The sequence below is a fragment of the Lepidochelys kempii genome, chromosome 13, assembly GCF_965140285.1.
Source record: "Lepidochelys kempii isolate rLepKem1 chromosome 13, rLepKem1.hap1, whole genome shotgun sequence".
Lineage (NCBI taxonomy): Eukaryota > Metazoa > Chordata > Testudines > Cheloniidae > Lepidochelys > Lepidochelys kempii.
Window position 1 is genome coordinate 10,395,091 of NC_136392.1, and position 60,797 is coordinate 10,455,887.

The 60,797-nt window shown below is 37.4% G+C and overlaps 1 protein-coding gene across 1 annotated transcript; it reads left to right on the plus strand.

Annotated features, from left to right (window-relative positions):
- Positions 1–1,739: 1,739 nt before the first annotated feature.
- SYCP2 (synaptonemal complex protein 2) lies at positions 1,740–60,409 on the plus strand. The gene is made up of 43 exons (XM_073309197.2): positions 1,740–1,763; positions 3,773–3,913; positions 6,137–6,265; positions 7,309–7,413; positions 9,042–9,066; positions 11,564–11,649; positions 12,595–12,683; positions 13,898–13,932; positions 14,643–14,785; positions 14,864–14,916; positions 16,995–17,040; positions 17,279–17,374; positions 20,171–20,231; positions 21,270–21,418; positions 22,924–22,998; positions 24,313–24,468; positions 26,090–26,189; positions 27,515–27,690; positions 29,291–29,386; positions 29,496–29,574; positions 29,692–29,749; positions 30,010–30,146; positions 30,264–30,640; positions 31,343–31,467; positions 33,966–34,023; positions 34,858–34,913; positions 35,440–35,488; positions 35,850–36,024; positions 41,155–41,222; positions 42,666–42,848; positions 46,097–46,298; positions 47,304–47,557; positions 50,249–50,434; positions 51,109–51,199; positions 52,164–52,316; positions 53,593–53,673; positions 54,905–55,032; positions 56,642–56,736; positions 56,820–56,919; positions 57,945–58,003; positions 58,364–58,442; positions 59,822–59,878; positions 60,254–60,409. Exons 1-43 carry the CDS (start codon positions 1,740–1,742, stop codon positions 60,323–60,325), a joined length of 4,707 nt encoding a protein of 1,568 aa, XP_073165298.2. The 3' UTR covers positions 60,326–60,409.
- Positions 60,410–60,797: the final 388 nt, after the last annotated feature.

A 60,797-nucleotide genomic window follows, 5' to 3' on the forward strand; every position in this document is an offset into this window, starting at 1 on the left:
GGGAAGCCTGTGCAGGGACAGGCTAGGGTCACGAGAACGGGGTAGTCTGAGGGGGTTTTCACCTCCCGCCCGGCGGGCGCCCAACGGTCAAAGAGGAAAACCCGCCTTCTTGACAGTCGCTGATTGGCTAAAAGGCGGAGTAGCCGTACACCGGAGGACAGGGAGCGGCGCGATCACGCAAACACAGCGCTCAGGAGGTGATTGGCTGCCGAGACGCAGCGCTGCGCTCGTGGGCGGCGATTGGCTAAGAGCCCGTCCCCTTATTACGTGAAGGTGATTGGCTGAGAGGTCTGGCGCCCTTTTTGCTCTGGTGGCGGCGGGGTGTGTGAGTCCGTAAGAGGACAAGTAGAGTGCTGCGTTCACCGTCCGTCCCTTCAGGGCCTCCCCGACGCTGGGGACTGGCCAGGTGACCGGGGAGGGGCAGATTTTCGGTCACTATGGTGGGCGTATGGAGGAAAGGTCGCTTAAGGAGTTGTCCATGGGGCTAGGGATCAGATTTCTCACCTCAGTGAATGGGGTGGGGGGCAAAGTCCCGCTCCTGGCTAACTAGGTCTGGAGGTGGTTCTAGGGAACATACGTAGCCCCTCAATGACTAGAGGCAGGAGGGCCTTTCAGTAGCTAGGTATGGGGAGGGGATGATGGCTTTTAGAGTCTACAGGCCTCAGCAGGCATCAAATATGTGTCATGAATCCATGAGGGCTTGAACTCTTCCACCCCTTTTCTAGCATATGTGGATCCTCAGGCTCACCACTGAGGTAACAAAGAAGGTGGTTCCTATGCAAAATAAATTTGCTGTGGCCCTCCAGTTGCCACCATTTTTGACAATCTCAGCAGGGAGCTGAAGGATTGAATGAGCAGGATCATTTCAATGCAATGGTGTGCCATTGCTTCAAAACTGTACAGCAATGGTTGCAGAACCCATCTCCTGCAGGAGGCGTTTGACACCTCGGAGAGGGCATGTTTGAGGCATATTAGCAGGGCAGTACACGGAAGATTGTGTTCGTGCTGTCTGCTGTTCCGGTGGGAAAAAAAGAGAGGAAGGGCTTAAATTGCCAAAATATTCCTTGGAGCCTAGCACATTGTTGTGGAGTTCTCTGCTTGGTGTCTCCTCTGAATCACTTGTTTTGATCCTCTCACCTACAAATCTGCCCCTGGTTTTTTTTTTTAATGTTTTGTCTCCTCATATCTGTTGATATCTGGCTACTCACCCCTCTGCCACCTAAGGGGGGGGGGGCGTGGATCTTTTGTTTTTTTGCTGGGCTTTACTGATCCATACCAGCTGTCAAATACATTGGCTCTTTTTCACAAGCACAGAATTATCAGATGCTAATAAAGACCTCTTATTGAGTGTAAGGTTTCTAAAACTAAAATGGAACAGTTGAAACTAGTTGAAAATTCATTAAGATAAAGCAAAGAATTGCTTGAATGCTAAAAATAATCTAGGCTTTAGGTGAAGTCTTAGGGCTTGATCTTATGCCCATTGACATCAAAAGGAGTTTTTTCCATTGACTTAATTGGGTGCATGGTTGGTCTCTTTGAACAAAACATAATACTTCTTGTAGGGCCCCACTCAAATTTTTAGAAATTCTAATGTACTTTCTTACATTTCTTTGACTAAAAATTAAACCATGCTTGTCAAATCAATTGTAAACTGTACTGGAAAACCCATTTTAGTCATCTGTATTTTTTTCTGATATTTTGCTCCTTTGTTGTACAGCTGATTATGTGAAGTTGCCAAAATGCCAGCTAGACGTGAGGTGCAGGTATGTATTTGTAAGGTAGGAAAACGGTGTTTACTGTGTATTGGTTAGTTGTTGGTTTAAATTAATTAATTTACTACCTTTTCTAGTCCTTAGTTATAAGTAAAGATTTAAGTATTTAACTCTCATTAACTCCCAAATTCTACAGATTTTTAAAAAATATTTTGCTATAGGTTTATTATTTAACATTTGAGCAGAATTGTGTGCTTATTGATGTAGAAAAATATAGGAATACTAGGTCAAGAATTCTAGTTCCTTTCCCCAAGGATTTTACAATGTGACAAATTAGGCAGTTTGGAAAATTGAAGAATGTAAGAAAATCAGGTATTCATTGACATCTGAGATGTTGAAGTAAGCTTGTATCACTATATATTGTTCTTGTTCATTTTCAAATGATAGCCTTTCGTCACAATAATAAAAAAGCTATGAAATGCTGGACAGACTACACAATCTCTGAGTGATCCTAGGAACGGGACAAAGCATACCAACCTGTATTATTAATAGAGCCCTGCATGGATAGAAAATTTGTATGCGCATCGGGTCCATGAAATATGATCCATGAATATAAAGCAGATATCTGCAGATTTGCAGGGCTTTAGATATAAAATTTGGATCCGCATCCATCCACGATCTGCAAAAATAGTCCACGGATTTGGATATCTGTGGCTGTAAAGCAGATATCCAGCAATTTGCAGGGCTCTAATTATTAGGTAAACTAGAAAATTAAGAAAATACCACAGAAATAAGATATATTTCTTCCAAACCTTTTTATTTTAAAGGACAGGTATACACTTTGAAATGAATAAGGTGCTGTAATGTTACTGTTTAAAAAAAAGAGATGAGGTGGGTGAGAGACAAGGTTTCCTGAGGAAGAGCTCTGTGTAGCTCAAAAGCACCCACCTTGTTTCTCTCACTAATAGAAGTTGGTCCAATAAAATATTACCTCACTCTCCTTGTCTCTCTAATATTCTAGGACCAACACAGTTACAATAACATTGTATACGATGTTTTAAAAAGTTGTATTAATTTTGCAAACTTTTTGGGAATTTTATTTTCAGCTTGAAACAATTTTTTGTGAAATCACTATTTTAAATTCAGAACCATCATGTGTTTTGGCGTGTCATATATAATTGTACAGTAGACAGAATTTTGATGGTACTAAGTAAGTAACTAATATTAAAGATAGAATGTCGTATTTATGCAGTCCAATGATTCTATAGGCCTGATCCTGCAGTAAGTACATGAGTAACTTTAGTCATGTGAGTAGTGAAGTGAATTCTACGTAGTTTTGGAATACTTGGAAAAATGCATTTTTCTTTACATGTTCAGCTTTCCTTTTAAACAATGGTATGGTAGAACTCAATGAGATTACTCACAAGTGTAAAATTGCTCATGTGTTCTGGTGTTAGCAGGATTGGGCCCTGTATTTGATATTAAAGATACTGCATAATTAGTTCTATGGCATAACACTGAGAGGTAGCTTTTTAGCACTGTCCAAGTAGTTGAAGTGCTAACATTGTACTATATGAATGTTACTAACAGTTAAGGCTAACTGTGTTTAACACTTATAATTTTAGATTATATTTTCAAAGAATAACTGTAAGGAAGGTGGACAGTGTGAGTCCCGGTCTTGCTGCAATTGAAATCAGTGGAAGTTTGCTATTGACTTCAGTTGGACAAGGAGCAGGCTGTTGCTTATTTAAAAAATAATAATAATATTTTTTGTTTGATTTTAGTTGATGCCAGGCTAATAAGAAGTGACAATAACCAGTGTCTATCAACTGCTGTCTTTTTCTCTTCACTTAGACATCTGATCTTGCAAAGTGTCAGTGTTCTATAATGCACTTTTCCACATACTTTCAATATTGTCATATTTATATGGAAAGGCACCACATTGTTAGCTAAGGATCCTGAAGAGGAGTGTGTTGAATTTTTTTTGTATCAAACCTTGTTAAAGTAATATAAAATCTCAACATATAGTAATGTAGTTATTTTTTTGTTTTCTTTGGCAGTTGGAAAAATGCATAGATGATGCCACAAGAAAAAATAACTTCCAGTTATTAGAACAATTTCTGCAAACAGAAGACTGTGACATTATCTCTCATAAGTGCAGCAAACAGTTTTTCAACAAATTTGACAAACTTATATGTCGGGTAATTCGCTTTTTGTTTCAAAAAGTTCCAGGCTATTATTGCTTGTGGAATATTGCAAAAAACATTATGTGGGATGGTCTGGATTACATCAGCAATTCACTGGAGAGCTGAAAAATAATAGAGACATCAAAACTCAGGGTTTGATAGGGTTCTTAAATTAGTATTTCTTTCAGAGAATGAAATATTCGTTACTAAATATCTACTATTATCTACTGCTCAAATTTCTGTTATTTCAATACACTGACCTTCGGTGCTTTGTCATTTTTCACATTTGGCTGGTAAAGTATCACTTTTCTATCTGTACTAATTTTCTTAATACTCTTCCACCATCTCAATTTATCTAAGGGCACCTTCCTGTGCTCCTTGCCCACCCCAAGTTCCCACAGAGATCATTCTGGTCCCTTTTCACTTCCTTTCAACAAAGAACCATGGGTTAGATTTTCAAAAGTCCTCTGCCTTCATAGGTAGGACCATCTTCCAAAAGAGCTCAGCACCCAGAAGCTCTCACCGAGAATATACTTATTCATCTTATTCAATGGGAACTGCTTGGTGCAAAGTATTTTTGAATAATCTGCCCAATTATTTAGGTGCCTAAACGGGAGCTGTTGTTTGGTGCGTTCTTTTAAACATTTGGCCCCTTAGACTCATGTGATCTCTGCCCACTTAAGGCTCAGTCATGCATTTCTTTTGCATCAAAAACTCAGTGTGTATGTGCAAAGAGAGGTTGTTGAGAGCTTCTCCTCCATCATAATCCCTATGCAGAGGCCAGCCACAATGAAAGTTCTTGCACTCTTACTGGGCTAGTGCTTCTGTTTGCTCCTGCCTCTAGTCTACAGAGATATCTGAGAGGAATTTGGGGCAGAGTGTGGTGCACAAAGGAACACTTGGTTCACCTTTAAGGATGATGCAGTGTCTGCCCTCCTCTGAGCGCCAGGAGATACTGCATTTCCCTGACCTCCCTCAAGGGCAGTAGATTCCACATTGTTCCCAACACTTGACTGCCTTAATGCCACAATTTAACTCTGATTAATTACAACACTAGAAGTCTGCTGGTTCTAAGGCTACTAATTAATCTTTCAGGTAATTTATACAAAAGTTTTATGTTTGTCTGAGCCATTGAGAAGAAATTTCACAATTATATTGTCTGTACGATCTGTATTGCTACAAGCATATAGAAGAGTTTTTAGCTGCAATGCTATGCTTGTATATAGCCAGCAACCTAGCAAAAAAAGTCTTGTTCATGCCACTAGCGTTTTTTCTTCAAAAAGATCTTCCTTTATGATCACAGTATACTTTGGGATATTTGAATCAATCACACTACATTATATTACTTTTCCTCTGTAATGGTGACCTACTTCTTACTTGACCATTCTAAAGCACCAAATAAATTCCATAGCAGTCATATCTTTTAGTGTTACATTCAGAGGAGTTTACAATGGCATTACAGTGCTTTCTTGTATGTATCACTTTAATATCAATACTCCACATGTACAGTTATTCAGTAGTCCTGTGTTAGAAACACTAATTTAGAAAAAACACATTTCATTTTAATATACGTTAATTATACAAATTTAAACATAATTAAATGTGATTTAAACTTCTAATTGAGTTACAGGGTATTTAGAAGAATGTCAGGAATCTATCTAACTAATTACAGAAAAGACAATTTTTTTAAGTGTCTTGAGGTGTTTTAACAATTATTGTGACAGGTTTTTTTTCTATTTTAAACAAATGCATTTTTATTTTTGAAAGTTTTACTTGTTTACTTGTTCATCCTGAGATTATTCGTTTGTTCCTGAGGTAAGGTGATTCTCTCCCCAGGCAGAAAAACATTTTCATGTATACATAAATTAAGATTAGTTACCTCTAATTTTTCAAGAATAAACCTCAACATACTGCTTGAAAATATGCAATTTTGAATGAAAGCTTTAGATTTTATTTGGTTTTACTTTCTTTGACACTAAAATTAGATATATCTAGTGACCTCCAGTGGTAAAGAGTTGTAATGAAAGCGTATAGATTACAACTGAATCATTGAGGCACCGCTCCAACATTTAACAGCAATTCTCTCTCTCTCTCTCTCTCTCTCCAACTGCTTGAAAGAGAAATATTATCCAAGCATATGTAATAATTTATGAGAACAAAAAAACATTTATTTTGCTAAATGAAGTACAGATTGCTTTATATTGTACACTGAAGCTTCTATTGGTATTTCAATTTTAGGAACTTGACAAACAAGAAGTCAAGAATGTTTCAACGTTGCTAAATTCTCTTCAGAAATATGGTAAAAATATCATCATACCAGGTGGAGACGGTTTTCCAGCAATGATAAAATATGGTCTTGTTGAAAAGATAAGTATAACAAAAATCATACGTATTGCACTATAAAGCATATATAATGCTATGGGTAGTTTAATAAGCAAACATTTTTTTTCAAGATTGTCAGAAATTTTGTTAATTCAGAAATAATTGAAGACCAGAATAACTGATTAATCAGTTCTAAATATTATACAACAAATTATATCTTGTAAAGAGATGCTGATACAGCACAGTGAAGTCTTCATAAATAATGTAAGGTGTAAAGAATTAAGATATTCTAGTAATTATTGTAATAACAATGATGGTAGATATTTCATATGAGCTTTGTTCCTGGCTAAATTAGGAACCTTTTGTATTTTTGAAAAAGAGAGAGAAGAGAAAGAAGTTCTGTTTTAGGTTTTCATAAAATACTGCATTAGTGCCAAAAGCTGGAATTTCCTGGTGCAATGTGTTAATAAATTTTGCATTAGAGCTAGCAATAGGCGCCTCAGATCTAGCACCTTCAAGGGGTTAACATACAATTTCAGTTAATTACTACCAAATCAACCTTTACAATATGTGCACCAATCCATGACTCAAACCTGTATATTCATACTGATACTATATAGACCACTTCCAGCTTACATTCAGTATCTGTTTCGCTGAATAGAATTAACAGTGGTAGCCTTAGAAAAATGTTTGCCGCTGGCTTGTTTCTCAGTTGCTTTCAGAAAAAATAGAAAAATGACAAGATGGGTGATAATTGCATGACTCTATTCACATCTATAGACAAATTTTCAGCCAGCCTTGTACCCTCTCCCACTTTTTTGTGCAAACAATAGCAGTCACAAAACTGGGCACATAGTTATTGTGAGTACAAATCATGCAGTAGGGTATGTAGTTACAGAAGTGATCACTTTGATGGGTAGAAATCAGCTGTATTTTCTTAAGTATATATGCAAAATTGGAGGCTGCGGTTGTAATCTACTCAAAGAAATCTGGACACTTTTAAAAATAGAATAATCTGGAAATGTATACTACAAAATATTGCTAGTTTGCTTCATGTTTAATAATAAAAGTAATGTTTTTCCATTTACATGGTTAGTTGGTTTGAAAAGGCAAAAGAAATTCTGATATTTAGAGGAAATGAAAAAAATGAAGCACTTACAAGTCTAATTGAAGATTTCTTCGATGTTTTGATGGTAAAATATTTCATAAACCATTTTATAAAATATTAAGCATGTATTTATAAAAACAGTGATTTAACAGCAAAAGACATTTTCAAACATTCTTTTCCTACTTAATTTTCTTTTTCACCTAATGTTGCACTGATGCAGTTTTTTACAAAAATAGATTAGAAGCTTATTTTGTTAAAAAATACTATACTTGCATTCAGACTTAATTATTCCATATGTACAGGAAATACTGCCTACTAATAAAAGACCTGACCATGCAGGTGCTTAGTGCACAAAATTTCCTACCTTATCCTATTAGTTTATCCAAAAAGTAGTAGCAGTGCATGTCTATTAAGTCTTCGAGGCCCTGATCATGCAACCAGTTTACATACGTGCCTAAATTTATGAAGAGAGACGAGGTAGGTGAGGTAATATCTTTATTGGACCAACCTCTGTTGGTGAGCGAGACAAGCTATCAAGCTATCCAGAGCTCTTCCTCTGGTCAGGGAAAGGTACTTGGAATGTCATAGCTAAATACAAGATCAAACAGATCGTTTAGCATAAGTAATTAGCGCACATTCAAGCTGTGACACTGAGTGCCTTTTCCCAGACCTAAAGAAAAGCTCTTTGTAGCTCAAAAGCTTGTATCTCACCAACAGAAGTTGGTTCAATAAAAGATATTACCTTATGCATCTTGTCTCTAATTTCATAGGACTGACACAGCTACAACATCACTCCATATAACTTTATGCAGTCATTGGCACTACTCATGTTCATAAAATTAAGTGTGTGCATAAATGTTTGCACCATTAAGGATTTAATTATTGACATGTATATTCTATATTGGAATTGGCAAAGGTTCAGAAATCATGCAGTAGGGTACGCAGTTACAGAAGTCATCACTTTGATGGGTAGACATCAGCAGTAGGATAAGTTCAGAAAAGGGCAACAAAAATGATTAGGGGTATGGGACAGCTTCCATATGAGGAGACATTAATAAGACTGGGATGTTTCAGCTTGGAAAAGAGACAACTGGGGGATACGATAGAGGTCTGTAAAATCATGACTGGTGTGGAGAAAATAAATAAGGAAAAGTTATTTACTCCTCATAGTACAGGAACTAGGGGTCACCAAATGAAATTAATAGGCAGCAGATATAAAATAAACAAAAGAAAGTATTTCTTCACACAATGCACAGTCAACCTGTGGAACTCTGCCAGAGGATGTTGTGAAGGCCAAGAGTATAACAGGGTTCAAAAAAGAACTAGATAAATTTGTGGAGGATAGGTCCACCTATGGCTGTTAGCCAGGATGGACAGGGATGGTGTACCTAGCCTCTGTGTGCCAGAAGCTGGGAATGGGTGACAGGGGATGGATCACTTGATGATTACGTGTTCTGTTCATTCCCTATGAAGCACCTGGCATTGGCCGCTGTCGGAAGACAGGATACCGGCTAGATGGACCTTTGGTCTGACCCAGTATGGTCGTTCTTATGACAGATATATTAAAATAATATACATGTTTTAGTTGTGGGAGAGAAATGTAAAATCTGAACATTGACCAAATATTTTTAGGTATATGGACACAAAGAAAATTATTCTGCATCTTAATATGTAAAGTGTTTAAAATGTATTCATATTCTCATTTTATTATAGCTTGTACATGATACCAACAGTGAAGGTATGTACAAAAATCAGTATTTAAGTTACTATTAGTTTGCTAATCCTATCCACTTTTTGATTGATCACTAATGAAATAGCTTCTTTATATTACTGGCAAAGGATCTGATCTAGTCAAAATCAATGACCTTTGGTACCATGTGTATTCTGGAAAGTCTTGGATATTTGATCTACTATGGAAATCCCCAAACAAACAAGCATTTGTGGAGCTACCTAGAAACATAAGAGCTCAAACAAATAAGCTTTTAAGTCCTTGAGAAATTAAAGCTCCTCACTTGCAGATGCTAGTGTGAAGCTAGCAGAAAGTGTTCCCACAGTATGTTGAAGCACTTCTCCTATGTGGTCATGACTGAACTATGTGCATACAGAATTGTGTTTTGCCAAAGAAGTGTGACATTTGTTAAATTGCTGTAGCAACTAATAAGCACTTTCTTTTTCAAGTATGTGTCCATGAGGATCTCACACTATATGGGCGAAGTCATAATCTTTCAAATCAGTGTCCATTGGGCCACACAGGTCCTCGTGCCCCCCACCCAAGATCATGGCAGAGTGGCTGCAACTGTTTTTGTTTCCTCTTACTGCCCATGGCAGTGAAAGGGAACTAGTGGTGTGTGCCTGCTACCCTTTAGAAGATTTCTCTTCTACCAGTAGTTATCCACTTACAGTTAAGTTTCCCTAAATACTTCTCCTTTATTGTTTTGTTTAACTGATTCAGATGAAAAAAACAAAACAACCCCAATCCTCCACCCCCAGATTTCCTAAATTTTTCCTGTCTGATCAAAGGCACATCCCATCAGGAGCGTTGCTGCAGATCCCATGCTGCAGCCTTGAACTATGTCCATCAGTCATTCACTCAGCTGGGCCTCATAGCTAACTATAAAAAATCATCTCTCATTCCCTCACAGACAATAGAATTCATGGGAGCTGAATGCAACTCCTAACTGGCAAAGTCATATGTTTCTGATTTATCTCTTCAGTTGATAATCACCAGTATCAAATTGAATCCAGCAACTATAGTACGGAACTATCTCAGACTTTAGGTCACCAGTCAGCATGTACTTGATGTTGCTTGCCAGGCTTTACCATCATCTATTACAAGCTTAGCTAAGATTGGGGTATTGCCCTATGAGACATCAAATGTGTATGCAGATTGTTGTTTCATCACACAGTCTGTGATCTCTGAACTGAACACCTCTCTCTGACCTCCAGACATTTCAGAGAGAGGTCTTTCTCCTACAAAGACACTGATCATGGATGCATTGGGGACAGGTTGGGACATGCATCTTGCCACTTCTAAATACCAGGAACCTGTTCTCAAAAGGATATGACTCTTCACATACATGTTCTGAAGTTAAGAGTAATCAGAGTAGCTTGCATGGCATTCTATCCTGTCCTGTGGAATTCCACAATGCAGATTCTCACGGACAACACATCTGCAGAGTACTCTGTAAGCAAGCAAGGAGGTGCTGCTCATCACCTCTGTGTCAGCAGGTTATCAGATTATGGATATGATGTCAACAACATGGGATAACCTCAAGAACTCTTCATCTCCCAGGAGTCAACAACAATCTAGGAGACTTTCTTAATAGACAATCCATGACCAACTGCAAAGGATATCTGAAGAGCTCCATCATCAAGCCAATATTTCACCAGTGAGGCCATTCAATAATAGTCCGGTTTGGTAGCAGTGACAATGTAGAATGTCCAGCCTTTCGTTCTAGGGCAAGCATGAGCCCTTGAACAAAAGAACCTTCCTCATACCATGAGATCAAGGTCTCATGTATACCTTTCCAATCCCCTTGATTCCCAGAGTGGTGTACAAGATCAGGCAGGATGTAATTATACTAATCCTGATGTCTCCATGTTGTCTGAAACCATGCTAGTTATTTTCTCCACATGTCTATTCAGCCTCCTATACCACTTCCAGTACAAAAGATCCTACTGCAAAGTAGGACGCTTTCCACAAGGAAAACTTATTCCTGTAAATGGAAAAGATATTTAATCTGGACAGCTCAATACAATCTTGACATGGTGAAGGCCCTTACTTCAAAGACCCTGGACTCTATTCTGCATTTAAAATGTTCTGGGTTATGGTAACTCTGCCATTTATGCCCACGGGTCAAGGTAATGCATAGTGCAGGCCTGACCCACTACTATTTAAAAGGTTCTGAGCTCATGTTTGTGGGGCACGTGCATATCTAGAGTTGAATCCACACAGATGACATCTCAAAGAACCTCATCTATAAGGTAAGCAGCCGCTCTTTGTGCATTTTAACTGCAATATATGGAATTTAGGATGTCGGTACACTAAATATCAGCGGTCTTGTGTGACTTTGGAAAGGAATGATTAATATGGATAGTTTCATTTGTAAATAAAAACATTTTTATTGGATATATAATAATGCTAGACTTGTGAATATTGTTGAAAAACTAATGTGTGCAAAACCTCTCAGTTCATGGATAAACTGCTTTTTAACTTTTTTTTCTTAATTGATTAGGTAAAATACAAACATTAGAAAGCTTTGTACTGAGAATATGTACCCTTGTTGCTGATGTAAGAATCAATATTTATATTCAGCAAGAGGTAAAAAAAAAATTTAACCAACATTTTTATTAGTAGGCATTTAACAGAAGGTTGTGAATTTCCTTAGTAATTTAGCTACACATATACTGTGAAAAGGGGAAGAACAAAATATTTGTAGAAACATTTAATGATCCTGCCATCTCTCTAAGAATGTACGAAAGTTTACTTGCCTAGACTAAAATTTCCATTTTAGGCAATAAAGTACAAAGCATATGCTATTTGTTATACAAATACTATAGTGATAAGCATATACAAGCATATAAAATAATATGCTATATTGAAATTGCCAGAAGTATCTTTCTTCAAAGTCTGTTAATGAAAAACGGTTAATAAATTGTGTCTGTAGTATACAGTATTATACTTAGTATGCGTTCATGTCCATAAAATATCTTGGGTGAAATCGTGCCCCTATTGAAATCAATGGGAGTTTTCCCATTGAATTTAATAGGGCCAGGATTTCATTCCTTGGGTATGAAACTATTATAAAATCATTACCTTTTATAGAAAGACACACTTCATTAAGGACTAAATTTTCAAAAGTCCAGCCTTTTTTATGGATTCATATTGCCCACATTTGTTGCATCCATAAAAATTGCAGGTAATTTTTGCTCCCGCAATGAATTGTAGGCACCCTGATTTACATCAACAGGTCAGGATGTTGGCCTTTTAAGTACTTACATTAGTGTCCGTGTTAATGTAATTAATTGAAGTCCGATTGTGTTGCTTTGAATTTACACTAGTGTAACTAAGATCAGCACCTGTCACTCTTTTATTTTGCATTGTGTCAAAACTTTAGTTATTTAAACATGTTCTTTTCTACTTCATATGTTATAAACCTACATCACTGTAAGCCCACAATGTAAAGAGAGAATAATTAAAAAACCTATTAAAAAAGTTTAATAGTGTGTTTCTTTGTAAACATATTCTTTTTTCCCCTATCTTTAGGCTGTAAGAAAACTTAATTCAATGCTTGATACCATGCCTCGAGAAGCCAGAAAAAAAATTATTTCCACGAAGGAAATGTTGCTTGTCATGTAATTAATTAATCTTTAATATACTTTTTGACATGAATATATTGTTTACGTAGTTGTGAAGAAAACTTTTTACACCTGACTATTTTATTGGAGCCATTTATAACTGTACAAATATAGGCTCTATTCAATCCATGATTGCCTTTATCACTACGTAGCAGATGGAGATTGCACTTTAGTCTAGGCAGGTAATCCTTCCTTGGATGCTCAAATCTGCCCTTCTCTCAGTCATAGTTAGGGTCCACCTCACCTGATTGTCCTAAAATAATTGGTTCTTGGGAATCACTTAGGAGTCTTTATGAATGCACTGATTGGAGGGTAGATTGTTCATCCAGGGAAATGTCTTGAAAGGTCTGCATAGCCAAAAGAGAAATCTCCAGGCTGACAGGTCAGAAACAGAAGTGGAACTGTCATCCTTGAAGAAAGATGCATGGAGTTGGTGGAAAAAATATTGTGATTTCAGAGGGGTGGAATGAGGAAGAGAGAAGGAAGCTACTAGCACCTTTTTCATATGAGAAGACCCTCTCCATGGGGAGGGATGGTACTGCTATATTGGGTCACCTCCACCCCCCCACTTTCCCCAAGTGGATTTGAAATGAGTTGCCTTTCATTTCTTCCCTCAACTACAGGTTTTCTTCTTGTTTCTGTTTTTAAAAAAATCTCCAGCATGTGGGACTTCTCCCAGTTTCCTCTGGTGGACATGGGGTTGGAAATTTACAGTGGCTCTAAAGTTTTTTTTGCAGAGCCCCAGCAGCATGGCAGAGGAAGAGGTTTGGATTGAAAATCTAAATCTTCTGCACAATCCAGGTTCTCAAACAGAACAGGGAGTAACACCATGTGTGGAGTGGGAAGGGGGAGGCATGGAGAGTTCTACAGTTCTTCTCCACCACCACCATCCCCAGAGACTTAGAACAAAACAGGTGCATCTACAGGTCTTTCACACACAGTTAAGGATGCTCACTACACATTTGGCCAGTAAATTCCTATATTTTAAAATTACTAATTTATCCTGAGCCAAAACCACTGCTGTTTCATAGAATATATGTTGGCCCCATTGAAGTCAATAGCAAAACTACCAATAAGTTCAGTGGGACCAGGATTTCACTCCATATTTTGAAAGTTAAACTCTCTGATGCCAATATAAGCTTTTCTTATGTACTTTTACATTGCCATTTTATTTGGGTCAAACTGAATCTTCTACATTGTTTATTTCACAGGAATGATATGGGAAAGAGAATTTTAGATGCTGGAGGTAAGCACAGAACCTCACTTAAAAGGTTCATTATTAAACTGTAATTATTTTGATGTTATATACCCATTAAAAAGCCTGGCAATAAAAAAAGACAAGACTAGCAGTATTCAGTCATCTGAAAAATGTATTTTTCAGAATGGCAGTTTAAAATGGCACATATGCAATATTAATATACATTTAGAAATTTTAAAGCATTTGGAGTATTTTAGGAATATATGTAATGCTCCATCAGTCCCTCCTGGCCGTCTCCACCATAGAAGTTCCAAAATGAATTGATATAGTGTGGACCTTTGAGGACCATTATCTGCCAGCACAGGTTAGAGCAGCCTTGAGAGTTAGTTTGTCTCCCAACAACTTCTGGTGGACAGTAAGCTGGTATATAGCCACCTATGACGCTCTCACCTTCCATGTGTGAGTGCTGTTCTGGTGCACCTGGGGATCTAGCCTGTAATACTTATTTTTGAATCGTAGTTTCTTTAACAGCTTTATAGCCATTTTTTGTAGGACATCACTGCATTATATGGTGGCATTTTATTTAATATCAATGTAAGAACATCTAAAGTGTACTTTAGTTTCTTTTTAAGTTGCAATAGCTTTGATTTTTTTATATAAGACCTTATGTTCAACAATATTAGTATCTGTTTCCTACATATAAACTTTTAAGCTTGGCATTCTGTTTAATAGTGCTGTTCCTGTAAAATGTATTATAGACTATGACTTGCAAGTAGCCATTACTGAAGCTTTATGCAGAATGACATCAGAAAAACAAAGAGGAGAACTGGCATGCCAGTGGTTTTCTATGGAGTTTGTGACCAATGCATTTAAAGGAATTAAGGACTCTGAGTTTGAAACAGTAAGTCAAAAAAAAGCACTAATTATTTTCAGAGAGAGAAAATGTTGCATTACTTAAAGGTGCTCTGCTTCTTAATAGGACTGCAGAAAATTTCTTAACCAGGTGAACGGAATGCTTGGAGACAAAAGAAGGTAAATGAGTATTGCTAAAGGAAAGAAGTTTTCTGTTTGGAATCGAATGACTATTCAGAAACAAAAAGTCTGAAACCTCCCCCCTTTTTTAATGAATTCTGAGCTATAATAATATTAGCAGAAGAACAGGATGCTGCTCTGTTGCAAAAACAGCAAAAGTGCCATGCACAACTATAACATTTTAGAGTCAATAAATAGCAAATATAATGAGAAATGCTGAGGGGTTTGGCATATGTTCTTTTATATATCTGTTATCTTTTATAACTAGATGCTGGGTTTATAAAATTCCCACGTGTGTGTTTAAAAAAAGATAACTTAAAGTTAGGATTGTTACGGAATAACTATTACAAGAAATACATACAAAGAGTATTACAGTTTTTAAAAATAACTAAGAAATAAGAAACAGAAGTGTTCAGTTCTCTCTCTTTGGCGCAAGATGAATGGAAACAAGGTCATACATGCATTGTCTGCAATCACATTCTTTATGTCTCCATTGCAAGATCCTTAGACTTTGTAGTCCTGGAAGAAGGTGGATCTCAAGTACTGTGGGTCAGATTATCATTGATTCCAATAGACTTACACCAATTTACATCAGCTGAGAATATGGCTATGGCTATATATCACTTATCCCATGATTCCTTTTATGTAGGCTATCTTTAGACTGAGATAATGCACTAGTCCAGGATGATACCTGTTGGAGAGGTCGGACCTAGCAGAGGTGAAGAAATATATATATGTTGAGGGTACTCCACATGTCACTTTAGTCTTATGAGTTGGCAGGATAGTTCAGTGATTATGTGATATGCACTCACATCAAGGGTCTATTCAGTTCTTATTTTAAAATTATTGCAGCCCAATTCTGTTTTTGCTTAAATTGTGAGGGTGCATTGTGGAAAACTGGAAAGTAGTTATATTTTTATAACTATCATATGCCCTTCAGTGTATCTGTGTCATAGTATCCTGCCTGAATGCATAGTTAGATGAAAGGAGTTGTTAAGGAAACCAGGCAGGAAAGATAAAACAATGGCTTCAGTGAGGAGCTGCTTCTCAAATGCAATAGCCAGATTTATAGCCATGAAGAGGGACTCTTCAGATCCGACTCTGGCAACTGGGCTGTTTGCCAAGGCAAAGACCCTGGAAGATCAAAAGACCTGACCACTTGAAAAGGTTCCACTGCAAGGGTTGAGGGAGTGGTCAGCATGCCATGAAGTTGACACAGAGTTTGTTCTGCAGACTGGCAGAGACCGATTGCGAGCCAGGGTCATAGAACCTTAAAAATGTAGGGCTGGAAGGGACCTCAAGAGGTCATCTAGTCCACCTCCCTCCTTCCCCAAACAGAAAGCAGGCTACAATCTGATCTCCAAGAGAATGGGAGACACCAAAGCTAAGTCATGTCTACCTAGGGGCTCAAGGGGAATGGCAAGCATGGATAAGTCAATGTATATAGGTCTTTTTGTTCATAGAATCATAGAATATCAGGGTTGGAAGGGACCTCAGGAGGTCATCTAGTCCAACCCCCTGCTCAAAGCAGGGCCGTTTGTTACTTTAGTCCTCTTCTCTAAGCATTGTGTACCTATTGGCAAAATAAATCATACTTTGTTTTGGAGAAGCTGCTTCTGTGTCACTACATAGTGTTGTTATCCAGAGGCTGCCAGAGGAAAACCCTTCCAGATGCCAAGCCCACTGGGCCAGCTAAGTAATATGGTTAGCAACCAGCGGCAGGATGTAACCCAAAGACAATGTCAGAGAGTGGTTGGGCCATGGGACCCCATCTCAAAGAGAAGTGGAGGCACTAGAGATGCACTTGGGGGAGAGGGAAAGAAAGGATCTCCGCAACAGCAGCCAACCCAGTGACTGTGACATGCATACATGTAATTTTTTTACTTTTTAGATGGCAACTTTTGGATAGTCCACCTTCCTTGACTGTCGCACTGATTGCTTTCAACTCTTTTTCTCTGAAGTAGAATTTTTTGGCAGCGGGGAGGGGAACTAACCCATTATTTTTATGTTGTTTTAATCTAGGCATAAAGTAATGTACATAATTTTGCAAAAAGATTTACTAAGTATTTTTCTTATAGGGTTTTTACATATCCTTGTTTGTCAGCAATCCTTGATAAACATGAGGTAAATTACAACTTTATTGTGAATTGTATAGATTTTCCCTTAATACAACTAATGTATAGTTCTGTCTGTAAGTAGAGAACAATTGGAATACACAGAGAGTAAAACAAAGATTATTTTAAAGTGCTGTACAGACATCTTGTATGTATTTAAGGTTTGTTTAAATTACCTACTTTTGTGTTATAATACATTATTTTGGGAACCTCCTGTTCCTTCTAAGTTAATTTTTTATATATTTTAGCTACAGATACCTTTGGATGAAAATCTTGAAGAATTTTGGATTGATTTTAATGTTGGTAGCCGAAGTATATCCTTCTATGTTGCAGCAGATGATGAAGTAAGCTCACTTTCCCTGATCATATGGAAAAAAAATTTTCTTTTCAAAGAAAACAATTAGCCCGGAAAGGGACATTCTCAGCACTACTGTGAAATTGGAGAGTGTATTGCAAACCAGTACAGTTCATTTTAAAATAAGTGCTAAGTGGAAATACATAGATGGTATCTCGCTTATTCTTAAAACATAAATATTAAGAGCAAATGGATGGCAAGTACCAATTTACAGCATTATTCCATGAGGTTTTTACATACTTGGAAATTGTGTCCCACATTTTGTAATATGTTTATACACACAATTTCCTGTGTAGTTCTATGCCTAAGTTGTTTGACAATCTGTTTTATGTGTCCTCCTTCAGATAGGCAGTGGCATTACTGATCGATCAGCCATAACACATCAGTTCAACTTCAGTTGGGATTCTTTCATTTGCTAAATCCCTTACATGTTTTTTCACATCAGATGTGTACAACTTCAACATAGTAAAAATTACAGGCTGTTAAAACTAAGAATTTCCCTTCTGAATCTAATTTGCAGCTGTTCATTGCTGAGTGGGTCTGCATCAAATGTTCTAATTTCATCTTTGGAAATGTCACTCACACCAAAGGAGTCAGAGTGGGCACTTCTGCTCTTCAAGTGCTGATCCACAGGGTTCCTAACATTCAAATGAAAGTCGGCATATCCTGGAGATAATAAATTAGCAACCATATTCTTTCATTGATAGCTTTAATCCTCTCACCTATTGCTTTAGGTATACAAGAAGCCCTTTATATGATGGAAAACTCAAATTGCTGCTTTAGTTAGTGTTTTCATCAGAAGTCATTTTTTATATTATGGGGCTTCTGAATTTAGGAAGTTCAAGATTTTCTCTAGGTGAATAGGCATATGACCAGTACACTCAGTTATTCTTTTTTCCTTGAAAAAAGGTGAATGACAATCTAACTTTATTTCAAAAGAAAGAAAATGTGGATAAATCTACTGATAGTAGGAGTTGAATTTATCTTTGATTTACTCCTATTTCAAAATAGCAATTTATTTTTTATCCACCTTCCTTCTAAACTGTATAACTGCCCAAAAGCACCATAATGGTCTGACCCTAAAGTTGACCCAGTAATTGCAACTTCTTCCCACGAACCAAGTCATCTCTGCCTTTGATATGGCAATATGGTTAGCACCTCTTGATGGAAGTATGATAGGACTTTCAACATAGATTTTAATTTCTCTGTTTAAGCTGCCAGTTTTTATTTTTCTGAACTGAGGTGGTCCTGATCAAATCTCACATGGTATGTCTACGATGCAATTAGGCAGCTGTGGCTGGCCAATGCCAGCTGACTCGGGCTTGCAGGGCTCTGGCTGCAAGGCTGTTTCATTGCAGCATAAACTTCTGGGCTTAGTCTGGAGCCTGGGCTCTAGGACCCTGTGTGGTGGGAGGGTACCAGATCCCGGGCCTGGGCTGGCACCCAAGTTCTGGGAACCTCACACCTCACAAGGTGCTGGAGCCTCTGCTCTTGCCTGAGCCTGGAAGTCTATACTGCCGAAGTCCCGGGAGCCTGAGTCAGCTGTCATAGGCCAGCTGCAGGTTTTTCATTGCAGTGTAAACATACCCACTGTCTTTGCAACATGCCTCTTTTTTCTGACAATTCCACATAGGGTTCATGCAGTTTGTCATATGATGGTGAATGTGTCCAGAAAAGTGTTTTGTTCAGACCTTCCTTGAAATACTAGTTTTATTTATTTGCCTATTTAAAGTGATCATCTGTCTGGGAAAGATACAGCTGAAGTATTAAGGTATATGTCATTGGACAAGCGATCTGTTCTTCATTTGCAAGATAAAGATGTTCCTCATAGGATTGCCCCTAATTTCCAGAGTAATAGGATTGCGCTCAAATCTTTAGTTTCCATGCGCTTCACGAATTTTGTCATTCACTTCTTCTGCACATCTGCAGTACTCCAAGTAGGACCCCGGGGGTGGGCACTTTAGCTTTATTGATGAGGCATAGGCTGAGATTAATATTGACAGATGAGTGATCTTTAAGGAATACTGCATGCATTTTGATTCACTTAGCATACTTCTTCTTTGCTCTTATGCACAGATGGAGGAGAGTGCTTTCTACACTGTATGGCATTCTTTTCATATTAGACAGATGTTTCCATTTTATTGCAAGAGTTTGTAAAATGTTGGCAGGTCACATATATTTGTATAGAATTTTTGGAAAATGTGGGAATCCTTCATTGCTACGAGGACTGAGTATTGTATTTCAGAGGCATACCATGCTGAAGAGATAAGCTATTTTCCACAAGTAGGGCTATGATTGCTTCCTGGACAGAAAAGGGAGAGCCCATCCTAAGAGTACTTTTTAGAATTCCGTTTGTTCATTTATTCTCTGTGAGAGGTTAGCTATTCTGTTTCAGCAGCCACTAGATGTGTTACTGTTGAGACTTTGAACTCTCTTGAACTTATTCTTTTATTGTCCTTTGCCCCATACTATCTCACACTGTTGCCAGATATCATAAGTTTTTGTACTGGTGAGTCTGAGAGTTCAGATGTGAGAAATACCTTTCCTTTTATAGAATTTTAGTTTCTGCATTTCAGCTCCTTCATTCAGAATACATTCTTTACATCCATTCCAGTTTGTTCTGAATTGATGGATTTGAAATATCTATAAAAAATTTTGTGTCACAAATGTCTTGATGGTTCAGGATATTATTGTTAAAGAATAATTGTAATAATGCATATTTACATTTAATTGATTTATCATTTAATGAGTTTTTATTTTCAAAACATCTTGTTTTTTGTTTGAGGATCAACAATGGGAAACAGTCAGCATACCTGAAGAAGAGGTAGAAATGTACAGTCTTGAAGGTACTGACACACATGAATGTATTCTTTTACTCCTAAATTATTCTGTCTACCTAACTATAAATTAATTTGATATTCTGAGTTACTTTGGATGAAATCCTAAAGTCCTTACTCAGTTCTTAAATGAGCAGAATTCTCATTGCTTTCAAGAACTTCAAACCTATGGATTTGTTGTTAGTTGCGCAGTTGCTCTGCAAAATGCATGCTTAATTTCCTTGTGCAGTTACCACAGCTGCATACATATTTTGGGTGACTGTTCACAAGTGGCTAATTATGATTTCTTTGCATCTACCTGATTTGCATAATTAATTATATTTGGACATGCACATTAAATATACAGTTTTGATTTATTTTAAAATGTTATAAAATTATTTATAAACATATATTAAGGAAAAGCCCACAGCATGAAAGAATGATGCATTATAAATTATAAAACTCTTCGAATCCTGATTTATGAAATTATTGCAAAATTTTGGAAAATATAATGGTATTGCAAGAATTTTATTGGGAGAATAAAATTAACTTGTTCTGCTATTATAATTGTTGTGACAGGGAATATAAATATTATTGGGCTTGATTTCTTCAGTGCCTTGTAGTCACTTAAACCTTTACAAAACGGGTGCAAAACGCTATCAGATTGGAAATCTGTACTCATGTACAACACTGTCAGTATTTTACACCCACTTGTCATTTTACCCAGGTGTTACCAACTACACAAACTGCAAGGCAGTGAAGAATCTGGCCCGTTTTCCAGAAAATTATAAAAAATGTAAAGAATTAAGCCATACATTCTACAGTACTTATTTATTAGCCTGAAAACACAGTAAATATCTTTTAAAGTACTTTATTTTTTAGAAAAATAATTATTTTTCCATACAGTTGAACTTTGAATTGTTTCATTTAAATATAATCCAATTTAGTTTTGATTAGAGAGCAGCAGGTAGGCAAATTGATAACTCTAGAATTCAACTGAGTTTCATGTTCTTTCAAGTGCTAAACAAGAAGTGTTTGAAGACTAATGAATGCTTCATCTTTGTGCAGAAAAAGAGTCAAAGAAGTTACTAACAATAATTCTAAAAAATCCAGTAACTGTGGGTAATCAAGAAGGGGAGCAAATGTTCCTATATTTTGATCCTGTCTTGAAAATCATGGAAGTGGTCCGAAAAGTTTATGGTGCAAATAAATGTAAGGTAAGACTTAAATTTTCTTCCTTTTTCAGCATTTTCTGTCCAACTGAAAAAAAAAAAAAAAGATTTCACTGTGGATCTGTTATTTTAAGATGGTTTCTTTATTGATATTGTTATGTATTGAGATGCTTACTAACGTTTTCACAATAGATGCTCCAGCATTTCTATTATAAGCTTTTCTGTTAAGGGTTAACAGCTTTTAAAATATACTGCAATTGAGTTTAGTGGGCTATTTATAATTGGTGTTTAATTGGACATGATAGAGGTTGAGACGAAGATTTATAGTATTGTGTGTCTGAAAAAATGTATGTGCAATTATTGGATGCATGTAAAGGCAGCGAATGCATGCACATGGACATTTAACTGTGTATTTGCCATGCATTTACCACTGTTATGAGCACAACCCCAGTAATTGTGCATGCAAACTAGCAACTCGGTAAATAAATGTGTGTGGTTTTTGAACAGGGAGGGACCTTTTTCCATTCTATTAATCTGGGCATGAATTAATGTTAAACCAAAGAATTAGTTTAAATCAGTATGTAACAGGGCCGCCTCCTGTCTAACTTGCCTAATCGGCTTCATAGACTGTACAGACTAATTAAATACAAACAAGAATTTGGAATTCCTGTGGTGAAAATTTTTTGTCCATTTTTATTTTATTCTTTCTTAGATAAGAAAAGGCCTTTCTAAAGATTCCAGAGATTCCTTCTGAATTTCATTCTCATTCTTTTCATTGTCATGTATTTCAGTGTACCACATTTCTTACAAGTGAATGTAGACCAACAACCTTGCCATACAAATCATGGACCATATTGTCCCATCCTTCTCTGCAGATGGAGGGAAAGAAAGCAGTCAAATCCTGGTGGGGGGAGCCTCGGTAGGAAACACTGCTGCTTTGGTGGCTCCCTCTCAACCTTGCAAAAGTCTCTCTGTAGGATTTGGGTTCCTTGAGTTGGGAAAGAGAAAGAATGGTACCACAGATGTTGCCTACATCACCTCTCCCATAAAGTAGCGGGCTTTCTGGGAACATAATAGTGCATTCTTTTTTAGGACATTAATAAACCTCACCCACCTCCATGATGTGGAACATCCCATAAGGGGAATTCTAGTACCAGTGGCTTCCAGAGGAATCACTGACTGCACTACAGCAGGAGAATTTGCTCCCAGGAAGCCAGAAGTTTCTGTGACCCAGAGCCATTGTGGGACTCCACATAGATGACCATGTGCCTCTGGATATCCTAAGATTTGCTGGTTTGAAGAACTTAACTCCCTGTTACTTGTGTGGATTAGCAAACTGCTCTTCCCTAACCTCCATCTTATGGAAGAATTCATAATAAACTCATCTGGTGCAAAGTTGAAATATTTTCCCCTATGTGGGAGTAACCTGAGTTGAGGACTATATAACCCTATGAACTTAATGTTTTATTTGTGATTCATATAGAAAAAGACAAGAAAGATTAGAAGATAGAACAAATGTATATTTTACATTAATTATTTGTGTTTTGTAGGGATTTACCAAGAAGCAAGCCACATCAGTTGCCAAAACATCAGTTCATATAATTTTTGATGAAAGTGGATCACAGGTACGTTACATAGTTCTGATTGGAAAATTATTTTAATCATGGGGATTTTCAGCCCCAAATCATGTGTCTTTTCAGGGGCCTTACACAGTTGAGAGAGGAGACAGGCTGTCATAAATGATGCATTTTGTTAGATGGATTTCTCTATTGGTTGTAGTCATCATGATCAAACCTAAAGACATTTAACATGGTATTTCTCTTATGTTGATGTTCTCCAATAGCCAGCAATTCTCTTGCTTATGAGCCAGTTTGGTTGTTACAAATCATGATAAGAACAGATGGGCTTTTAAGGCAGATAGTAAATGGTTGGAAGATAGATAAATAACTAACATAACCAACTTTTTTTATTTTGTTTTCTTAAATAGAAATCTTGTATTTATTTTTTCAAAAAGCTCCAGCAACATACAAATCATAAAGCTATTTAGACAAAATCTATGCAAAGAAAACTCACTGAGTAGCTATGATAACAATTAATATGATTCAGGAAACTTTATACATAACCATATTCAGGATAGCACTTAGACGTTTTCCTGAATAAGAATGCACTTAAGCACATGTTTAAGTGTTTTCCAGAATTGGAGCCACTAGTCTTCCACACTCCTTAAATTTCCCTCCAGTGGCAGCAATGATGGGAGTTATGCTATAGACGGGGCTCCAAGAAGCAGCTGGCATTTTAACAACTAGGTTGTCTAACACTTTTATAGCAGGTCTATTCAAATATGGTGGTACCACTCGCAGATCCCAGTGCATTATTTGTAGTAGCTGCTGCTACTATGAGTGGACCTACGTCACTGGGAAATTTTAGGAGGAACATTTAGAATAGACAAGGCCAAAATACACAGATGTAGTGAATCTGTGTGTGTGTGTGGGGGGGGGGGGGGGGCGGGGAGCTACAGAGGAAATCATTAAAACATTCTAAGTCAGGAACTTTGAAAGCAAACCAATCTGAGTAGAGTTTTTAGTGCCCCATTTCCTTCCTACAATTCATTCTGTATTTTTCCCCTCACCTTTTCGTGCCATGTTCCACATAAACCCCTACTCACCTTGCAAGCAGGAAGACAGTCATGAGAGAAGCTGCAGTGGTGGACCAGAGTTACGTACAAAAGATTGTAAGCAGTGATGAACCCAGCAGTATAATTTAGGGCCTGTTCTTGCAAACTCTCCCACTTGTCTAGTCATACTGCATGTGAAAAGTTTAACAGACGTTAACAGGGCTACTATTTAAGTAAGGTTTTGTGGAATTGTGCGCTTTTTATTTATTTTAAAATAATATATTAAAATGACATGTGATGTCATTTTTCCCAAAATACTGAGTAGGTTCTTGTACCGGAAAGTCAATTGTCACCTTGCTTGAAAGAAAAATCAGGAATGGAAGGGAAATCCAATAAGTCTGTAAAACAAAAACTTCCTGTACAACAAAGGAATCGGAATAAAAAAACTAACCAAGAGAACTGCAAAAATATTCAATCTAAGGTAAGTATGTTTATCAAAACAGAAATAGCATAAATAAAAATTAAATTAAATTCTCGGTTATAGAGTCATGATTAATATATTGTAGTTACACTGCAGTTCATAGACTTCAAGGTTAGACAAAACAGTCATGATCATCTAGTCTGACCTCCTGCACTTTGCAGGTCATAGAACCTCACCCACCCACTCCTGTAATAGACTCATAACCTCTGGGTGAGTTACTGAAAACCTCAAATCATGATTTAAAGGATTCAACTTAAAGAGAATCCACCATTTACTCAACTTTAAACCAGCAAGTGACCCATGCTGTAGAGGAAAGCAAAAAAACCCAAACCCCACAGTCTCTGTCAATCTGACCTGGGGGGAAATTCCTTCCCAACCGTAAATAAGACAGTCAGTTAGACCCTGAGCATGTTGGCAAGACCACCAGCTGGACACCTGGGAAGGAATTCACTGTAGTAACTCAGAACCCTCCCCATCTAGTGTCCAATCTCCAGGTGTTGGGGATATTTGCTACTAGCAGTTGCAAAATGGCCATGTGACTTAAAAACTTATCAATCTAAGTTTCGAAACCACTTAGGTTTTTTGCCCTCACAGCCTTTGAAGGCTGTTCCACAACTTCACTCCTCTGACAGTTAGAAACCTTCATCTAATTTCAAGCCTAAACTTGTTGATGCCAGTTTATATTCATTTGTTCTCATGCCAACATGGGCACTTAACTTAATACTAATTATCACTAGGCTATATAACTGAAGGTTAACTATCTTTCTGAATTTTTAGCTTTTTGGTTTAAAAATTAATAAAATATAAAATGTTATTTTTAAATAGGCCCCCTGCAACTCTGAGAAGGATCTTTAGAATGCTTTCTTAATTTTTTTTGTATATTTGGGTCTCCCGTGGTAGATGGAGGTCTAAGTATATTTTAACCCCTTGCTGGTCTGTTAAAAACCCTCAGTATTAACATTTCTCACTAGAGTCAGGTCTCTCTCTCTCACACACATACACTTGTGCACGCATACACCCACACACAGAATGCAGCTCTAGGTGAGGATGTGAGAAGTCTGTAAAGAGGCTCTGCATCCCTTGTGTACTCAGAGCACAACTCTGTGTGTATCTTCCTGTGCATAGGGGAAACTGTAAGCTAGGCCATGGGAGGAACAGAATCAGTGAATTTGTGAGTACATGGGTTCACTAGTCATTATTCCACACAGTGGTTCTGCAGCCTTAAAGTTACAAATATAGCAACTGAGTGGCTCTACTGCTGCATCACAGCCTACTTGATGGATTCTGACACCAGTGGAACTCCTTGTAGTCATCCAGTTACTTGTGGATGTGCTTGTGTTATGTATTGAGAAGAGGATTTGGCCCTTGCTGAATTACTTCAGAAAATCCCAACTGCTGTTCTCAGTTACAAATTACATGCTAATTAAAACTCATTATTTTATGTCACATTCTCTTAATATTTGAGAAGTAAAACTTTACACATTGCCATCAGCACAGGGTGCAAAAATTGAGTCACTGATAGTTAAAATATTGACTGACTTCAGAAATATAAAAAAAAACCCATGATGTCCTAAGCTGTGGTATTAAAATGTATTGTTTGCCTTTTTTTATGTATTTCAAGTTTACTACACCGATTAAAAGGAAAGTGTCTGAAGCATCAGTGATTGTCCCAGGTACCGGTGGATTGCCTCTGAGGAGTCCATTGGTATTTGTCAATACGTGTAAGTTGATATTTATGTTTAATGTTAAAAATAAGTTTAAAATAGTTTTTGTACTTTACTTGTAATTTAAACTAATTTCTTTACCTGAGGCATTATGTACTGGTATTTAACACTTCCTATAGAAAAACTTGCATTATGTTACCACAATCAGGCATGAACTATGATATGTTTGTGGAGATGGAAACAAGGCTAAAATGTTATTCATGGGATCTCCCCAGCAAATGCATAGTCCTTAAATTTCTATGCCATACTACTCAAAGCCCTGAAGAGATTCTGAAGTGAAAATTGTAAGGAACTCTTCCACCTTCATTGGCATATTAAGTATCATTTTCAGGAAACTCAAATATAAATAAGTGGCATTTCATAAATAATATTGGGCAGCATTCTCAGGAATCACAGTGTTTACAATATCTACAGCAATCACAGTGAAACTTCTGTTCTTCCCCATTTGTACACCAATCAACCAAACTTTACTCTTGTCTTCTTGACAAGGCACATGACCAGCTTTGTGAGAGTCATTCAGTAGCACCTTTTCCCTCGCACTTTTTGTTTGTCTCTTCAAGAACAATCTGACTATCTTGCTGACTGAGGAGGTGCGGGAGAACTGCAGGTCTGGGCAGAGGAAACCAGGTCTAGAACTGCTTACATTCTCTTCAGAAGAGAATCTCTGATAGAGGAGGAAGTGCAGGAGAACCTTTCCCCAGTCACTCCTGGCTCACCACCATCATCTTCTCACTGGCAAACCCACTTTAGCAGGCTCCCATCACTTGCTCCTTTCCCTTTACACAGAAGCTGCTTAGGAGAAAGGCCAGTAAGAGCTCAAATGTGACAGGAGAGGGTGACAGGAGAAATGAGAGGAGAGGGTGATTGAGGAACATTCATTGATGTAGCTTTCTCACAAAATCCCCTCAAATGCACAGTATCCTCATACTATGTATAACATACAAAGCTAAGTTAAAAGCATAATAAAGTTGCAAAGCCAAGCATTCTAAAGTTAGCAAATGCCAGAATTAAGGTTGCCTATGCTACCTTTAGTTGACTTCTCTGTGCATATGCATTATGATAAAGACTTTAATTTCATGATCACATACTCTTTTTCACAGGACTCATGCCTCTTTCAGTACACAGAATCCCTATCTTCTTATCCAGTAGTGTAGCTTCTGTAATTTCACTGGCATAATTTTTGATTTTCACTTGTGTGATATCAGAATAGGTTAAAATTGTTTAAAACTTTATTAAATGAATGTAGTGATGAAAAACAGCCTTTAAATGTTGTGATGCCATTGGGAAAAAGTAAAGTTAAAAAGTCTTTGGTTTGTTTTCAGCAACTCCCCGCAAGGCCCGCTTTAAACTGCCTTTGCAAATGATGAGCTCTTCTGAAAAAAATAACATTAACAGAATAACTGAGAGTGGAACAAAGAATTTAGATCTAGAGCATACTGGACCACATATATCTTCTATAGCTGACTCTCTTAAAAGGCGTAATGTTGCTGCAGAAAAAGTAATTAACATATTTATACTATCTGTTCTTCCTAATTCATACTTTAGCAAGCTTGTGTTTGTGATCTCATTGTGTTTGTAATCAATACTTCACTTTTTAGAAAAGAATAATCCATTTTCATCTTTTATTTTCTTCATAATACTTACTGATCTCATCAGGTTTTGTGCTGATACAAAAGTGGTCTTACAGATCTCTATTTTTTTCCCCTCTAAATCCTTTTTTTCCCTAAATCCTGCCTTATTTCAGATTCAAGCTTTCAGCTGGATAAAACTGAACAGGACTCCTACTGGCAAACAAGGATACCTATAAAATTATATTTGCAATTATATCTGTATTGGTCCCTGGATATTAGAGAGACAAGATGCGTGAGGGAATACCTCACCCACTTTCCATCTGTAAAATTATACTAAGATCTGCATTTTATCCCTCAAGGCTGACCATACCTACTCTCACCCTCTGGCAAACTTGCTTATTCCTTTCCCATCCTCATACACAATCTGTCAATTTTTTATCCATTGGAATCTCCAGTTCACTCAGCATAATAGTCCCTATATGCTATAGTGTTCAAGGGTTAATGAGCTTTTTTTGACTAATAGGATAGTTCTACGTTACTGACATTTAATACAGAAAACATTTACATGCATTAATTTTTAAATTGCAAAACAGACTTTTTTTGAAGTGATCACATTTTTACTGCAAAGTTTCAAGGACAATGCGAATCTAAAGAAATGGAGAAGATAAAGGTGTGGCCAATTTTAACCAGCCTCTACCTCTCCAGTGCTATCAAAACACAACAACCAAAGATTTTTAGTGCCAAATTTTTAGACAGTTTAATTGTCCGATTGTGTTTCTACTTTGTGAACACAATTACTACAGATGTTTGGGGAAATCAGATAGTTGCATGATCAAATGGATTAGGCTTGTTTCTATACACAATCCCTGAGTTTGAATGAGCATATTTTGTGCATGTAATTTAATTGTGCACCTAATTCTCTGGAAAACCATCTCTTGAACTGCTCAAATTTATTAAAATTCTATTGTCATTATGAAATATGTTAAGGAACAAACAATACCATCATCTACATCTGTGAAATGCCATTGTGTCCAAATTATGGTATTACTGACATTTCTGCAAACTGATGGCCTGACCCAAAGCCCGTTGAAGTCAATGGAAGTACTCCTGTTTACTTCATTGTGCTTCAGATCAGACCCTCAGACTAAAGGTTAATGGGGTTGCGCAGATGTCACTTGAGTATTTAACCTGAAGACACTGGTTTTGCACTGGTGTAGCTGAGGAAGAATCTCTCTTACTGGTGTGAGATGAAAAGATCTCAGTTTGACTGTCAGAACCATGTTGAGTTTGTAGGGTTTGGAGGTGGAAAAACATCTTTTTACTTCAATTTGAACAAATGTCATTAGAAATTACTGAGACACAATGAATATGTAAAAATGATATTTTGGGATTCCAAAACAATTTTTCAGGGTAGAACCACACTGTCTGAAAAACATTTTGTAAGAATCACAAAAATCGTTTTCCAAAATTTATTCTTTAATAGTAAAATTACTTCCTTACTTAACATTACTGACTTTTGCTTTTTAGGGTAGAGATGGCTCTCTACTGGACAATGTATTTTGCGAGACTCAGCAGAATACCAGCAAAACAAGAATCAGAAATGAGGCAAAACTATCTGAAAAGGTTTTGGGAGCCATTATTTTCTAACATTAAAAAAACCTTCTATTCTAAATGTATTTTTGTATGTAACAATGTATATCTCCACTCCAATATATTTTTTGTAACTTTTCAGCAGCATATGTCAGCTGAAAAAGTTTTGGAAATGATACAAAATGAGGCAGACAGTGAGACCAGCCAAAAAGAAACACTACGTGAGCACTTTTGCAAATTTTGACAATACTCTTTTAAAATCATTCTGTTTTCATATTTTTACAAAAGAAACTGAGAAAATTTAATGTTTAATATCAAATTTAATATGTTTCATTTAGATGAACTATTAGATATTGTTCCTGATTCTCAGCCAGTAGGCAGAAATGACAAACCTTTGTAAGTATTAGAAAACCACCCTAAATAACTGTTTGTTTTATCTTAAAAAAAACAACCTTTTGAAAGCTATATGTGCAAGTATTGCCAAAGACAGTGCTTCTGAGATTTTGATAATGATCTCCAGAAATCTTTCAGCCCTGCATTTCCATGATATTAATTTTAATTAACCAGCAGTGTTTTTATTTGTAAACCTGTTACATTTAGCAATAATGACCAAATTTCTGCAATTTAGTGTAAATAAAATAGGATTATTTTTGTAGATTGCCTGGTCTTTTGGAAAGTTCTGCTGATAAAAATAAAATCTGGAAAAAACAGGCATGCTCTGTACCTGAGAAGCTTATAACGAAGTGTGACAAGCAGAAGAGAAGTACATCATCAGGACATACATTCCAAAAAGGTTAAGTTTATGCCCTGTTACTAATAAGTATTTGTGAATGGCAAATTATATGTTTTATGTTCAAACTTTTTAATAAATTTTTATCTTAAAAAGATTTTATTTTCTTGTTTGCATTAGTTCCTGTTCTCAGTGAAAGAGCTGCCAAACAAAAAGCTTTCTATTCAATATTTGAAAGTACTTCTCCAAAACAACAAGCTCAGAGTAGAAAAATATCAAAGAAGCAACAAAAGGAAACCAAAAAACCAGAAGAAAACTGTGTAAGACACAGAGGACAAACGCTAAACAGTTCTAAGCATTTAGAACAGAAAATACTAAGTACAGAGGCAAAAGAAGTTCCCAGCACACCTGAAACATCTTTTAAATCAGTTTATCCAAGTAAAATGACTGAGAAATCTCTGGGATCTTCAACAAAATTAGTGTTGACCAGAAATTCTATGGAGGAAGTTGATGTTTCTTTTAGAAAAGGGACTACAAATCATAAAAAATCTGAGAAGGTGATAGATTTCCATCTTGGTTTCTCTGACTTAGCAATAAAGGGAATGGTGTAGTTTCAGTGTTCTTTCCACCATATTTTCAATATTTCAATATAGCCTCAATAGCATATTTTTAATTCTGCTTATTTCTAAATTTGTTCATCATTTAGTTTACACTAATGCAGAAGAATAAGGGGTCCACCATATTTTCAAATGTAACTCATTTTTATATATGTTTTTGTGCTGAAAATTTAAAATATTTATCTATTTTAATTTCAGGGGGTTCCTTTTGTTTAAAAATATGAACCAGTCCTTTGTTCTGGTGGCACTTGTGACTGTTACAATTTAAATCAAGATCCCTGATTAAATATCCCAATGCAAGCCCAACCGTATTTAAATATTGGGTCAGAGACAGGATTTTAAACTGTCCATTAAATGGAGCTGGTTTACTGATAAAAATGTCCAGATTGTTGCCACTTGCATCGAAAGCTGTGGTAATTTTGTGGGGAAATTTCTGTGAAGGCTTCCTTATGTTGTTCAAGTAGAGGGGTGTGATTTTCTTCCTGTGGAAAAGCTGCCCTCAAGCCTGGTGATCCTGAGGGATCCATGGGTGTCGAGTGCCAACTACATGGAGTCTTTGTACCCAAACTGCCGCTCTACCCTTTTATTGTACAAAGTTTACTGTCAGAGTTAACAGGTTATTTACAAAGTCTGTTGTTACAGAAAGCAAAATCTAAAGAAATGGCTGAAACAATAGAATCAATAATAAGTAAAATCAGTGACAGATATAAACAAAAGGATGATATCGAACATACAAGAAAAGCAGGAGAATTTTTAGCTAATAACAGGTATGGTATAAATTGTTTTCTTATAATAGTTTGAACAGCTTGATTGTGACTTACTTCCTTGTGCACTTGCAAAGAAGAAAGAGCACATAAAGCCCCTATGCAGCCTAGTTTGGTTTATCCAGATCATAAATCTGTGTGAGAAGGTGGAGGACAAGCTCAGCTAAGCCCAGTTTGTGAGTAAGGATTTTGAAGCAAGCCTCCCAGCCCAGGCTGATAGACTTGGGCTCGCTGTAGGGCTCTAAAAATAGCTGTATAGACAGAGCACGAGCTACAACTTTAAAGTGCTGCCTGTACTGCTATTTTTAGAGCACTAGCAGAGGAACTGTGATGCTCAAAGTTCCTTTAAAGGCTACAATAATTTGGTTGTATGTAAACTTAATCACATAATAAAGGTGTGATCTTTAGTGATGCTTAACACCTGCGTCTTTGATTGATTAGTGGGAGCAGTTGTTTCTCAGCACCTTTGAGAATCAGGTCATCAATCACAATTTAAATAATTTTTATATTTATCTAATTGTGAACAAATGCATCAATATATGTTGTAAAATTGGTTATGAAAATTATTTTGAAAAACGAAAACAGTAACACAAAATAACTTGAGTTTATGTTTGCAGCGTAACTCGTGATATTTGGCAGTTACGGGTTTGTAACTTAGTTCACTCTAACTACTATTTGTTTGCAGGCAGTTCCTGCCCAGCTCTCCCTGGAATTGGTTCTCTTCTGTTATGCAGAAATGGAGAATGCTAGGAGCTCCAACAATAGTGGAAGGAGTTTTGGGGGTTGGGATGTATAGTTATTGGTTCTGTGACGACACAGATTTTCAGTACTACCTATCCCACTATGTTAGGGGTGCAGATGTTGCTGCCTGGGGATGAAGGATTCTGAGACAGTTTTTTTGCCAGTTTAAATGGATGTAGCTCCCTGCTACTGTATCAGCTTACACTGGCAGAGAATTGGGCCCTTTGTTTCTAGTGCAGCAAACCTACACAAAGAACAGCGACTTAGGGTAAAAATTTTAAAAGAACCTAACACACTGAAATCAATGGGAGTCTGGCACCTAGCTGTGTCTGAAAATCCCTCTAGGCCCCTATGTATATCTAGGCACTTAAATACCTTTAAAAATCTGACACTTAAGCACCATGGAAATTTTACTTTTAGGCTCCTAAATCACTTAGTTTAAAAATTTTTTCCAAAGTATTGAGAGTCAATGGGACTATGACCCTTATGGTCTAATTCACTTTTGAAAATGAGACTGAGGCTTAAGTCGCTTAGGCTCTTTTTATAATTTTACCTTTTGAGCTTTGTGCAGTAATGAGAATTTGGGCCTATTGGGAAAAAAAATGAAGTTGTCTGGATTTGGCTTATAATTGTGCAGTTTTTTTGTAGACTAAGTTCTAAGTTACTAGAATTTTAAGACCTATTTTTACTATATAAAGTCATATGTTATCTTAGAATCTGTTATTGAAGAACTCTGTGATACATTATACAAGCAAATATTTTCTTATCTTGTTAAGGTTTTCATTTATATTAGTAATATATTGAACACATTTTTGGTATGCATTTGATGGTGTTTGATAAAAAATTTTTAGGTCACGTTTAAATAAGTCTGGTTTCAAAGTCAATAAGGTACGTTTACTGTTTTTTGGTTTTTTTAACATAGAAAATTGATATGATCAAATTACTGGTTGTAATTTTTTCCTTAGTGTGCTTTGATCTACCTTGTTTTGAAAAGGGGGTGATCAAAGCTCACTAAGGAATGATTAGTGTGACTAGTAGGGTCTTCATGGACAGTTAGTATGCAGCAGGCTTGTGCGGGGTAGATTCATACCCTTCTCGACATGAACTAAATGTTCATGTAGACAAGCCCTTACCATATAGCATATAACGGGATCATTTAATTTATGAGTGAAGTTCATTGTTCCATGATATGCATAGCAACATTATATAGCAGTTTAAAAGATACAGTTAAGAATACTTCATCCAGATCTAAATATATGAGAATAGGTAGGAACACACATTGCTCAAATGGAATTTGAGCATGGTACAGAAACCAACACTGTTATTTTTGGAATAAGTACCATGAGATTTTTAAGGGCCACAGATGATGAGGACTTGTATTTTACATCTCAAAATATTTCTCTTCCAGCAGCCCCTGACCCCTAATACCATATTTGAATATTGTAAGTTAAGTGAGGTTTAGATTCAAAAGCAACTAATTTATCACCCATGCTTCTGTTAAAGAACTTGCTGATGTATTGATGACTATAGATGACCATGTTTTGAATATTAGACCTGTGTAACTCTTCTTGTGAATATGTAGGGAAAAGTTCAGAATAGAAGCTGTAGAAACGTAAAAACTACAGCTGTGCTTAATATGACTACAGGACATATTGTGTAAGTATCTAGTAATTTTGTTTTAAAATGTTTTAATTATCCAATTATGTTAAGAATATTCCTTGATTCAAGAACTAAAACTTTATTTGTATCTGTTTTGACAGGGATGATGTCTACAATTTTAACTTAAGTGGATTTGATGAACCTACGATAAAGCTTGGAGTAAGATTCCAGTAGTCTACATTAATGTAAACTGGGAACCTTTTAGTTCGTGCCCACAGCATCCACATACAGGAGTTACGCATAGCACAGTGGTGTGCACTGCTGTTCACATCCTTGAAGTCCGAATTGTAGGGCAATATAGACAAGTCCTGAGAAAGACTCAACCCAAAATACCTAACAGCACAGTGGTTAGGGCACTCACATAGAAGGTGGAAGATATGGGTTCACGCCTTTGCTGCACATTAGGCAAATGTAGGAAATTGAATCTAGGTCTTCCACATCCCGGGTGAATGCTTTTTAAACAATGGGCTGAAAGTTATAAGGGGGAGCACCACCTCCTCCTCTCTATATATTTTATGGGTTTAGACATGCTCTAAGCCTTTTGAAAGGGAGAAGAGTGGAAATTCATGGAAACTAGTTCTCAGTTCCATGAAATCTGGCAGATCCATCCTCTAGCTTTTCCACTCTGCTACCAGCTCTGTCTTTAGCATAAACTATGATGTAGTAGCATACAAGCCACACATCTGAAACTTTTCTAAGTACAAATTGGAGAATATGGGCCAATTTATAACTCTTAAGAAAAAGCTTAAAATATGCATCTAAAAAGAGTAACATTATTTATGTGAAATCTGGGAAGTTTGTACTAAAATATTCAAAGAGAAGATGTGAAATATTCTCTAATGTGTAAAGTGATCATTGTAAATTATTGCAAACAAGAAATTTTGGCGTAAAAAAGGCTTAGTGTTACTCTTTGCATGAATAACTAATATATTTTATATATATCATGAAGATACATTTGCAATTATTTTTAATTTATTTGTACTTACATTTTAGGTCCAAGAATTACATGTTACCAACCTGAAAGCTACTACAAATCTCACAGAAAAAATGTAAGAATGTTACATTGTATTATACTAATGTAAAAAAAAACATTTTTTTCTTAAGGATGGTAATAATGAATAGTTTTGTTTGCATTCTCCAACATCCCCCTATGCCAATCAAGATAGCAGGTGCAAGTCCTTCTAAAGATATAAACAGGAAGAAAACACTCTTGTTGTCTCACTTTCCCTGTAAAGTGGGCTGGCGTAACTTCATCATTTATTTTCCTTTCTTCAGCAGGTAAAGGCAGCTCCAATGGCTTCCTCAGCTGCATTTCGTTGTTGTTTTTTGTTTTGTTTTACTGTTTTCCTTTTGGCAAATTTCTTCCTAATCCTTTCATTTTCATCAGATTACTAGTTTAGTGTTTGAAAGTGAACTGTGGTTTCCAAACTTGCCAAAAAGAGATCAAGTGCATGTGCCTCATAATTCCCCTCCCACACACTCACATACATACCAATAGCCGAAAGATGACAATAACCCCAGCAGATGTCTTCCGCTTTGGATGTATTTATTAATGTAAATATCTCTTTGTTTAAGGAATCCTGATGAAAGCAAAAGTATCCTCCAGAAAAAAGTAGATAATAAAGTAAGTTTCTTAAATTCAGGGAAACTGATATGAAAAAGACCAAAATTTCAATATGGAAAATAACCATTTTTTCCCCTTAAAATGATACAAAGAATTATAAAAAACTCTAAGCCATCTTTCCACTCACATGGTCCTTTATTTGAATGGAGGTGGAACTGCCCCTTGACGTAACTTAAAGCAGCCTGAAGTTACTGAATTTAATACTGTGAAAACTTTTGTAAGGATAGGCCTTTAGACTTGGGTTTTGTAGCTCAAATGCTTCTTATCTCTAGAAATCCCACATACTTTCAGGTAAAAACTGTATTATAAATCGAAACAAAAATAAATGACCTGTAAGCATTTTTGTTTGTTTGTTTTGTAGAATAAAACTAATAAAAACATGAAGCATCTCTTTAGTGACACTGACACAGAATGCAGAGGTGATGACAGCAAGACAGATATCAGTTGGCTACGAGAGTCTAACAGAAAACCTAAACCCCAACTAGTAGACTACAGCAGAACTAAAAATCTGAAGAAATCTAAAAGTATAGAAGCAAGTAAGAAACTAATTGTTGGACATTTAGGGACTGTGTTTCACTTGCCTGTAAATAGTTTTTAAATTATTTAATTATATTTGCCATGCATAACGTATGTTGTGTGCAGTGTGTCACAGTTAATGGTAACTGTCCCTTGAGGGCAACCACTCTAGGCTCCCAGCTCCTCAGCCGCCGCCTCTCCTCGGCAGAGACCAACAGTTTCTCCTTCCTGACCAAGGAATCTTTAAAGACTGCACATTCCCTGCCTTCGCTATGATATTACCAGCAGTCCAGACTGCCTAAAAGACCACCGTCTGCACTATGCTTTCTCTTCACAGTCTCTGCCCAGTGTATTGCCCATAGTTATAAGTTACCACACAGCTCTTTATAAGCAAGCACATTCGTTCATCAGGTGAAAGCATTACAGAAAAAACATACTAAAAACAATAAAAGAAATATACACATGCTCAAAAGTTTACTAGAGGTTACCCAACTCCAACATGGGGTTCTGGTAGGTGCCAGTCCTTAAAATCCACAACTGGGTTTTCCTGAGGTTACAAATACATAATTTGTCTCAGATTCAGAACCAGAACAATCATGAATAGTTCAGTCATTCCTTTGTACAGCTTGGGCTTTTGATGTTGGCCTTATGTAAAGGGATCAGCAGACAATGGCTCTCTCCTCAGGGTGTAGCTTCTAAAGGCTGTGTTTTTGCATAACTGGAAGTGGATAATTTGCATTCACCTCCCCTTAGATATCCTCCAAGAAAACCACTTAATATTTTTTGTTCAAGAAGTCCATTCTTGTAGGGTACCTTGTTTCAAATAATCCTTTGAACCCACAGGTCTCACATAGAATAGAATCATAGAATATCAGGGTTGGAAGGGACCTCAGGAGGTCATCTAGTCCAACCCCCTGCTCAAAGCAGGACCAACCCCCAACTAAATTATCCCAGCCAGGGCTTTGTCAAGCCTGACCTTAAAAACTTCTAAGGAAGGAGATTCCACCACCTCCCTAGGTAACCCATTCCAGTGTTTCACCACCCTCCTACTGAAAAAGTTTTTCCTAATATCCAACCTAAACCTCCCCCACTGCAACTTGAGACCATTACTCCTTGTTCTGTCATCCGCTACCACTGAGAACAGTCTAGATCCATCCTCTTTGGAACCCCCTTTCAGGCAGTTGAAAGCAGCTATCAAATCCCCCCTCATTCTTCTCTTCCGCAGACTAAACAATCCCAGTTCCCTCAGCCTTTCCTCATAAGTCATGTGTTCCAGTCCCCTAATCATTTTTGTTGCCCTCTGCTGGACGTTTTCCAATTTTTCCACATCCTTCTTGTAGTGTGGGGCCCAAAACTGGACACAGTACTCCAGATGAGGCCTCACTAATGTTGAATAGAGGGGATCGATCACGTCCCTCCATCTGCTGGCAATGCCCCTACTTATACATCCCAAAATGCTATTGGCCTTCTTGGCAACAAGGGCACAATGTTGACTCATATCCAGCTTCTCATCCACTATAACCCCTAGGTCCTTTTCTGCAGAACTGCTGCCTAGCCTTTCAGTCCCTAGTCTGTAGCGGTGCATGGGATTCTTCCATCCTAAATGCAGGACTCTGCACTTGTCCTTGTTGAACCTCATCCGATTTCTTTTGCCCAATCCTCTAATTTGTCTAGGGCCCTCTGTATCCTATCCCTACCCTCCAGCGTATCTACCTCTCCTCCCAGTTTAGTGTCATCTGCAAACTTGCTGAGGGTGCAATCCACACCATCCTCCAGATCATTAATGAAGATATTGAACAAAACCGGCCCGAGGACCGACCCTTGGGGCACTCCAATTGATACCAGCTGCCAACTAGACATGGAGCCATTGATCATTACCCGTTGAGCCTGACAATCTAGCCAGCTTTCTATCCATCTTGTCCATTCATCCAGCCCATACTTCTTTAACTTGCTGGCAAGAATACTGTGGGAGACCGTGTCAAAAGCTTTGCTAAAGTCCAGGAACAACATGTCCACTACTTTCCCCTCATCCACAGAGCTAGTTATCTTGTCATACAAGGCAATTAGATTAGTCAGGCATGACTTGCCCTTGATGAATCCATGCTGCCTGTTCTTGATCACTTTCCTCTCCTCTAAGTGCTTCAGAATTGATTCCTTGAGGACCTGCTCCATGATTTTTCCAGGGACTGAGGTGAGGCTGACTGGCCTGTAGTTCCCAGGATCCTCCTCCTTTCTTTTTTTAAAGATGGGCACTACATTAGCCTTTTTCCAGTCGTCCGGGACCTCCCCCGATCGCCATGAGTTTTCAAAGATAATGGCCCATGGCTCTGCAATCACATCTGCCAACTCCTTTAGCACTCTCGGATGCAGCGCATCCGGCCCCATGGACTTGTACTCGTCCAGCTTTTCTAAATAGTCCCAAACCACTTCTTTCTTCAGAGAGGGCTAGTCACCTCCTCCGCATACTGTGCAGCCCAGTGCAGCAGTCTGAGAGCTGACCTTGTTCGTGAAGACAGATGTAAAAAAAGCATTGAGTACATTAGCTTTTTCCACATCCTCTGTCACTAGGTTGCCTCCCTCGTTCAGTAATGGGCCCACACTTCCCTTGACTTTCTTCTTGTTGCTAATATACCTGAAGAAACCCTTCTTGTTACTCTTAACATCTCTTGCTAGCTGCACCTCCAGGTGTGATTTGGCCTTCCTGATTTCACTTCTGCATGCCTGAGCAATATTTTTATATTCTTCCCTGGTCCAATCTTTCACTTCTTGTAAGCTTCTTTTTTGTGTTTAAGATCAGCAAGGATTTCACTGTTAAGCCAAGCTGGTCACCTGCCATATTTACTATTCTTTCTAGACGTCAGGATGGTTTGTCCCTGTAACCTCATCAGGGATTCTTTAAAATACAGCCAGCTCTCCTGGACTCCTTTCCCCCTCATGTTATTCTCCCTGCCCATCAGTTCCCTGAGGTTGTCAAAGTCTGCTTTTCTGAAGTCCAGGGTCCGTATTCTGCTGCTCTCCTTTCTTCCCTGTGTCAGGATCCTGAACTCGACCATCTCATGGTCACTGCCTCCCAGGTTCCCATCCACTTTTGCTTCCCCTACTAATTCTTCCTGGTTTGTGAGCAGCAGGTCAAGAAGAGCTCTGCCCCTAATTGGTTCCTCCAGCACTTGCACCAGGAAATTGTCCCCTACATTTTCCAAAAACTTCCTGGATTATCTGTGCACCGCTGTATTGCTCTCCCGGCAGATATCAGAGTAATTGAAGTCTCCCATGAGAACCAGGGCCTGCGATCTAGTAACTTCCGTTAGTTGCCGGAATAAAGCCTCGTCCACCTCATCCCCCTGATCTGGTGGTCTATAGCAGACTCCCACCATGACATCACCCTTGTTGCTCACACTTCTAAACTTAATCCAGAGACACTCAGGTTTTTCTGCAGTTTCATACCGGAGCTCTGAGCAGTCATACCGCTCTCTTACAGACAATGCAACTCCCCCACCTTTTCTGCCCTGCCTGTCCTTCCTGAACAGTTTATATACATCCATGACGGTACTCCAGTCATGTGAGTTATCCCACCAAATCTCTGTTATTCCAATCACATCATAATTCCTTGACTGTGCCAGGACTTCCAGTTCTCCCTGCTTGTTTCCCAGGCTTTTTGCATTTGTGTATAGATACTTGAGATAACTCGCTGTTTGTCCTGCTTTCTTAGTATGAGGCAGGAGCCCTCCCCTTTTGCGTTCTCCTGCTCGTGCTTCCTCCCAGTATCCCACGTCCCCACTTACATCAGGGCTTTGGTCTCCTTCCCCTGATAAACCTAGTTTAAAGCCCTCCTCACTAGGTTAGCCAGCCTACTTCCGAAGATGCTCTTCCCTCTCTTCATTAGGTGGAGCCCGTCTCTGCCTAGCATTCCTCCTTCTTGGAACACCATCCCATGATTAAAGAATCCAAAGCCTTCTCTCCAACACCACCTGCGTAGCCATTCGTTGACTTCCACGATTCGACAGTCTCTACCCAGGCCTTTTCCTTCTACGGGGAGGATGGACGAAAACACCACTTGCGCCTCAAACTCCTTTATCCTTTTTTCCCAGAGCCACGTAGTCCGCAGTGATCCACTCAGGGTCATTTTTGGCAGTATCATTGGTGCGCACGTGGAGAAGCAGGAAGGGGTAGCAATCCGAGGGCTTGATGAGTCTTGGCAGTCTCTCCGTCTCATCATGAATCCTAGCTCCTGGCAAGCAGCAGACTTCTCGGTTTTCCCGGTCAGGGCGGCAGATAGATGACTCAGTCCCCCTGAGGAAAGAGTCCCCGACCACCACCACCTGCTGCCTCCTCTTTGGAGCGGTGGTCATGGAACCCCCATCCCTATGACAGTGCATCTCATGCCTTCCAATCAGCAGAGTCTCCTTCTGTTCCCTTCCCTCAGATGTATCATCTAGTCCACTCTCCACATTAGTACCTGTGGAGAGAACATGAAAATGATTGCTTACCTGTATCTGCGCTGCTGGTACATGGACTCTCCCCTTTCTTCTTCTGGAGGTCACATGCTGCCAAATTTCTTCACCGTCCTCCTGTCCCCACTGCGCGGCCTGCTCTTAATCTTCAGAACATTGTGCCCGTAGAAGCATATCCTGACATCTGTCCAGGAAATCTTCACATCTGTCCTCTCTCCCCACTTGAGAGGTTACATATAGTCCTAGCCCACAATTATACATGAAATACAATAGACTTCAAAGGTATTTAAATTTAATTAAATACGATCTCCTGAAGATATGGCAGGAAATTACCATATCTGTCACACAATGTACAGTATGTTTTTGTTCTGCTACCTTCCATAACCTATGGACTTTGAAATGTGCTTATCCTCAGTATTTGTGAAGGTGAATTTTGTAAAAAAGTTTTTATTTAGGACAAAAAGAATTCTTTTTAACAAAACTACTACTGTCCAAATAGTAATCTGAAGGCAGTTTAATGCATTGATAAAGATCTGGAAAAGCTGAAGTCCAGGAACAACAAGTCCACTGCTTTCCCCTCCATTGCTTTTCCCACAGAGCTAGTTATCTTGTCATACCTTGTACTGACAATTAAAATTGTAGATGGTCAACGTTTTTTGGATATTAAGCTAGTTTTCTAAATGTTATTGATTTTAACAGCAGATACTTTCCCTGACCCTGCATGTCTGATGGATATATCTGAAGGGAAAAAAACAAAAAATAAAAAGGTAAAGTAAAATTGCAACTTAATTTTAATCGCCATTTTTAATCTATTTTAACTGACCATAGGATTTTTTTTAAATATTTGTATTAATGCACTGTTAACTTTCAACAGAATCCTTTCAAATTCACAGCCACTAAAAATGATTCTGACTGCTCTAATAATACAGCAGAGCCAGTTACAATTCCTATTCCCTAATAATACTAGCTGAGAGTTGGAATGATTATGGCATTTTGATGTTTGCGTTTTGTTTTCTAAGAAGATGTATAATTTTTTTCGCAATAACTAGTTACTGGTTAATGGCAAGACAAACCATTGTATTCAAATTATTCACTTTTTCAGTGATTGGTTTAGTTAAGATAGCTTTTTGCCTCTGAATTATTTACTGCATTATTTATAATACCTCTGAATTGTTTGTAAGATTATTTAGAAAAATGATAAACCTAACTAAGTATAAAAGCTATAAACTGGAAAAGTCACACTTGAAGTTACATTTATAAAGAGTTTATAATCATTAATAAATTATTACAAGATGTTATAAATATGTTAGACATGAGTATAGATGGTTATAACCATATTAGTGGACAACATATAGATGTTTATAAGCCATGGTTCAAAGCAATCTATTGACCTGCTAGACTTTATAACAATTGATTAAACTGGTTATTAAAACCTCTATTAATTATTAAGCCTTCATAAACTATTTATAAGCATACACTGAATATAAAGTGTGACAAATAAAAATAATGTGATAGCTCTGTGTGTGCATTTAATAATACAAAATTAAATGGAGGGTTTGTATTTTTATGGCTATTTTATGTCAGTCATAAGCTTCAGTCCTTTTGATATAGATCAGGACAGGAGTATCAGGCCTATAGAAACTATATCCCATATCATAACTAAGGAGGAGGATGGAGGAAACATTCACTCTACCCCCATCCTGTAGTCTTCTCTTGCTTTTCTAGGCTCTTCTTTTTACTCATGACACCTAGCAGAAGATCATTAACCTTCAGTTATCACAACTTACATTTTCCTCTGTTCCATTTACAAGTCCATGGAACTTCTAGGTTGTCCAGTTCAATAAGTATATTTTGATCCTTTTCTACCCCGGAGAATGGGGAAGAGGAAACCTTTTCAATGAGTAATTATCCTTTAGCTTGTCAACCTTTCAGGTTTTGTCTTGGCCAGTGCTAAACTACCATTAAAGATTACTTGCTAAATTCATCTCTAATATGAGTCTACTGAAGTCATTGGAGCTACATCAGCAGTATTATTGGCTCTATGTTCTATAGAATAAACATGTAAAATTCTAAGGCTAATATGTGCTTCCTTTTTCCAAAGTACTGTAGCTAGTTCCTGGTACATACACCATGGTGCAGTGCAATTTGTTCTTTTACATAGTTCTTGTCATTAGAATCTTCAACTTACATCAACATTATTTCTTCCAAAGCTACCTGTTAGTAAAAAACAAAATGCAAAGGCTGATGAAAGAATAAAACAGACAACCAGACCAAAATGGCCTCGAAGAGCAGCATTAGCAAAAAAAAGTTATAAGGATTACTCAAATTCAGAGTCCGAGAGTGAACAGGAATCGTCACAGTGCTTATGTAAGAAAGAAAAATTAAGAGTACAGGTAAACTGTATTATTGATCTTCTGCAGCATCTTTATGAAACTAGGGCCCTAATTTTCAAAAGTGGCCACTGATTTTAGGTGCCTCAAATTTTGATTGCCCAAGTTGGAGAACCTGGGCGGCGGGTGTAATAGGCACTTCTGCCGACCCGCTGCCGGACACCTGGGCCATGGTGAACCTGGCCCTTCCATGAGACCTCCAACTGCCTCCTCCACTCCACCCACTTCCCAGGTCCTCACTGCTTGCCGCATTCCTCCTCCTCTGGAGAAGGGAGGGAGGAGGGATGTGGAGAGCCGGCAGACTAAAGAGGCTGGGACTGGCAGCGTGGCAGGGGGTGGGGCCTTCAGGGGCCCAAGGAGCTGGCACTAGGGTGATGGCAGTTTGGCCTGGCCCGACTCTGGTGGGGAGGACGGCGGCCCGGCAGGCACTTGGAGGCCAGGGAGACGGCGACTCGACCTGGTGCTCTGGGAGGCCAGTGGGTCTACCTAGTGCTGGGGGAAGCCGGCTGCTCAGCCCAGTGTTGGGGCCAGCCTGACTCTGGCGGGTGGGGAGGTGTCAGCAGCTGGGGGGAGGGGCAGCGGCTCAACGTGGCACTTGGGCGGGGTAGGGGGGCCATGGCTGCAGCTCAGCCCGAGGTGGGTGGGCCAGGGTTCCCCCAGTCGCAGAGGTTCCTCAGAGTCAGAGCTTCTCCTTTTATGGGGTGGGAGGGGGGTTTCAGGGCTCTGGCATGCAGGGAGCGGGGCCTTGGGTACAAGGGGTGAGGCCAGCGAGCTAGCTTCCCGAAAGCAGGGGTTCACCCGCCGCCCATGCTTGAGCTTGATTTTCTGAAGCACCTGTACTTTCCATTGACTTCAACTGGAATTGTGTGTGCTCAGACCCTCTGGAAATTATTCCCTATTTCTTTTTTTCCTACTCTAAAGTAGTACATAGATTTATATAAAGAGAACCTTCTATACTCCAAAAACATGTTTTAGTGTTTTTTTTCTTTTAAAAGCACCTAAGCTTTAAAAGCACCTAAGTCCCTGAGTAGGCTCTTTTAAATGACTTAGACACTTTTGAAATTTTAACATTAGTCTCTTTAAAACAGAAAATATGTTGACCTCATAAAAGAGGTAGGGCTGTCGATTAATCACAGTTAACTCATGCGATTAACTTAAAAAAAAATTCACGATTAATCGCAGTTTTAATTGCCCTGTTAAACAATAGAATACCAAATGAAACTTATTAAATATTTTGGGTGTTTTTCTACATTTTCATATATATTGTATTCTGTGTTGTAATTTAAATCAAAGTGTATATTATTTTTATTATAAATATTTACTCTATAAATATGATAAAAGAAATTGTATTTTTCAGTTCGCCTCATACAAGTACTGTAGTGCAGTCTCTTTGACTGAAAGTGCAATTTACAAATGTAGATTTTTTTTGTTACATAATTGCACTCAAAAACAAAACAATGTAAAACTTCAGAGCCTATAAGTCCTTCCACTTAGCCCTACTTCTTGTTCAGCCAATTACTGAGATAAATAAGTTTGTTTACATTTACAGGAGATAATGCTGCCCTCTTCTATTTACAATGTCACCAGAAAGTAGGGTGACCAGATGTCCCGTTTTTATTGGGACAGTCCCATTTTTTGGGACGTTTTCTTATATAGGCGCCTATTACCCCACACCCCCTCTCCCATTTTTTCAGTTGCTATCTGGTCACCCTACCAAAAAGTGAGAACAGGCATTTGCATGGCACTTTTGTAGCCATCATTGCAAGGTATTTACGTGCCAGATATGCTAAACATTGCTATGCTCCTTCATGCTTCAGCCACCATTCCAGAGGACATTCTTCCATGCTTATGACACTTGTTAAAAAAATAATGCATTAATTAAATTTGTCACTGAACCCCTTGAGGGAGAATTGTATGTCCTCTGCTCTGTTTTACCAGCATTCTGCCATATATTTCATGTTATAGCAGTCTTGGATGGTGACCCAGAACATGTTCTTCATTTTAAGACCACTTTCACTGCAGATTTGACAAAACGCAAAGAAGGTACTAATATGAGATTTCTAAAGATAGCTACAGCACTTGACCCAAGGTTTAAGAGTGCCTTCCAAAATCTGACATGGACGAGGTGTGGAACATGCTTTCAGAAGTCTTAAAAGAGCAACATTCCGATGCAGAAACTACAGAACCCGAACCACCAAAAAAGAAAATCAATCTTCTGCTGTTGGCATCTGCTGCTTTGGATTGTTATCGAGCAGAACCTGTCATCAGCATCGACGCATGGCCTCTGGAATGGTGGTTGATGCATGAAGGGACATATGAATCTTTAGCGCATCTGGCACATAAATATCTTGCAACACCGGCTACAACCGTGCCATGTGAACACCTGTTCTCACTTTCAGGTGACATTGTAAACAAGAAGTGGGCAGCATTATCTCCTGCAAATGTAAACAAGCTTGTTTGTCTGAGCGACTGGCTGAACACACAGGACTGTGTGGACTTGCAGGCTCTAAAATTCTACATTGTTTTATTTTAGAATGCAGGGGTTTTGTACATAATTCTACATTTGTAAGTTCAGCTTTCATGATAAAGGGATTGCACTACAGTACTTGTATTAGGTGAATTGAAAAATGCTATTTCTTTTGTATTTTTACAGTGCAAATACTTGTAATCAAAAATAAATATAAAGTAAGCACTGTACATTTTGTATTCTGTGTTGTAATTGAAATCAATATATTTGAAAATGTAGAAAACATCCATAAATATTCAAATAAATGGTATTCTATTATTGTTTAACAGTGCGATTAATCACGGTTAATTTTTGTAATCGCTTGACAGCCCTAAAAAGAAGCATATATTAATATATTTGTTGAATGCCTAAACCAGTTCAGGATCAATTAAGCAATGGTATGTTTTAATAAAGTACTGACAAACTGAAAGAGATTTCATTTTTTTAAATAATTTTAATATTACCTCAAGTAAAATTTATATACTGGAATAAACAATTTGTGCAATGTGACAAATACACTCAAATCCCAGTGAAGTCCATGGGAGTTGAAGACACCTAGGTGTGTTTGAAAATCCCATTAGGTGCCTATCTGGATCTTTAGGCACCTAAATACCTTTATAAATCTGGTCCTTAGGACTAAAGGAGAAACTTTAGATATATTGTACTGTATACTTATCTATATATACACGTGTGTAATATCTAGTGTGTTTAAATGTAATGCTTATGTAGATTTGTGTACCTCTAGCAAGAACACAAAAATGGCCAAAACAAAGCTGTGAATCAACACAGGGAACTACAGAACAATATTTCTACAGAGCCAAAAAAGGGAATATCAAGAAATCAACAGAAAATGTTTACTAAATCAAAAGATCCTATGAAACAGAGAAAATTAGAAATGTCACCAGTAGCCTCACCTGAAAGCCCAGCATCTGTTGAGACGATGAGATGTGTGTATTATTTTGTATTTTCATTTTTAAAGTTGTCAGCTCCAGTTTTGGATATGAATTAATTAATGTCTCTCTCTAATATCAATTCATTCCAAATAATTGCTTTAAAATATATATACTATATCTTCTTTACATCCATTTAATGTACAATGTTATATGTTAAAATGCAGAAAATACATAGGTGTGCTGTCATCATTGTTATAGATATTTTTTTTTATTATTTTTTTCGTTATTTTTGCTGATACAGACTAACGCAGCTACCACTCTGAAACCTGATAGATATTATGGTTGATATTTCATACCAGAGTGTAATAGAAATACAATATATCAGTGAAAAGAACAGTTGGTAATTTACTTGCTATTAAAATATACTACAATGATGAGCAATGCTAAGTAAAAGCAATTTATTTCTTGTTGTGTAGACTTTAAGGACAAAGCACTTGCATGAGAGTAACTCAGTTGTGATATGAAAATATATTTCTAAATATCCAGCTGTTCCATATGAAAGGTATAGCATTTTATTACAAAACCCAAATATTTTATGGTCATGGGCAAATACATGTTTTTTCTTTATATGGTCAACAAAGAAGTTCCAGTATGTGTTTTACTTGACTGCTTATTCAGTTTCAAAGGCAGTTTTTAATATGAAGTATGTCTTATTAAAGGATCGGATTTTCATGGTGATATCCCAGTCCATTCAGTTTGCCATTTTTTTTTCCTAACACTATGGATTGTATTTTCTAAATAGTATTATAGTTCTTAGGTCAAATCTGGACCATTGAGCACCCACAACTCCTGTTCAAGGTAACTGGAATTGCAGATGCTCAAAGACATGCAAGACAACCCCTTGAAAGCCCGCAACATGACTTTGTGTCCATCCTTCCATGGAACTCACAATGACATCAGTAGGAATTCTGTACACAGAGAAGACTTGTGATATGAGGTATAAAAGAAAAAGAAGGTGTTATGGCCTAATATCCTCAATTAAGTGTTCATACTTACTAGGTGCTGAAAAAGTACCAGAGGAAGCATTTACCCAGGAACAGGTTTCCTTGAAAAGATCAACATCATCCTATCTTCAGGACTCAACACCAGAAAAGAGGGAATCCTTAAGCATTCTGAAAGGAATTTCAGCTAACAAGCTTTATACAACAAAAAAGAATAATCAAAGTATACATCCAAAGCAATCCTCTGAAAAGGTCAGAAAGTTGGTATTTGGAAATGAAAGTTTATCACCAGTTTTAAGTCCACTTTCTTTGGTAAGAATTTAAAGTTACTCTTTACAATTCTATCAATGTCTGCATTATCTTAAGTAAAGTATACAGTATTCATTAATTAATTGGAACAGCTTCTTCATTTGGGTGTTTTCAGGGGAACTGATGTCTATTTATAGTAAATGAGAATTAATTCTGTTTAATAGGAATAGAACTAGTAGACCATTCTAACAAAAAATCAGGCCTGTAGAAGGTGTTTAAATTGTATTCAACCAGGTGCTTTTGTAAGTGCAAAATTCCATGCTCTTTTTCAAAACAGAACTATCCAAAAAGAGGTTTAAAAGATGGAACATTAAAGCACAGATATGATAAATATAATTTATATTTTTTTTATATTTATGCAGTTCAAGTATTTAACTTGAAGATTTGTTGTATTGTCTCTTTTTTACTTGGTGTCATGATTAGGACAGATGCATAATCAAGAAAACCAGGTAGTGAAATAGGCTGTTGTAATCAGAAATACTAGTGTAATAATCATGGGAGGCATTAACTACAGTATATATCAAAATTTATAACAATGCAAAAAGTAATATTGCTAAGAGGTCCCAACCAAGATTGGGGCCAGCCCCCTTCTTTTAACTGCTTTATGTATACATAGTAAGAAATAGCCCCAACTTCAAAGAATTTGCCTTCTAAATAGACAAGACAAAGGATGGGAGAAAAGAAATATTATTCCCATTTTACAGATGAGGAACTGAGGCAGCGAGAAATTAAGTGAGTTGCTCAAGGTCACCCAAGAAGTCTGTGGCAGAGTTGGGACCTGCACTCAGAACTCCTGAGACTCTGGCCAGTGCCTTACCCACGAGACCATCCTTTCTTCTCCCTCACATCTCTGTTTATTCATTGGTCAGAAGAAACAAACACTGATTTCCCCAAGAGAAATAAAACTGAATATCTTCTAGCACAATGTATTTATATATTTGTATTAATCAGAGTTATCATTCAGTTGCACATGTCCATTTCAACAGAGAGGTGCCAATGAAAATATCCTCCTGTATGTATACTTTTCTGTATCTCCAGCTGGGGACATGAATTTGAGGTTTTCCCTAATTCACAAACACATTCCAAATTGCTCAGTCTAGATTCTCATAAGTATGTATTATACTCATGTGGGAGCATGACAACTCTACATTTTCACTCATGCAGCTTTTGGAAGTCCTGTTTACTTGACAGTAGGTTGAGCCCACATAACCCATGAAGCCATTAAATTCCATGTAGATGTTAGATCAGTGGAGGCCAGGACTATCTTAAAGTGCCTTCAAACTGCCTCCCACTTCTTGGCTGTCCTCTCATCCTCTTGGCAGCAAAGCTCAGAGTTCCATGTTTCCAGGGGTACCCCACACTAGCCACTTTCTCCAAGTCCTGCTTTAGAGATTTCAGATCATGAAAGGGAACACATTTAAATTAATAGACTATAGGTGGAATTTTCAAAAATGCTGACTTAGAAACACGAATCCCAATGACTTTCAATGACACCTGTGTTTCTAAATCACTTATGGTGGGATTTTCAAAAGAGCTTAGGTCAGCATTAACTCAGTCAGAGGATTCCTGCATGGTTGAAGAGGTGAACTCTGTGGAAAGTGTTCCCTTGTCATAGATTTCAGTCCCTGGAGTACACTCTCTGAGAGGGGTGTTGAGGTGGGGAGATGGGAATATCACAGAGTATACACTTTCTTCTTCTATGTCCCCACCTCAAGTCTGAGTCTCTGACTTCTTGGATCTCTGTCCTCTTCATTTGTAGACACTTAGGTTATGATCTGTCCCTTAATTATTAGAAAAGTAGAGACAACTAGTTCATCTTTATCTTACACTTTCATAGGATTATGAACATGTTTACAGTCACTTTTATTTTAATTATGCATCCTGCTATGTGCTGAGATTTTTTTTAAACTTCTGTTTAGATTTTCTATAAACTGATAAAATCTTCTTCTTATGATATGACTGATGTAAATGTAGAGCAACAATTATAATTTTACGTTTAGATGGTTAAGCCAGATAATTGCATCTGGAGTAGCATAGTGTATTGCTGTGATGCCTCCTTTGTATCTGTGAACCGGGCATTGAGTTGTTCCACGATCTGTTCTGGGTGACCAGTCACACACTGGAGAGTCTTTAATTTTCCATTTGTACAACAAGTATCCGCATCTGCCATGGTTTGTGTGGATACAGTTTAGGGTTGTCCATGAGCTTCGTGGGAGATAGAAGCCAGGGATCTTCTGCATCGGGTCTTTCATGAGGTGTTTGTGACTTCTTGTGAACTCCGTTCAGCTTTCCATGCTTCATCAGGGTTGAAGTTGCATTGTTGAAGGTTAAATGCGTGGGTCCAAAAGGGCTTACACTACTTCACACAGTGGTGAGGGATGTTGTTAAGGTCCTGGTGTAGGGAAGATGTTCATTTTCCATGATCCGCTGGAATTCCCAAAGGGTTGTGGCATCACAGCAAACGTACGGGGGAGCAATGTGCAACAGCACTGGCAGCCAAGGTGTTGGGGTCAATGTGAGGGTTCCAGTGAGGCACCACATTGCAGTGTTTAGTTGGACATCAACAAGTCAAGTATGGCTACTTCTGGTCCATACCAATGCACAGTATTCAGCTACAGAGTACACAAGGGCTATAAAATTAGTACATTTGAATATCCATTTTTAACAATAGTTTTATTATTTTCTTTTGTGTAGCCTAGTCTGACTCCAGTAACTATGGACAAAGCTGTCATGAGTGGAAAAGACATAGAGGTTACTGAACCTGAGGTGGAAATATGTGATATTAGTGAGGCAGTGAATGTTACAAATTACCTTTCAGACAAACTCTCCACTGACACAGAACTGAAAGATCTCACTAAAAATATGAAAAACAGAGGAGAGGTATGATATAGATCATCTATCCCATTTGAAAAGCTGCAGCGTTTTATGTTTGTTTATTTTACAGTTGGTGGCATTAGGGGAAAATGTATGTTTATTGCTTTACATTTTTAACTTTGTTTTCAAACGTTTTCTTGTAATATTGCCTGCATATTTCAGTTTAGTATAAAAACAGTGTTGTCTTGGATGTCATTGTTAGAAACTATCTTAATTCAGACTTTGCCTGTGTTATGACTCTAAGGAAATAATCTCTCATCCCAGCAATAGCGCTGATGATTTGTATTTTAACAAAGAACACAAAACATATCTTTTGCTTTTGCCTTGAATTTTTTTAAAATGGAAAAAAATTTCAAGAAGAAAATGACTTGTCACTTCTGCATACAAAAACTTATAAAATAAAATTAGGTAGTTTCTTCTACTTTTAGCCTTAGGCTATTAATAGAAGTCCTGAAGAATTAATAATTATTAAAAATTTTGCCACCGAACCAAAATACTTTGACAAAACTAGTATGTGCAGACTGATTTGTTTGCTGTGACTGTACCTTAGTATTTTGATATTTATATTTCTAGTTTTTAAATAAACATGTAAATGTTCATTTATGATGAAGACTATCTAAATTGGTTCACTGTTCTGGAGGTTAATATATAATTTTTTATATATATATATTTTTTTTTAGGAATCTGTACCTCCATCTCAATTGTGCACTTCTAGTGGAAGCAGAGAACAGTCATGGTGTGAAGATCCCTGTGGCATTATACATGAATCTGGTATGTAAGTGTCTCTTATGAAAAAGCACTTTCTTTGAATATCTATAAATAGTTAATGAAAAGCATGTCTAAGATACAAAAATATGGCCTGATTCTTCAAGCCCTACACATGGAAATGGAACTCCTATAAACTTTATTTAGTATTTTTTACCAGTATATTTGTCTTTTCATATATACTCAGTTTATTCTGTTCCTAAAGATAGTGTTAATCTTTGTTGTTATTGATAGGAAGCTACTGTTAGATGTGAATATTTTTCACTTAAGCTTAGAAGCATCAATTGGGAGTCTGTTTAGGCACCCCTGCCTATATAAACTGAGAATTTAACTCGAAAAAGCCTCTAGAGGTCTGCCTTCATGAAAATAATGGTAAGTGGAACTTTTTAGCACTCCTAGGATTGCTAGACTGGGTATGTGAGGGGACAAATTTACAGGTAAGATGCTAAATTGGCCTGTTTGGAGAATGTGGTTCGATAGAGATGCGTGGTTATAGCTATGGATCCACAATTCTGCGAGGGCCATGGAGGCTATTACATCCCTTGGAGCCCCATTGCCACACTTAATTTAGGAGCCAAATTAAGTGCTTTTTGAAAGAATAGTCCCTTCATCTTGATTTAATTAAGTACCCAACTTTTCTCCAGAGGGTTTTTCTGCCCATGAGTCTTTCAGGAGTAAGGGATCTGCAGAAGCAAATCCCAGTGAAAAAAGGAAGCATATTTATTTTAACAGATGTTCTGTAAGTATATTATGTCAGCAGACCCACACTATTCGTATCATCCATCCTTTTCTGCTTCATTGGAGTCCTTGCATGGTATATGGCCTAAGGACACTGAAGGTGATTGGGGCAGCAGCCCCTTATATTGACATGCACCAAACAGTCAGGGCTGTGCACAAGTCCTCTTGCAAATGCAACATTCATTGATTTCTCTATAGCTCTGAAATTAAATATGTTTGTCATACTTTAAAGGGCCTACAGTACAAGTGAATCTCAAACGAATGTACCACAATGATGCAGAAAGTGATTCTGATGAAGTAGAAACGAGGGAGGAAGAAGAAGAGAGAAAAACAAAGCTGCTCCCTAGAAAATTATTTAAAGCAGATGATGATACTGTGTATAAAGGTTAGCTGGAGCTATAGTCATACAATAAATGTAAACCAGAAAACTGTTTGAAGTATTAACTATGAACAGTAATATTGGAATTCTAATTAAAACCCTTAGGATAGGGTGACCAGATGTTCCGATTTTATATGAACAGTCCTAATATTTGGAGCTTTTTCTTAAATAGGCGCCTGCTACCCACCACCCCTTGTCCTGATTTTTCATACTTGCTATCTGGTCACCCTACTTTAGGACCTCTTAATAAGCTCCATTTTTATTGCAGACATTTAAGAAAAGAGAATTACCTGCTCTTCTCTAAGACATTGATACAGAATGTTGTGGAAAATTTTCTTTCCTTAACTAATAACATAAATGTTCAAGAAACACAGCAGTCGACTTCTTATCATTCAGATGAATAAACAAACAGAAGTTTGATCACTTATGGTCAGTAAAGACTAATTGCATGTTTCACATGAGATGCATCCCAGTATTCTCTCCAAATTGGAATCTGAATATTTATATTTTGCCTACCTAAATTTGCAGTAGTTTACCAGTTGGATAAGGTGTTGTCTGAGATCACTTCTTTCTCTTACTGAAACAGGAATACATTCTCCATAGACTGTTATGTCTCTATCTATTAGGAAGTAAGGAGGCAAATAATTCGGAGTCACTGCAGGTATATCAGATAAACGAGTGCCCCCTACTCTGATATATACTTCCCTCAACCGGTTCCTTGGCATGAGACTCGCTGGGGATAGGGAGAGGAGCACTGACTAGAAGGAGAAACATGTAGTAGAAGATAAAAGGCCGCATCATGCTCAGCAGTACAACAGTGAAACTGGTGGCCTGGGACAGCAGGGCTGATCATGAGCTTCACCTAGGGCCCCTAGAAGAAGAGGAGTTAACTTTGAGAATACTTAGGGGTCAAGCCCATGGACATAAGATACTCTGGTAGAAGACCTCATTCCTAATAGGTCTCACTCCCACCCCAAAGTGCTGTAGAGAGACACAACTGAAAGTCCTGAATTCTGGGAACTAGAGCTGGATGACACTCTAGCTCCTCTGTCCTTTTTTTCTGCTTGTTCTCCTTTCTTGCTTTTTCTTGTCTTTTCTTCTTTCCTCCTCCTTACCATCTTTCATCAGACCTGAAGAAGAAGACGCGAAATTAGGGGAGTTAGCTGAAGCGTGGATTCAATGCTTGCAATAAGAGTTGAGGCAAAGAAGTCTTAGACTTGGGGAGGGCACTTTTAAACCTCGGCTGGCTCATAGAATTTGTTGTGCCCTTGCTTCCTGCTAGGGAAATCCATAACGCAGTGTGCAAGAACTCATTCATTTTCCAGAAAAGGGAAGAAGTGGGCTGCAACAAACGAAATAACTGGTAAGAAATCATCTGTCATCACTTTCTTTACTAAATTGCTATATGTTAAATTGTTGTGTGCGGTATAATAGTAGCTAAATTTCATTCAAGAAGTCGTTGCAATCTCTTTGGTGGAAATAACAATGTCTGTTTTATCTTTGTATTGGTATATGTTTAAATTTTTTAAGCATTTTGAAATCCTTTAGTAGTAAAGATGGTATGCAAATTCAAGGTATGGTTGGGTCATAGCCTGCGTAAGGACTTCAGGATATCTCCTTTAGACATAACATTTTACCTTCTGAGAGATCTACCCATTTGAGTCCTAATTTTCAAACATTAAGTATGCAATGCCAAATCTGCCCCAAAACATGCCAAATTTGTGTGTGCAATGTTTTGGGGCAGATTTTCAAAAGGTCTAATATTGGCCTGCTTTTTTCATGCTCAACTTTTTAAAGTTCTGATATAATGTCATTTATGTATTTAGAGTGGTGTTGCCCCTGTAAACTGAAGAGATAAGGGAGAGAGAGTATGTGTGTAATACATGTGTACTTGATAAATCTCTGGAGATGTTTTAGTGACTGGGTGGATAATAGGCTTTTTACCGAATTTCTAAATAGTATACTATATTTAACAATTATAGATTTCAAATCCCTGATAAATAATGTCTCATGCAAAACATTTGACATATTTAAAAAAAATTAGAAAGAAACAAATCAACCATATACAAATGAAATCTGTTAAAGCCGGAAAGGGGTTAGTATACATATTACATTACACTAACCCAATAAGGATTACATTACGCTTTCCTCAACGGACTTACCCTGTTTTTATACCAAAATTATATGTAAGGGGTCAGATTGTATGACTCTTACTCAGCCTGCGGAGCACTTACTTAGGGGGAATAGTCCCACTAAGTCACTGAAACTACTCCCCTGAGTAAGTCCCCACTAACTTGAGTCAGGGTGGCACAGTCAGCCCCATATTGTTCCCGTTCAGCCTATTCAGTCTATATTGCTGGGAAATCTCTGCACATTTGAAAATCAATGTATAGTAATAGTATAAGAATAGTATAGAAGAAGGTGAAAAGTTTAATTTCTGAAATTAAACTGGATGCAATTGAAGTTGACATGAGCCCTAGTCTTGGGATTTATAAACCCAGGCCTCAGAACTGAAATAACTTATACTGTACAGAAGATACATTAGTATGTTCCTAATTCTCTAATGTTACATATGATCTTTTACAAATTTCCAGTGTCCGAGAGCATATCTACTGTGTCTGTAAATGAGTTGTCTGTTTTGGATGGAGAGGTCTGGGACCCTGGTTGTTCAAGTGTAGGGATAGGTCAGAAGCTCCATAAGGAATTTACTAGGAAAATTCAGGTAAGCTATATATGTGTGTGTAGAAAAAATACTGCGTTTCTTTCATTCATTCTCATATAAGGTTGCCATGTCAAAGACTGAGAAGTTAGTAACTAATTCCAGAATAAAGGTTGTCTGCGCAACCTTTATATGGTACCCTTTTTGCATATGCATTATGATGCATTCTTTTAATTACATGATCATACCTCAGGACCTCTGCCTCATTCAGTGCACAGGTCGGACTCTGCTCAAGGATTGAGGCAATTCTTCAGTATTTCTTCTTATCCTTCAGTGGTGGCCCCATGTTACATTTACTACATACCAGTCAAACCCTGCCCAGTATACAGAATTATTAATTTCCTCAGGATCTGTTTTTTTCTTCTTCTTTTTTTTTGGGGGGGGGGCACTTATCACTGTTGCATCTGAGTGCCTCAGAAACATTTATGCATTTATCTTCACAACACACCTGGCTAAGGTAATGTTATTATCCCCAATATGCTGAAGGGAGATTGATGGATAGTTGTCCATATAGACAACAACCTTGTTTCACTGCCTGAGTTCTGTTCATCCTGTGCATTGAATGAAGCATGGGTCCTGTGGAAAAAATTGTATGTGATCATGTAATAAAGACTATAATCATAATATATACGCATAGGAGAGATAAATTAGGGTTGGTCAGGAAATCTCAATTCTGGCATGACTTGACTTCAATAAAACGATTTTCAAGTTACATAGTGATTTTTTTCGATATAATTTGCTAGTTTTTCAAAAACACAAAATGATAAAACAAATTCCATTATGCAGAACTGTGTTTACCCTACATATGGGTCCGTCAACAGATTTGGAACCATTAAATCCACAGCAAAGACCTCTGTGAGTTATGGAGTAGTTGGTAGTTACTTGAGGGAAATGAGAGACACTTTGCCAGTGAGTTTCACAGTGTTTGCTGACAACAGAGGAATGTTAAGACTGAATCCTGATTTCCATTCTGGGTTCTAGAGGGGGTATGTTCCAGTGGTTAGACCCTTTTGTCCCTGTGTCCCCTAGTATGTCTTCCTACAGCTTGTGTCCCATGTGTCTGTCCCTCTCTGCTCTTGTCCCTTCCCAGCCTCTCTTTCTTCCTCCTCCAATTCCAACCTTCTCCTGTCCTGTAGTGCCTTCTCTGCATTCAAGTTCTGCTACTTCCTTGTTTTTCACTCACTTGAGCACTGCAGGGAACTCTGAGAGCACAGGAGAGGTAGTCTTCCTGCTCTCAAGTCTGGTATGCAGCAGCCCCTGACATGAACAAACAGAAAAAAAGACCTGTTCAGTCTAGGCTACAGCATGCTCAGTGAGCTCTCTGGAGGTGGAGCATGCTCAGTGAAGACAGGACGCTTGTAGAATTTTGTTATCTATCTCTAACTAACTTCTAGTAAGTATATGCAAACAGTGATTTTTCAGAGACTTATAATTCAACTACATTTTGGTGGATTTTCAAGGGAAAGCAAAAGGAATGTCCCTGATCTGAGGGTTAATGTTGACTTTTGTCCACTGTAACCTGTGATCTTTTATAAGTAACTTCTGTGGTTATGTTTTATAATACAGTATTTTATCATTCTTTTCTCAGTCAATTAAACAATTATCTTTCTAGAGCCGCTCAAGAAGAATGGACCACTTTACCAAGCAATCCTTGAAAACAGCTCAGCAGCATTTGACAACAATGAATTGTCAGTTGCATGAATGCAGGTCTGTAGCAGAATACTTATTCAAAAACTTAATTTGAATGACATAAATGCTTTTTTATTTTTAGTTTATTTCTGTTTTGGTAGGATAAAGCAACTGGACAAATTTCATTTCACCATCGTAGAGGAGCTTGAGAGTTTTGAAAAAGATTCCCAATCTTTGAAAAATATGGAGAAAGAATTATTGGTTTGTATTTAAATTATTTAATGGAAAAAATCTGTTTTCTAAAAATATTGGATTTTTCTCTTTTTTTAGTATGGCATTTATCTGTGGACCATTACTACTGGCTCTGAGAAGATGTGTTTTGTAACTTGCTATAAAAAAGAGCTACACATTTTGCATAAAGTCAAAAATGTACCATCTTCCTGGCATTTGGCTTTATTTTTATTTTCAGAGAAACTACTAAGTGGTTAGGATGTTTCAGGCAAACAAATCCAGCCTTTGAAATTGATTTATTGTGTATTCTAAATAAGACTCTTGGCCTCCATAGGCCTTAGTTAACTCAGAGGTAAACTTCTTATTTAGTATCCAAATGGCTCACCTTGGACTGCTGGCTTTAATGTAAAATTAACAATAAGAATATTAATATAAAGGTGAAGACAGTGGATTAGTACACTAGGTTTTTACTCTGGAAAGAGCTTAAAATAAAACGTAAATCACGCATTGGAACAAATTTAGTCTAATTTTAACCACATTGAACTCTGTTTGGATTGTCTGATCAAAGTGTCTTGGGCTTTCTGTTTGCCAGTAGGGGAAACAGCCATTCACGATAGATTTTGGGAAATATGGGCTGAAATTGCTGGTTGAGTTAAAGATGAGTGCTTTACAGTTTGATCCTGCCCCACTGAGCCTTTAATTTTTTAAAACACCTGAGGATATGATGGGCTCTTGTAGAATGCCTAATCATTCTGTTCTTAGTCTGTCATTATAGGTTATTTGGGAACAGGAGAAACCTATCTTTTAAAAAAAAAAAAATGGAGTACTTGTGGCCCCTTAGAGACTAACAAATTTATTTGAGCGTAAGCTTTCGTGAGCTACAGCCCATTTCATCGGATAAATTTGTTAGCCTCTAAGGGGCCGCAAGTGCTCCTTTTCTTTTTGCAGATACAGACTAACATGGCTGCTACTCTGAAACCTATTTTTTTAAAAAAGTCCTACATTCCGTGGATTAACTTCTTACTGGTTCAGTTAATTATTTTATTTCTTTTTAGAACTTTTGGAAAAAACATGCACTTACGTTTAGTGCATGCAAGAAAAATGAACAGCGGAGGTTAGTGGGGTTTGTTAATGTTGTTATGAGACCTGGATTCCATTCATGACTCTGCAGTTGACTCAATATATGACTTTGAGCCAAGTAACTTAATGCTCTACACCTTCGTTTCATCATCTGTATGTAAAACATATTGAAATCTATGGATGAAAAGCACTGTATATGAAAACATTAATAAATAATGTTGTTATCCACATAAATTTCTGCCAGAGTCTAGTGGAATATTACATTAATACGGATAATAATGGTCATCAATGTTTTTCAATAGTATGTTAGACTAAAAATTGAATTGCCCTATTCGAGATCTTTGTTGTATTTTCATATATGGCAAAGATCATTAATTTGCATTTTTGTTGTTAGGATTCAGATTCTTAAAACTTCATTTGAAAAGCACATCTCCCACAGTGTTAACTATGAGGAAAATATTTTTACTTCTGAGGTATGACATTTGTTCTCTTTAGTTTTGTTTTTATTTCTTACATTATGTCACCTGATTACTTCTTTATAGGCCAAGTCTTTACCGCCAGCATTATACTAATATCCTCTAGATACTTTTTAATAACGTTTTTCCTTAATTTGACCATAACTTGTGCAACGTTAAGGACTTAATATTACCTTTTTAGAAGAGATGAACACCTAATTTGATAATCATGGCAGAAATTTCATGGCCATGCAGCATAGTTTATATTATATTCTGCAGCTTTATTCACCAGTGTTTCAGTTATGCAGGAAAGAGCCAATTAGAAACAAGCAGTATGGCAACTGTCCTCTCAATTTTTCTCTCTTCCTCAAGTTTTTTCCTGCCTCGCAATTAAGAAAACATCAAGCACCTCTAGCTTAAGTGCTACCTTTCAGGCACCCAAACTTGTAGTTCTTTGGGGAATATTATTAATATCTTGAATTTCACCAGGGAGTGAGTGAGCAGGAAATAGTTGCAGTCTTTGGAGTACTGGTGTAATATGTTCCTTGTAACCAGCACTGCTCAGTGAACAGAACACTGCATTGTGCACTAGGTGTATCTCCTGAGTGGGGCTAATCTTGAAGTCTGTATAGAGACCATTACAATAATCTAATATGAAAATCATAAATGACAATGTCCATATCGGAGAGAAATGGGTACTCACAAACAGATGAAAAAATGTCACTTGTGGCTACAAAGGTCACACAAGGTCTCCGAAATAATGAAAGATCCAGAGTTACCTTTAAGTTGTTAACTCCTTTGACAAAGGGCCGCTATGCTTCCTCAATCAAGAAGGATCTCTAGATGTTTCCCTTTATCCAACATCTTTGCTATATGTAGATTGAGTCTCAACCAATTCTGTCATATCTAGGGCCCTGATCTTGAAAACACTTAAGCATGTGCTTATCTTTACTCATGTATGTAATCCCATTGAAGTAAGTGGAACTACTTACGTATTTAAAATTAAGTAGTTGCTTAAGTACTTTGTTGCATAAACGCCTGCTCCTTGCAGGATCAATTCCTAAACCCCTGTCTCAGCCAATCTGAGGGGAAAAATTGTCTGAGTGCAGTAGAGAACAGATGTAAAATTTCATGTTGTTTGCATACTTGTGGCACCCAAGCTGACGCTAATGTCAGAATTTGGAGTAGATGCCATAGTACTTAGTTGGTTCTGCCCTAAAAAGATTAATATTTCCCACCAGTTTCCTGGACAGCCTTATTTTGAACTATGGGAAGACTGAGCATTAGTATAATCTGATTTTACATTTAATTTGAGGACATAATTGTCTTCATTAAAATGTATTGTCAATTGTGAAAAGAAAACGTATGTATATGACCTATGTTGTCAATTTTTATAGATGCATCTAATGAAAGAAGACATGAAAGGGCTTCAAGACAAGCTTCTTAAAGAAATGGTAAATAAAGTTATTTTGTCTCAATTTGTTTTTGTATGTTTTCCTAAAAGAACATAATTATCTGCACATTCACTTTTTAAAAAGTTCCTTTCAAGATGCAATTTCTAGTATACTGTCATTTGAAGCAAAAAGGAAATTATAATAAATAATATCATTAAAACAATACTTAATTTTTAATACATAAAAAGTGATATATATGTATATATTCTTTTAGTTTTATGCTTATGTAGTGCCTCATTTGTGTTTTAATAGAGTTAATATTAGCACGAGAAGGAAAAAGACCATTCTAATGTTGCAATATCTGCCTGAATTCTGTGATAGTTTTAAAAAGTTTGTTTTAAAGTGTATAATAAATGTGATACTGTTCTACCATAGCATGAAGAGGAGCTGTTTAATGTTCGCAGAGGATTGCAGACACTCTTTCTGTCAGAAGGGAGAAAATTCTAATATTGTAAATTCATATATTTTGAAAACTTTTGTTTATATTTAGATTACTTTTCACTAATGGGAAGTTTTGACAATTGCATATTTACTGACAGCTTTTTAAAGAAGTGCTATTTTAAAAGGATTTTCACATAATAAATTAGGAATATTTATTAACAAGGGGTTATTTTAAAAGGTTTATTTAATTGACATAGAAAAAAAGGAGTAATTTTCAATTAAAACTGAAGTAAGCGTCATGTTTTGGATTTGTATGTGTACATAGGACTTCTATTGCAATTAATAGGAGCTGTGTTGTACACAACCAGACACAGAATTTGACCATACATTCTTTAGCACATGAAAAGGAGATCAAATGGCATTTTTGAAAGTTGTATCCTATTTACTTATGGTATTAGCTTTCAGTTGGAATTAGTCATTGACTAAAAATGTTTTGTAAAAATATATATATGTTTTAACCATATTGAAAATGTGTATT

What these genes read in the sequence shown, in the direction of transcription:
- SYCP2 (XM_073309197.2), top strand. Translation starts at nt 1,740, where the DNA reads ATGCCAGCTAGACGTGAGGTGCAG. An exon ending in TTGACAAACTTATATGTCGG is followed by an intron (nt 3,914 to 6,136) that starts GTAATTCGCTTT and finishes TTTCAATTTTAG; the next exon opens with GAACTTGACAAACAAGAAGT. An exon ending in AGAAAAAAGTAGATAATAAA is followed by an intron (nt 35,489 to 35,849) that starts GTAAGTTTCTTA and finishes TTTGTTTTGTAG; the next exon opens with AATAAAACTAATAAAAACAT.